Source organism: Salmo salar, chromosome ssa04 (genome assembly GCF_905237065.1).
Source record: "Salmo salar chromosome ssa04, Ssal_v3.1, whole genome shotgun sequence".
NCBI classification, from domain to species: Eukaryota; Metazoa; Chordata; class Actinopteri; order Salmoniformes; family Salmonidae; genus Salmo; species Salmo salar.
The window spans coordinates 79907739-79968686 of record NC_059445.1 but is presented as its reverse complement, the minus strand read 5'-3'; the positions used below and the strand labels follow the sequence as shown (position 1 = coordinate 79968686).

General features: G+C 42.7%; 2 protein-coding genes across 2 annotated transcripts; one reads left to right on the top strand and one right to left on the bottom strand.

The window, feature by feature from the left end:
- The first annotated feature begins 390 nt into the window (after positions 1 to 390).
- LOC106603911 (PWWP domain-containing protein 2A) lies at positions 391 to 20093 on the top strand. The gene is made up of 3 exons (XM_014198136.2): positions 391 to 1571; positions 11030 to 12942; positions 18609 to 20093. The coding sequence occupies exons 1-2, from the start codon at positions 427 to 429 to the stop codon at positions 12912 to 12914; spliced, it is 3030 nt and encodes a 1009-aa protein (XP_014053611.2). The 5' UTR covers positions 391 to 426; the 3' UTR covers positions 12915 to 12942; positions 18609 to 20093.
- Positions 20094 to 21855: 1762 nt separating this feature from the next.
- LOC106603910 (tetratricopeptide repeat protein 1) lies at positions 21856 to 37412 on the bottom strand. The gene is made up of 8 exons (XM_014198134.2): positions 37306 to 37412; positions 35470 to 36013; positions 35274 to 35334; positions 32527 to 32639; positions 30857 to 30893; positions 30145 to 30293; positions 24247 to 24301; positions 21856 to 23423 (listed from the first exon to the last, which is right to left on the bottom strand). Exons 1-8 carry the CDS (start codon positions 37395 to 37397, stop codon positions 23266 to 23268), a joined length of 1209 nt encoding a protein of 402 aa, XP_014053609.1. The 5' UTR covers positions 37398 to 37412; the 3' UTR covers positions 21856 to 23265.
- Positions 37413 to 60948: the final 23536 nt, after the last annotated feature.

Here is a 60948-nt window from a genome sequence, read left to right as displayed (position 1 = left end):
TGCTCAACGAAACTCCATATTTGACATTAAAACGCTTGCAAAGCTGTCTATTGGGAGTTTGAATTGGAGCTTCCTGGGCGTTAGACATCTCTTAACGCACAGATACTGGGACAGTATTGAACCAAAGACAAAGGTCCTAATGTCACTGGGCCTACTGTAAATGTTGTAACATTTCTGTTTGAACATCGCTGGTGCCTAAAATACAATACAATATCGCCCCTTGTGGCAAATGTTTACAAAACCAGACAAAGGGAGCCAATTACAAAAGTGTTTCCAGGGGTTTCTGTTGAATTACGTAGATATTGACCAGTCAACTACAATTTTGTAGTTTGCTGGCCAATCCCAAGTGTTCTTGGGTTTTAAGTAGGCGGGCTCTATCGCTATCACAGGGAGAGGACCTGGCCGTACACGCAAAGCGGAAAGAAAATGGCGGCCGTGGCTGCGGAGCCAGGAGCTGCTGCGGCATCATCATCAACAACAACAGCGGGGAACAGTGGTGAGTTCGAACCGGAACCGGTGCCGGAGGCTAAAATCGACTTCGATGCGACACAGGAGTACGCACCAGTAATGGACCATGTTCACCAACTCAAGGATGGGGATGCAGTTCAGGAATGCAACCAGGTCCAAATGGAGCTAGTGAACAGGCCAGACCTAGAAGCAGCGGGAAAAGCCCTCGCTGCTAGTGCAGAGGATGAACAGATAGAGGCAGGCTGTCTCGGTGTCGGCGTAGAAAAAACGGAGAACCATGCTCTCGAGGGCTTTGGTTCCAAATACACCATGTCCCGGGCGGAACGGTTGAAACAGTTTTTTTCGCCGAATGTTGAACCTGCAAACGAGGTCAGTAAGCACGAGCCCTACGCCTGCATTCAGAATCGCTCCATCTCCGATTCACAGCCATCGGTGGTCTTTTTGCATTCGTTCCCTGCGCAACCTGTGGCTACGGAGGCTGGGCTGTCGTTAGCAGAACCAGCGGAACCCATTATAGATTACGATAAGAACCCAGAATTAACCAAACCTACTAATATCGAGTGTGACTATAGGGCTTTAATTAAACCGTCTCACGAGGCTGAACTGGATCCCGAACCAACAGATGAATTCCCTTCCGTCTCCGAGTTCAAGAATGACGACTCCTCAGAAGCTGCTTCGCTTGAACGTCCCCAGTCCATAGACCACGTCGACTTTCTACCAATTCAAGAGAGGGAAACAGTCCTTGGGACACCCATGGAGGCTGGTTACATGTGTGACTTTTCGAGCATAACAACCCAGAACATTCCGAGACCCGAGGTTCCTGTAATGCCAGTGGACCAGGTACCATCCTCGGCAGAACTTGGAGACTCGTGCTCACCACAGAGGTTCGAAACGAATTTCAGTGAAAGAGATCCAGTATCGAAACCCTCTCCTCATGTGTCTGGTGCTGAAACTGAGGAGGTACAGCCTGATTCTGTGCACAACCTGATACCTGGGTCCGAGGTTCTAGTATCTCTGGATCACATAATCGACGACGCACTGGTGGTGTCCTTTCAGTTAGGCAAGAAAATCTTCTCTGGGGTTCTGATGGACCTATCTAAAAGGTATATTATGATCCTTCTCAGAAATGTCTCTTATGTTTTTCTAGCTATGTCACTTTCTGTCACTTTTTTTTGTTTTCTGTTCTTAAATTTAGGCCTACACCTTGGAATCATATCACTTTGTTTGGTTTACTACTGCCATCCATGGCACATACAATGTACACTCCTGAAATATGTGGTGCGTCTACATTCCTAACTTGTGCTTTGCAAACCCATCTTCCTAACCTTAACAGACACAGTTTTCTACTCTTGCCACAGGGCTAGGGGTCAAGCTACCAAGTGACCTCTATAGTTTGACAACCAAGTCACAAAAATACAGAGAATAACTGCTCTTATCCCCAATTATGTGGGCTGTGCTTTTGGTTTTAGTCTTTTCAGTTTACAAAACTCATCTTGGGTTTTATTTACTAAGTCCAGTTATATCAGAGGTCAACTGGAGAGGAGGATCACATGAACAGTCTATAGTGTAAGGTCAGTCTTATGATGCATTTCCATACAGGATTTACCCTAGTGTTTTACCCAAAATGCTCAGACTTTTCTGTTTCCATTTACGTGAGCCGGCACCCGTGCCTCAATGGGCCATGGCTCCGGCAGCCCTGCTCTCACTTGGGGCCAAAGCCAGGCCACTGGTACTTTTCAGCTGTCATTTTACATAACAATGGCTAACTGTGAACTTTTAACACCTTCGCACAAAGCAACACTTTTTATTATGCAGAGGTCGTTGATTCTGCTTTTCACAAGTCCTCACTGTCAGCCCTAGCTATGTAAACACAATGCCCTTAGTATACCATAAGGGTGTATACTAGAGGTCGACCGATTTATGATTTTTCAACACCGATACCGATTTATTGGAGGACCAAAAAAAGCCGATGCCGATTTGTATTTATTTGTGATAATGACAATTACAACAATACTGAATGAACACTTATTTTAACTTAATATAATACATAAATACTAACATTTTAGCCTCAAATAAATAATGAAACATGTTAAATTTGGTTTAAATAATGCAAAAACAAAGTGTTGGAGAAGAAAGTAAAAGTGCAATATGTGTCATGTAAAAAAGCTAACGTTTAAGTTCCTTGCTCAGAACATGAGAACATATGAAAGCTGGTGGTTCCTTTTAACATGAGTCTTCAATATTCCCAGTTAAGAAGTTTTAGGTTGTAGTTATTATAGGACTATTTCTCTCTACGATTTGTATTTCATATACCTTTGACTATTGAATGTTCTTATAGGCACTTTAGTATTGCCAGTGTAACAGTATAGCTTCCGTCCCTCTCCTCGCTCCTACCTGGGCTCAAACCAGGAACACATCGACAACAGCCACCCTCGAAGCAGCGTTACCCATGCAGAGCAAGGGGAACAACTACTCCAAGTCTCAGAGCGAGTGACGTTTAAAACGCTATTAGCGCGCACCCGGCTAACTAGCTAGCCATTTCACATCGGTTACACCAGCCTAATCTTGGGAGTTGATAGGCTTGAAGTCATAAACAGCGCAATGCTTGAAGAATTGCGAAGGGCTGCTGGCAAAACGCATGAAAGTGCTGTTTGAATGAATGCTTACGAGCCTGCTGGTGCCTACCACCGCTCAGTCAGACTGCTCTATCAAATATCAAATCATAGACTATAATATAATAAACACACAGAAATACGAGCCTTAGGTCATTAATATGGTCGAATCCGGAAACGATCATCTCGAAAACAAAACGTTTATTTTTTCAGTTTAATACGGAACCGTTCCATATTTTATCTAACGGGTGGCATCCCTAAGTCTAAATATTCCTGTTACATTGCACAACCTTCAATGTTATGTCATAATTACGTAAAATTCTGGCAAATTAGTTCGCAACGAGCCAGGCGGCCCAAACTGTTGCATATACCCTGATTCTGTGTGCAAGGAACGCAAGAGAACTGGCACAATTTCACCTGGTTAATATTGCCTGCTAACCTGGATTTCTTTTAGCTAAATATGCAGGTTTAAAAATATATACTTCTGTGTATTGATTTTAAGAAAGGCATTGATGTTTATGCTTAGGTACAGTCATGCAACGATTGTGCTTTTTTTCGCAAATGCGCTTTTGTTAAATCATCCCCCGTTTGGCTAAGTTGCCTGTCTTTGTTAGGAAAAAATAGTATTCACACAGTTCGCCACGAGCCAGGCGGCCCAAACTGCTGCATATACCCTGACTCTGTTGCAGAGGTGACACATTTTCCCTAGTTAAAATAAATTAATGTTAGCAGGCAATATTAACTAAATATGCAGGTTTAAAAATATATACTTGTGTATTGATTTTAAGAAAGACATTGATGTTTATGGTTAGGTACACGTTGGAGCAACGACAGTCCTTTTTCGCGAATGCGCACCGCATCGATTATATGCAACGCAGGACAGGCTAGATAACTACACATGGGTGATGATATTACTAGTTTATCTAGTAATTATGATTGATTGTTTTTTATAAGATAAGTTTAATGCTAGCTAGCAACTTACCTTGGCTTCTTACTGCATTCGCGTAACAGGCAGGCTCCTCGTGGAGTGCAATGTAAAGCAGGTGGTTAGAGCATTGGACTAGTTAACCGTAAGGTTGCAAGATTGAATCCCCAAGCTGACAAGGTAAAAATCTGTCGTTCTGCCCCTGAACAAGGCAGTTAACCCACCGTTCCTAGACCGTCATTGTAAACTAAGAATGTGTTCTTAACTGACTTGCCTAGTTAAAAAAATATTGTTAAAAAAAAAATCTGCAAATCGGTGGCCAAAAATACCGATTACCGATTGTTATGAAAAATTTTAATCGGCCCTAATTAATCGGCCATTCCGATTAATCGGTCGACCTCTAGTGTATACACTAGTGTAACACTGGTGTTAAAGTCAAAAAGCAGCATTGGAGAATGGTGCAGTTGGTAGAGTAGAACTATGCTACTGTTACCCCCCCCCCCCGGTTTCTGTCTTATTTCCTCTTTGTAATTTATCACCCGCCTCATCAACACCTTTCCTCTACCCACCCCACCCCCCACTTCTTTCTCTCACTTATCAGCTGCAGATCTATATTTAGGGTCATTGTTAAACTTTCTTATTTTTGCCTGGGGGCCTATGTAAATTATCCTTATTATGTTAAGCAAAGGTGACATCTGCACACACAAACTTTACTAAACTATCAGAGGAAATCGACACTTTGCGGTGTTTCGTTTCCCTTCACAAGCTGCTCTTTGTGGAGTGGTTCTTTAGATGTTCATATCATTTCAGGGTATAATATCAGGATATCTTCGTATAATATCAGCATATCGTCATATCATTTCAGGATATCTTCATATCATTTCAGGATATCTTCATATCATTTCAGGATATCTTCATATCCTTATATGATATCCTGATATTATACCCTGAAATGATATGAAGATATCCTGATATTATATGAAGATATCCTGATATTATACCCTGAAATGATATCTTCATATAATTTCAGGATATTTTCATATCATTTCAGGATAGCGTCATATCATTTCAGAGTATAATATCAGGATATGTTAATTTCTGGTGTTATACCATGTAGACCTAGGCTATTAATATAGTCTATCAATACATGGAATAATATATGCTATAACTTGGGAAGCCACATTAGTTTAAGTTGCTATGATAAGATCCTGAGCAGCGGTCATCTCAAAGACAATGGTCAGTTCATTGCAATGACAAGATGGAGGCCACTAAAACCTTAGGGTTTCCTTTTACAATCTTACAGCACTGTAGATAATCAGCACCAGCCCCCTCTACAAACAAAATACAATTATATATTTTTTTAGATCCTCATTGTTGAGTCTAAGCAGAGATCTGTATATAATGACAAGATGCTTATTTCTCCGCCTTAACAAGAGAAGTCTTTGTCCCAAAGAGGGGAAGGCAGGCAACATAGAAACTCATTGGGCTTATTTTGGACAGATTTTGGTGAGAGTTAAACCTCTTGTTTCGCATTTTCCTCTCTAGTTTAAGGGATCGGTTTATGGCTTTTGGTTTCCAAAAGTCCCCAGAGTGCAGGCCTTGTGCCGGTGATTGGCCAGAGTGTGTTCCATAACATAGTTCATTAGAGAACGACTGATATGGATTTTCTTTAGGGCCGATACCGATTTTTGAGGGTCAAGGAGCCCAATTGACAATATTTTAGACTGATATTCAATATCATTAAATTTTTAAATGTTGATTACAAAATTTCCCAGAGGTAGCCATTCATTTAAAAAAAATCTAACAAAAAATGTGATTGTTTTATCAAAATCTAACTACATAACATAATGGGATTCATTTTATTTGAATGGTCTCTTGATAAACACGGTAAATTAGGATGGCAAAGGCTTACTCACAATACAGGTGAATGCATATTCAATAGGAGTTATTGAGCTTGTTTTGGCTGACCAGTGTCTATGGTGCTACAGATGACAATCTGTACTCCTTCCATGTAGGACTTCTATTAGCCTACTGATCAACAACGTTTGCATAGAAGCATCACTCCATGTCAAGCCTGTATGGAAGGACATCATATAGGCACTGCTTTTAGTTTGACTATATTGAATAACATCTATTCAGTCCAAATGGGTCCAAAGTAACTTAATGATTTGGGATCACGGATGCTTATGAAACTAGTATTATTTTGGTAATTTTCTGTGATCAGGATTTTTGATTTTTTTTTTTCAGATGTCATGACTCATCTAAACAGCTCCGCTGCTAGATTCTACTGCTATGATTGGATAGTGAGGCTGTTACTCCACTTCCTTTCACATCCCTCCATCGCTCATATCACTTGGTGCTGTTTACTGCTACTATGAGAATTAGCTCAATGGCGATGACATTTGCTACCAAGTCATAATGTGCATAATATCTAACGAGAACGAGGTTAGGAAAAAAAGATCACATGACGATGCAAGTTCTATCCGAAGGACTCAAATCTGAGAAGTGAGAATGCACACAAGCACAGAAGACACATTTCAGTTGAAAGCATTCAGTTGTACAACTGACTAGGTATCCCCCCTTTCCCTCTACAGATTTCTTGGTCCATAAACAGGAAGATTTTTAGCTAGCCAAACCCATTACCCTGTATTTAGATATTTTAAAACACTTGCTTCTTTCCTTATTATGACAATAATCTAATTCAACTGTCAATATACGGATACAATTTCCTGTTGGTCAAATCAACACACCAGTAAATAGCTAATGTTACACTGCAAGTCAGATGGCTCGTTGACGAAAATGGTGCATGTTCAAAATGATAAGAAACAAATTCTTATTTATAATGACGCCTTACCGGGAAACAGTGGGTTAACTGCCTTGTTCAGGGCCAGAATGACAGATTTTTACCATGTCAGCTCAGTGATTCGATCCAGCAACCTTTCAGTTACTGGCCCAATGCTCTAACCACTAGGCTACCTGCCGCCTCCCAAGAGAAGGCCCGATAGACTAGAAAAGGCCTATATCGGCTTGGCCGATTATCGGTCTTTCTCTACAGATCATATGGTGGTGTTGTTTTCCCCATTGGATGTGTGCTCAAAAGACAGGTGAGGTGAGTTGCTGTCGGTTTGGACTATAGACCTAGGCCCGGTTCCCCAAAAGCAACTTAAGGCTAATTCATTGTTAGAATCATCAATGGTTCTAACGATGAACGATAAGATGCGTTTGGGAAACCGGGCCCTGGAACATTCCATATTCTACTTAAGCACTTATCAGAAGAAAAAAAATCGGTATTACAAATGATGGTGGAAATTCCACCCACTTATCATAAGGTGACACTACTACCATATTGCCTGTACCTATCCAATAGTGATGAGGGGGGGGATCGATAGTTACACGTTACAAATTCCACCCACTTCTCATAAGGTGACACTACTACCATATTGCCTGTACCTATCCAATAGTGATGAGGGGGGGGATCGATAGTTACACGTTACAAATTCCACCCACTTCTCATAAGGTGACACTACTACCATATTGCCTGTACCTATCCAATAGTGATGAGGGGGGGGATCGATAGTTACACGTCGCATTATTATATTAGGGACGATATTATATTGATCCTTTAACTCCAAGTATGGATTTAAATGTTTGCTTGTTTTTGTTGCTCTGTAGCATGCAGGTAGTCTAGTGGTTAGAGCGTTGGGCCAGTAACCGAAAGGTTGCTGGATCAAATCCCTAAGCTGATAAGGTAAAAATCTGTCGTTCTGCCCCTGAGCAAGGCAGTTAACCCACTGTTCCCCAGGCGCAGAAGAAGTGGATGTCAATTATGGCAGTCCCCGCACCTCTCTGATTCAGAGGGGTTGGGTTAAATGCAGAAGACACATTTCAGTTGAATACCTAGTCAGTTGTACAACTGAATGCATCTCCCTAATTAGTGCTTGTCGGCTATACCTGTGCCAAAACCCCAGTATTTTCCATCCTATAGCTTGTTCTCCATCTTTTTAAACACTGAGCCAACATATTTTCAGTACTTTTATTTCAATTACTGATCAAAACTAATTTTCTCAAAGCTCTCTCTTCTCTCTGCATCAGATATATAGTGAGCAATATGTTTGAAACATCAGATCGCAATACATATAGAATGGTGAGAATCACAATACATATAGAATGGTGAGAATCACAATACATATAGAATGGTGAGAATCACAATACATATAGAATGGTGAGAATCACAATACATATAGAATGGTGAGAATCACAATACATATAGAATGGTGAGAATCACAATACATATTGTATCGGCCGCTACGTATCGTGATAATATTGTATCGTGAGGTCCCTGGCCATTCCCAGCCCTATACTATCCAATAAGCCTATTTCAGATCTAGGGGTAGAATCTGTTTCTTGACCAAGCCATATTTTTGTCCAGCATCCCTTGATAAGGAAGGAGAAGATGGTGGTTGTGTGACAATGAAAGGTGTTGGTTGATAAGGAGGCTGCTGTGATGGAAACCAAAGGCAGTGGCAAGGAACTGCATGTTCTCCTGTTCATGGCTGTTTCATTAGTTGTGATCAGTGTATGAGTCTTCCTAATCCTTGTGCAATTTTACACTTTGTGTCGGCTGTCACAGAGGAATCTGCATCTTTCGCCAGTTTCAAGGATGTTTATAAGTAGGAACGGATGGGCTTATGGCCAGATTAATGCAAGGATGGATGTACTTGCTTTATGTAACTGCCAGGGAAGCAATTCATTTGAACTGGACACATCCTGCTGATTTAGAGAGATGGAATGTTTGTATGTAGCCTTCAGTGCAGTAATTAAGTACAAGCATCCCAACCCTCCACGTTTAACGTTATGCTCTGAAAAAGGCCGTAGCCTACCACATTGTCCAGTTACATTTTCAGTTTCCATGATGGCTCAGTGCAGTCCAGGCCTCGTCCAAGGTGACTTCTGGGGAATCCTTTCCCCCTATTCTATTAGAGAATATTCTCTATCTATCCTGTGCAGACTGTTCCACATCTTGACCCAGTGCTGTGGTGTATAATTCCTAGTCATCTGGTGGTTAGCTAAAACACCATGGCCCATCATCTCTGCTCTGCTGGGAAAAAATATTCCTCCATCCTCAACCTGAATCTTGATTGGTATTGTTTCATACCGTCTCCTCGCCTATGTAAACAATGCACAATCTCTCTTCAAATTAGACAAATTACATTCTCCTTGGCCTAAATTATATCATTATAATTAGTGGTTGTTGTGACTGCAATTTGATCCGTTACTGAAATTGCCCTCTCCCATGAATGGCAAGTGCATTGAAAAGCAACATTTCTCGGCATACGTTTACTCTCCCATTTGTATAATCATGTTTTGCCGTTGCATTCATTTACAAGATGCTCATGGAGACATGACGTAAGGAAATGGACTTTGTTTTGAGTGTATCTCCTAATACCATGTTACAATGAATGCTCATATTAAAGGGATGCAGCAGAGCTTTTTGGGTAATTTCAGCCAGTAGTTTTGAAAGTAGCTCACAAACCAAAACGGCCCCGATAAATTGTGCACAATTTTGTACGTCATCCAATTCGTATATATGTTACGTACTGCAAAAATCTAATAAAAATCCTGAAATTTGTATGATACAAATCCCAATTTGTACAATATACTAGGAATTTGTAAATGCTTAAGATCCCATTCAATCTCTTTAAGGAAGAGTATAGATCCATTGTTTTGTTCTCCACCCGGCACAGCCAGAAGAGGACTGGCCACCCCTCAGAGCCTGGTTCCTCTCTAGGTTTCTACCTAGGTTTTGGCCTTTCTAAGGTGTAGAAGTACAGTGGCTAAGGAGAAACATCTGCATTGTTTGGGGTTTTAGGCTGAGTTTCTGTATAGCACTTTGTGACATCGGCTGATGTAAAAAGGGCTTTATAAATAAATTTGATTGATTCTCCAAAGGGGAGGAAGGGTAGTTCAGTACAGGCCCACTAGAGGTAGGATATGACCCATCCTGCCTGCAATCCTTACATTGTAGTGCAGCAGGAGAGTGTGCTTTCATCACTATAGCACATTCAGAGATCGATTTATAGCCATTAATCCCAAATAATAAATAGGTTTTAAACCAAAAACACTTTGTTTGTCATAGATGGATAATATGAGATGAAAGGCAGGTTCCTAACGAGTTCAGGAAGCCAAGCTAGTGCTCTGTGAGATGTTCACAGCGATGAGGACAGATGTTTTGATCAAGAGAGACCTTTCAAGAATAAAGACATTTTCTCTAATACTAAACATACAAATATGTATTTTGCAGTTATAAGGAAGGTATATTCTTCAAGTTAGTGGTTTTATAATTTGATTACTTATATGCTCTCTAAATATAGTATAATTTCAAGCCTTATTCATCCAGTTTTGTTGAATAGGAAATGCGTCGTATAAAATATTTCTGATTTTTATCATATTTGTCCTCAAGTGACTACACCTCAGCCATGTATAACTATTTTGACCAGAAAGGTGAGATTTGAACCTTTGTTGGAGTATGCAGCATTACTAGTTATTGTTTATGGTCTTCTCATGATAAATAATTACTTTCGGGGATTACATAGATTACATGGAGTTACATTTAAGCGATTTTAAGACTTCATTGTTTCTGACTCATTTTCTCTTTTAATGAATAAAGTTGGAGGGAAGTTGAGCATTAATATTGTAAACAAAGCTGTGTTTCCAGGGCCTTGTGCACTCTAGTTACCTACGGTGGTTTGGGTTTGTCTGTGGGAACCCCTTTGATCTCGTGCAACACTAATTTAGTGTGCTGCTGTTCTTCACAGCACTCTTTGTATGTCTGAAACTTTACTCCTTGCATGTTCAGGATTGAATGGCTTTAGATGTATGTACTAAATTTACCTAAGTAGGCCTGAAATTAGAAATGTCAGAAATACAAGAAACTTAAAAACAAACAAAGCCAATGAAATTCTGAGTTATTTTTTGTTGTTGAGTTATCCACAGTTTCTAAATCCTCTCAACTTTCTATTCTCAGGTTTGGACCCTATGGAATTCCAATCACTCTGTTCCCCGAGAGAGAATACAAGGATAAACCTGAATCTATGCAGCTGAAGACAGAACATCTCCAACCAGAGACTGAGAATGTGGAAAAGCCAGTCCAGGAAAACCCTGATGGCCAAGTCGTCACAGTGGCCGAACCAAACCCTGACCCCCAGCCTAAGCCTAACCCATGGACTTCAAAACCTCCGCCACTGTTTCAGGAAGGAGCCCCTTACCCTCCCCCTTTGTTCATCAGGGACACCTACAACCAGTCGTTACCTCAGCCGCCGCCCCGCAAGATCAGGCGGCCCAAGCGCAGGCTGTACCGCGAGGAGCCCACCTCCATCATGAACGCCATCAAGTTGCGGCCCCGTCAGGTGCTCTGTGACAAGTGCAAGGGCGCTGTCACGACAGTGGACAAGAGGGAGCCACGCAGAGGCCCTGTGTCAGACTCTAGGAGCGAGGACGCCAAGCGGAGACGCAACGACAGTGCAGCAGCCACTGTCAGCAAGCGGCTGCGCAATGACCCCCGTTCAGAGGAGAAGAGCCGTGCTGCTGAGGTGGCCAAGCGGCAGGTCTCCTCTTCTTCCTCCTCTCTGGGCCAGGTGAAGGGCGGAGCTGGAGGGAACAGGGTTCTGAGGGCGACCACCACAACATCATCACCGGTGAACAGTGGCTCCAGAGTCCAGCTCAATGCCAAGAAAGTGCTACAGAGCAAAAATGTTGATCACTCCAAGGCCCGGGAGGTGCTGAAACTGGCCAAGGCCCAGAAGAGGCAGAGGGAGACTACGGTGGTCACTGACAGCAGTGGCAATGCCAAGACGATGACGAGGGCAGCCGCCCTGCAGGAGGCCCACGCACACCAGAAGGTCCACTTCACCCGGCGGCTGCAGCAGATCAGCGGGGTGGGACCAAGCAACGCCACCCCTCTCCCACCCAGGATGCGCATCAAGCCTCAAAGGTACCGTAATGAAGAGAATCACTCTTCTACATGTAAGCCGCCTTGCCTGGAGAAAGTGCCGGGAAGTGGCTGTTTGTCCCCTCCAAAGCCAGACGCGCCCTGCTGCACCGCCACACGCTCCTCCTCCTCCTCCTGCTCCACAGGCCAGGCCGCTGCTGCTGAAAGCCAGGGCCCAGATAACGGGCCAGAACCTGAGGTTTGTCCTCAGACCCAGCCCCAAGTGGAGCCCCCCACAGCCACGGAGCACGGTGACCCCAAGGTGGAGCCAGAGGAGCAGGGGGGGCAGGAGGAGAGGCGGGAGACGCGTGGCAGCAAGGCTGGCAACCTTGTGGTTTTCATGAACCTTAACCCCGGCCAGCCGGACTCCTCTAATACCTCCATGTGCAGCGTTGATAGTGCAGACGACTTAAAGTCCTCAGACTCAGAGTGTAGCTCTACGGAGAGCTTTAACTTTCCCCCTCCCGGTCGCCCCTCGCCCCCCGTCCCCGGCACGTCCTCAGCAGTCGCTGACCCGTCGCCTGCCCCTACGGAAGAGAAAAAGCCCTGTAAATCTCAGAAAGTGTTTTCTAAAAATGTGTCTAAGTGTGTCTCTCTGGAGGGCAGGACCATTTGCGTAGGGGACATTGTTTGGGCCAAAATATATGGCTTTCCCTGGTGGCCAGCCCGCGTCTTAGGCATCCAGATCAGTCGCAAAGATAATGGGCTCTTAGTCAGGCAGGAGGCCCGTGTTGCCTGGTTCGGTTCCCCCACCACCTCCTTCCTGGCTCTTGCACAGGTCGCCCCTTTTCTAGAAAGCTTCCAGTCACGCTTTGACAAGAAGAGAAAGGGCTTATACCGTAAAGCCATCACAGAGGCAGCCAAGGCTGCCAAGCAGCTCACTCCCGAGGTTCGCGCCTTGCTTACGCAATTCGAGACGTGAGGTGGAGTGCTTTGGGGGAAAAGGAAAGGTAGGCAAAAATGGCACCCACTTTCGTCCCCCCCTGCATCTCTCCCCTGCTCGTCACCTGCTGGGCCCCCTCACCTTCCAGGGAGAAAGAAACTAAATATTTCAGGCCAGAACACAACCAGTCATGTTTTTTGTTGTTGTACTCTTGAAAAGGGACTGGATGGTATGGGGTTATGAACCTTGCTGGGTATATAAGGATGGCAGTGTATTTTTACTTTATCCTATCAAACATCACTTTTTCCAACCTGGTGGAAATCTGGTAATTGTATATTTTAGGAAAAATGTTATTCACTGGTCGGTGATTTTGAATATTCTCCTTACTTCTTAAATTGAAGCCTTTTAAATGTCACTATTTGTGCAAAGAAACTTAGGTCATGTTCTAACACCGCGGGTTCATAGGTCGATCAATCGAGTTTCGCTGCCAATTGTCAAAACCTTAGAGACAAAATGGTATTTCTTTCAGTCTATGCAACAAACGGTTCAGTGTCAGATACTGTGAATGGAAAGATACAGGATCTGAGTAGGAGTAGTAGATATTATGTATCTGTACGGGTGGAAAACATGCTGTAGCTGTGATGTGACCAGGAAGTGGACACTTGTGGATTTGAAGAGAGCAGGCATAGGGGATTATGTACCTGCTGTACCTCGGACATAGTCATAGCTGCCTGGCTGTGGGAGCTGCCTGGCTGTGGGAGCTGCCAGCCAGGACTTTCCAGACGGTTGAGCCTTGGTAGCGAGGATAGGAGGTGCCTTTAAGCCAGACAGGTGAGCCGGGGTGGTGAGGAGAGGTGCCTTTAAGCCAGACAGGTGAGCCGGGGTGGTGAGGAGAGGTGCCTTTAAGCCAGACAGATGAGCCGGGGTGGTGAGGAGAGGTGCCTTTAAGCCAGACAGGTGAGCCGGGGTGGTGAGGAGAGGTGCCTTTTTAAGCCGAAGTCGCCTCAAGTGGAGGTGAGAGGAGGATGGTGTGCCGCTCCTCATCCCCTCTCAAAATAGAGATGGCTATTGATACAATACCCCCCCCACCCATATTTCTACAGTGCTACTACATAATCTAGTTCCCTTGACTCTACTGAGTTACCCAAGACTGTTCTATTCCTACTTCTCTAATCTTCCTAGCTAGCGCTTTGGTTTTTCATACATAAAATGATGCCCAATTGTTTTAAAATCACTGATTTAATGAATTGTCTGCATCGGGACATTTTCAACAATCATTTAGTTGATGCAGTGAAAGCTTCCCAATGATTTTGAGTCGACTAGCATTGGCGGTGGGAAGCCATTTTAGTTACTCCTCTCATAGACAGATGTGGTATGGTAGCACGTTACATGGAGTGACTATATTTTTGCTAATTTTGTTAAACTTTTCCTATGGGTTTGCCATATCTTGTTGATTTACTAAGTTGCCCAGTGATTTCTCAGTTTCCGTTGTTAGACCTACTCCACCCTAATTTGAAGTGGGAAATGTGTGTTGACTTTATTTGGTGCGTCTGAACTTTATCTTCTATCAGTTCCTTCACTGCTTGGCTAATCTCGTACGACTGTGAATCTTGATTTTATATATTATGTACAGTACAATCTGTATCACATTATTTACAACTGTCATGATGATTAATGTTAAAAGGTTTTCTTTAGTCTGACTGAGGGGAGGGGGGTTGTGGAAAGGTGACCTCTCCTGCTGGCTGAAGGGGGGGGGGTTGTGGAAAGATGATCTATCCTGGCTGAAGGGGGAGTGAGGAAAGGTGACCTATCCTGGCTGGGGGGGGTTGTGTGGAAATATGACCTATCCTGGCTGGGGGGGAGTGAGGAAAGGTGACCTATCCTGGCTGGGGGGGGGTTGTGTGGAAATATGACCTATCCTGGCTGGGGGGAGTGAGGAAAGGTGACCTATCCTGGCTGAAGGGAGGGGGGGTGAGGAAAGGTGACCTATCCTGGCGGAAGGGGGGAGTGAGGAAAGATGACCTATCCTGGCTGAAGGGAGGGGAGGGGGGGGGGTGTTGTGTGGAAAGATGACCTATCCTGGCTGAAAGGGGGGGGTGTTGTGTGGAAAGATGACCTATCCTGGCTGAAAGGGGGGGGAGTGAGGAAAGATGACCTATCCTGGCTGAAAGGGTGGGGGGGTGAGGAAATATTACCTATCCTGGCTGAAGGGAGGGGAGTGAGGAAATATGACCTATCCTGGCTGAAGGGAGGGGAGTGAGGAAAGGTGACCTATCCTGGCTGAAGGGAGGGGGGGTGTTGTGTGGAAAGATGACCTATCCTGGCTGAAGGGAGGGGGGGGTAAAGATCTGTTCTGTAATTATGGGTTCACTTCAGATTTGACCATTTCATCACAAAAATGATGAATTACATTTCCTAAATATGTTACTAGCCACTCTGACTAAATATGAAACGACAGATTTTCTATCACTCCGAATGAAAATCTATCAATCGCATTTTAATGGGGGGAAAAACATTTACTACAATGTAAAAAACAATTTAAACTGAGCCATGTTGGTTTAAAAAAGCTGACTCTTCCGAATTAAAATCTATCACTTTAGATTTTAATTTATAGATTTTAATTCATAAGAGTCAGCTTTTTAAACCATCATGGCTCAGTTTAAATTGTTTTTTACATTGTAGTAAAACAAAATCTCATTTGATATGTTTTCCCCCCCCCCCCATTAAAATGCAATTTGATTAAAATGAATGCCTTCAAGTAAGACTAACATTGCCTCACTTTTGGCCCGAACAGGTAGAGATCAGAGGCCTATTGCTTGGTAGCACACACTGACCTGACCATTGTTACAAGCAGAAACGTGTATGGTTATGACAGTTGGCTGTTTCTTTCTGACTTCTATCATCTGTTTGCAGATCAGAGAATGCTGTATAGGAGACAAAACCGTTGAAAAGTAACATTTGATGAACACTTGTGTAAATGTTTTCTGCTGTTTTTAAAAAGTATATAAATAAAATGTAAACTTTAAAGAATCTTCCCTAGTTGTCGTCATTTTAGTGCTCCTACTTCCATTAACACCTACAAATCCAATGACGTTTATAAGCCTTCAGTTTCACCTTGAAACAAGCTGTTATAAAGACATTGATGGTCATTTGGAATTTGAGATACTTCTATTGTCTCTTTTGCACCAAATGGGCCTTTTAAATTGACAATGGCCACGCCTTTTAAAATGGGGCTTGTGGTCTTTATATTAGCTGCGATTTTACTGCAACATTTTGTGGGGCTTTTATGAAATAGCAGACCTGTAGAAAAACACATTTGCCAGTCAAGCCCCTGTCTGTCACCTGGGGCTGTTAGCCAGTCAATCCCCCGTCTGTCCCCTGGGGCTGTCAGCCAGTCAATCCCCCGTCTGTCTCCTGGGGCTGTCAGCCAGTCAATCCCCCGTCTGTCCCCTGGGGCTGTCAGCCAGTCAATCCCCCGTCTGTCTCCTGGGGCTGTTAGCCAGTCAATCCCCCGTCTGTCCCCTGGGGCTGTCAGCCAGTCAATCCCCCGTCTGTCTCCTGGGGCTGTTAGCCAGTCAATCCACTGTCTGTCCCCTGGGGCTGTCAGCCAGTCAATCCCCCGTCTGTCTCCTGGGGCTGTTAGCCAGTCAATCCCCCGTCTGTCTCCTGGGGCTGTTAGCCAGTCAATCCCCCGTCTGTCCCCTGGGGCTGTCAGCCAGTCAATCCCCCGTCTGTCCCCTGGGGCTGTCAGCCAGTCAATCCCCCGTCTGTCTCCTGGGGCTGTTAGCCAGTCAATCCCCCGTCTGTCCCCTGGGGCTGTCAGCCAGTCAATCCCCCGTCTGTCGCCTGGGGCTGTTAGCCAGTCAATCCCCCCGTCTGTCCCCTGGGGCTGTCAGCCAGTCAATCCCCCGTCTGTCTCCTGGAGCTGTTAGCCAGTCAATCCCCCGTCTGTCTCCTGGGGCTGTCAGCCAGTCAATCCCCCGTCTGTCCCCTGGGGCTGTCAGCCAGTCAATCCCCCGTCTGTCTCCTGGGGCTGTTAGCCAGTCAATCCCCCGTCTGTCTCCTGGGGCTGTCAGCCAGTCAATCCCCCGTCTGTCCCCTGGGGCTGTCAGCCAGTCAATCCCCCGTCTGTCTCCTGGGGCTGTCAGCCAGTCAATCCCCCGTCTGTCCCCTGGGGCTGTTAGCCAGTCAATCCCCCGTCTGTCTCCTGGGGCTGTTAGCCAGTCAATCCCCCGTCTGTCCCCTGGGGCTGTCAGCCAGTCAATCCCCCGTCTGTCTCCTGGGGCTGTTAGCCAGTCAATCCCCCGTCTGTCTCCTGGGGCTGTCAGCCAGTCAATCCACTGTCTGTCTCCTGGGGCTGTTAACACATGAACGATAATGGGAGGAAAAGGGGGAATATGGAAGACAAAAAGTTGCGCAAAATCATTCCTTTTATTGAACAGATTTTCTTACCTGCAAACAGATATAGGACCTAGCTATTAAACACATCACCTGTTCAGACCATTATTACTGTTCCAACTAGCTGATAGGCCTTACAGTAATAATGGTCTGACTAGGCGATTATTTAATAGCTAGGTCATACAGATCAAATCAACTTTTATACGTCACATGCTTCCTAAACAACAGGTGTGGAACAACAGTGAAATGCTTACTTACGGACTCTTCCCAACAATGCAGAGAGAAAGCAATCAGAGACATAAAAGTAAAACAAGTAATAATATTAATAATATACACAATGTAACAATAACTTGGCTATATACACGGCGTACCAGTACCGCGTCGATGTGCAGGGGTACGAGTTGAGGTAAATATGTACACAACCAGTCTAATGACTTGGAGGTAGATGATGTTTCAGGGTCCTGTTGGTTTCAGACTTGGTGCATCGGTACCGCTTGCCGTGCGGCAGCAGAGAGAACAGTATGACTGACACCGTCTGGTATAGAGGTCCTGGATGGCAGGTCATTGACTTCATAGGCTAATGGAAAAAAACAGCCATTGCTAGAATGCTGTCAGTCAGTGGATTGAAAGCAATGCTTTTGTAAATGAAATGGTACTGTGAAGTGATGTTTTGGCTTGAAATACAAATTATAAGACAACCTATATATTTATGTTAAGGAGCAGCATACACAACCTTACATAAATAAAACAATCCACTTGGCAGCAGTCTAGGTTATCTGGCTTGAATCTCAAGGACATTTGAATATTCCGTTGAGTTAAATGCATGGCAGACCAGCAAACTGCTGAAACGTTTATGACAGAACACGATGACTCATTTGTGATGTCTATCTTGGTTTGCCACTGTCAGATACTTGCTAGGCTGAGACATCCGTACAGGACAACTCAGGTAGAGATCCCTCATTGAGACATAAAGGACCGCTCCCAAAACGCCTTAGGAGTGTTCTTCGAGTTTGCAAGTAAAGCCATTGTAGCGTGAACAATGTACCGTTTACTCAAGGAGTACTAGGTTAATTCCTGAGTTCACTGGAGTCCCCTCAAAAACCTTGTTGTTGGCTGACCAATGACCTACAGTCCATATTCAATGAACATTTTAGTATTTGGATGAATGGCCGTCCTGCCAGGTACCATAGGATCGCCTTTTTCAATAATGTCTGTGCTTGGATTTTTTTTTTAATGGCTATTGAATGTGCTTTCTTACGGCCAAATACAGCAAGAACATGCCCTCTGATTTGGATGAAAAGGTCCCTGATGTGTCCATCTCTCTCTCTCTTCCAGCGCTGCAACGCTGAAGGGCTGCTGATGGTTCCTTGACTCCTAACACCACCATTGGTTGCAAGACTGTCGGACGGAAGGACGTGTCCAGAATTGATGGGAGACATGTCATGGACATAATTATTTTTTATTTAAGTATCGGAAGAAGGAACATTTATATATTTATAATGGAAAGCAGACCTACTCCTCCAGGTCTATCCATCTGATTTGTTTTGAGCAGGCGTCCATTTCCTCAAGAATGTGATCTTGGTTTGAGTGGAGACTTCTGCAGTAGACAAGCACACGTGGGTTCTCTGACTGTTATTGATATCTATTACAGACGTTGTGACAGGACACAGGACTTTGCAGGGTTTTATAGTAGGTTGATCAGTGATCTTGAAATGCAAAGATAGAGAGCTTTGGGCCAGTAACAGGTCGCTTGTTTGAATCTCTGAGGCGACTAGGTGAAAAATCTTATCGATGTGCCCTTGAGCAAGGTACTTAACCCGACGAATTGCTCCTGTAAGTCGCTCTGGATAAGAGCGTCTGCTAAATGACTAAAATGTAAATGTAAAAAAAAAAAAAAAAGGAATAAAAACAATATTATGTAAAATAAAATAAAAAATGTAGTGCAATAAAGATTGCATGTGCTATGCTATTGCAGTGCAGTCGCAGAAAAATGGGTTTTGTTGTGCGGGAAAAATGATCCCGGTGTCTCAGTCTCTGCCACAACCGTAAATTAGCTCCTGTTATTCCACAGTGAGCTACAAGCAGCCTTAGGGCTCGATTCAATCCGTATGGCTGAAGTCCAGCATTTTATAACGCCATTAACATTTAGTAACACGGGAACATTGCTTTTACATTTCGATCGCGCTTGTAGCGCAGCTCTTCACGGATCGAATTGAGCCCCGCTGAACACCTCCGAATGTCTAGAATGTTCCTGGGGAGCTGTAGTGTTGCAGTACTTGAGGTGTGTCGTCTACAGTTGACAGTCAAATACAGGAAAACAAAGATAGGCCTATATCACACTCCCCCGCTCAGTGTCATGTGACTTTCACACTGTCTTTCACCTTCCCTTGTTCTCTCCTCCTTAATCCAGCTCAAAGAGGTTATGACATTAAAATGTGCAAATTTAAGAATACATGTCATTTTCCTTGCCAGCTGGGTCAAACCAACCTACATACAGTATTCTTCTTCCTCCCCGAGTCCCCTCCCCCCCCACATCAAAACACATAGGGCCAGTTGACTGGACTCTGGAGGCCATTATGTGATGCAGGCCAGATTGGGGATTCCAAAAGGGAAATGTTCAGTCAGTCAGGTGCAGCTGAAGAGAGCCACAGTGACTGAATCAGCTGTGGCTCATCTCTCTTTCTCGTGTACATATATATGCGTTTCAATACAATCAAATAGTTTCTTGACTAAACATACGACTGACTGGTGGTTGTGGGACATCCTGTTATTACTGTATCTGTATCTTAAAAATCAGTAAATTTGCTGTTTGCCTTTGTACTTTGTGTGAGTATTTTATTCTATATTGTACTTCGCCATCCTCTGAATATTTAAGTAAAATAAAAAAGTAATTCATCTTTCAATTCAATTTAACTACTACACTATGGCCCTGTACACACAGAGGTTGTACAACCCATTTGACAAAATGGTGTGATACCACATAGTGGGGCAAAAAAGTATTTAGTCAGCCACCAATTGTGCAAGTTCTCCCACTTAAAAAGATGAGAGAGGCCTGTAATTTTCATCATAGGTACACATCAACTATGACAGACAAAATGAGAAGAAAAAAAAATCCAGAAAATCACATTGTAGGATTTTTAATGAATTTATTTGCAAATTATGGTGGAAAATAAGTATATGGTCACCTACAAACAAGCAAGATTTCTGGCTCTCACAGACCTGTAACTTCTTCTTTAAGAGGCTCCTCTGTCCTCCACTCGTTACCTGTATTAATGGCACCTGTTTGAACTTGTTATCAGTATAAAAGACACCTGTCCACAACCTCAAACAGTCACACTCCAAACTCCACTATGGCCAAGACCAAAGAGCTGTCAAAGGACACCAGAAACAAAATTGTAGACCTGCACCAGGCTGGGAAGACTGAATCTGCAATAGGTAAGCAGCTTGGTTTGAAGAAATCAACTGTGGGAGCAATTATTAGGAAATGGAAGACATACAAGACCACTGATAATCTCCCTCGATCTGGGGCTCCACGCAAGATCTCACCCCGTGGGGTCAAAATGATCACAAGAATGGTGAGCAAAAATCCCAGAAGCACACGGGGGGACCTAGTGAATGACGTGCAGAGAGCTGGGACCAAAGTAACAAAGCCTACCATCAGTAACACACTACGCCGCCAGGGACTCAAATCCTGCAGTGCCAGACGTGTCCCCCTGCTTAAGCCAGTACATGTCCAGGCCCTTCTGAAGTTTGCAAGAGAGCATTTGGATGATCCAGAAGAGGATTGGGAGAATGTCATATGGTCAGATGAAATCAAAATATAACTTTTTGGTAAAAACTCAACTCGTCGTGTTTGGAGGACAAAGAATGCTGAGTTGCATCCAAAGAACACCATACCTACTGTGAAGCATGGGGGGGAAACATCATGCTTTGGGGCTGTTTTTCTGCAAAGGGACCAGGACGACTGATCCGTGTAAAAGAAAGAATGAATGGGGCCATGTATCGTGAAATTTTGAGTGAAAACCTCCTTCCATCAGCAAGGGCATTGAAGATGAAACGTGGCTGGGTCTTTCAGCATGACAATGATCCCAAACACACCGCCCGGGCAACGATGGAGTGGCTTCGTAAGAAGCATTTCAAGTTCAGCAGTGTGTGAAAACCTTGTGAAGACTTACAGAAAACGTTTGACCTGTGTCATTGCCAACAAAGGGTATATAACAAAGTAGAGAAACTTGTTATTTACCAAATACTTATTTTCCACCATAATTTGCAAATAAATTCATTAAAAATCCTACAATGTGATTTTCTGGATTTATTTTCTTCTCATTTTGTCTGTCATAGTTGATGTGTACCTATGATGAAAATTACAGGCCTCATCTTTTTAAGTGGGAGAACTTGCACAATTGGTGGCTGACTAAATACTTTTTTGCCCCACTATATATTCTTGAGAAGTTGTGAAATTTGTTGTACATCAATTGTATAACCTGAGTGTTTACAGGCCAATAACACTTTCGATCTTGACGTCAAAGTGGCGGCAAATGAAATCGCTCCATAAAAAATAAATAAAGACAACGCAGCAAAGTAACAGTCACTGATCATTTAATGGCCTTTTCAGACTGTCCACCATCTCTCACACAATCTTATTTAACCATGACAGACTGTCCACCATCTCACACACAATCTTATTTAACCATGACAGACTGTCCACCATCTCACACACAATCTTATTTAACCATGACAGACTGTCCACCATCTCTCACACACAATCTTATTTAACCATGACAGACTGTCCACCATCTCTCACACAATCTTATTTAACCATGACAGACTGTCCACCATCTCTCACACACAATCTTATTTAACCATGACAGACTGTCCACCATCTCACACACAATCTTATTTAACCATGACAGACTGTCCATCTCTCACACACAATCTTATTTAACCATGACAGACTGTCCATCTCTCACACACAATCTTATTTAACCATGACAGACTGTCCATCTCTCACACACAATCTTATTTAACCATGACAGACTGTCCACCATCTCTCACACACAATCTTATTTAACCATGACAGACTGTCCACCATCTCTCACACACAATCTTATTTAACCATGACAGACTGTCCATCATCTCACACACAATCTTATTTAACCATGACAGACTGTCCACCATCTCACACACAATCTTATTTAACCATGACAGACTGTCCACCATCTCACACACAATCTTATTTAACCATGACAGACTGTCCATCTCTCACACACAATCTTATTTAACCATGACAGACTGTCCACCATCTCTCACACACAATCTTATTTAACCATGACAGACTGTCCACCATCTCTCACACAATCTTATTTAACCATGACAGACTGTCCACCATCTCTCACACAATCTTATTTAACCATGACAGACTGTCCACCATCTCACACACAATCTTATTTAACCATGACAGACTGTCCATCTCTCACACACAATCTTTTTTAACCATGACAGACTGTCCACCATCTCTCACACAATCTTATTTAACCATGACAGATTGTCCACCATCTCTTACACACAATCTTATTTAACCATGAAAGACTGTCCACCATCTCTCACACAATCTTATTTAACCATGACAGACTGTCCACCATCTCACACACAATCTTATTTAACCATGACAGACTGTCCATCTCTCACACACAATCTTATTTAACCATGACAGACTGTCCACCATCTCTCACACACAATCTTTTTTAACCATGACAGACTGTCCACCATCTCTCACACACAATCTTATTTAACCATGAAAGACTGTCCACCATCTCACACAATCTTATTTAACCATGACAGACTGTCCACCATCTCACACACAATCTTATTTAACCATGACAGACTGTCTTGGATTTCAAACGGATCCCACTCTGACACGCCAGTGGAGGGTCCTGACTGTCTGTCTCTTAGCTCTGAGGATGGGTGGCCAAGCCAGGTGTGACGACGGCTCTCAGACAGGCTCCTCATGCTGTGATCTGTTGTTGTTGTTAGGATTCTGAACAAAGTTGACAGAGTAGGATCCAGTGCCTGAATCCTGGTTTACCTGGAAGTTTGATGTGGACAGACCAAATGGCCGCAGGAACATATTGCCCAAGTCCTTCAGTTTGCCTAATGACAGATAGATAGGGAGAGACATTAAAAAGCTAAATAATGACAAAAACAGAGATGAAAACAATAAAATGACATTTAATTGAAGTCAGTATTTTTCCTGTTGATAATTGCAAATGAGAGGATATTCCAATACAACGTATGCTGAGCTATGTTCTACTCCACAAACGTAGTACATTAGTGAGCAGTTTTCCCCAGCACAGCTCCAAGGCTGCCTCCCTACACACCGCTTTGTGGTCAATTTCAATTCCAACCAGTTGATATGGGTTCCTCACTCCCAGCCTAGTGAGTAACATCTGGGTTCACACAACCTTATAGTTGACCATGATGGAACAGAACCAGCCCTACACTTAGGTTATTTTAGGTCCACGCTCACCTGCCAACAATATGATTTAAAACATATCACAAGGCACCATAGTTTTTTTTATTGCTAGTCAGTGAATGTACTTTAGTCTTTAAAAACAAGTTGTAGAAAACATCTCAAGGATGATCAACGGAGGGAAAAAAAATTATGGACCTGAGCTCAATTGAGTCTCAAAGCAAAGGATCTGAATACATATGTAAAATAGGGATCTGTTTTATTTTTAATACATTTGCAAACATTTCTAAAAACCTGTTTTCGCTTTGTCATTAAGGGGTATTGTGTGTAGATTGATGAGGATTTTTTCAAATCCATTTTAGAATAAGGCTGTAACATAACAAAATGTGGAAAAAGGGAAGGGGTCTGAATACTTTCCAAATGTACTGCACTTATGTCTTTGAAATGTTTTCCTGGGGGTGCAATCTATGCAAAACAAATGAAAAGCAGTTGGTGATCTCATACCCATCATATCGTCCTTCAGCTTCTCATTTCGCTTGTGGATCTGTTGTGGAAGCCGCTGTACGGAGGAGAGGGAGAGATACAGTCAAGGTAAATGACTAGCCATGTGCCTGGTTGCCAGTAGTCTTCACAGCAGATACGGTTTACCTTCTGCTGATCTTACCACAACAACCTTATATTCTACTCATCCTACTCATCCTACATCCCACTGTTAGGAATGGAACTTCACGGAATAAAAACACTTACTACTACTTTAACTTCAGGTTGTCTTGGCAACATCCCTGTGGTGGGAACAATGCATTACACCTAACCCCTGCACTAGAGCTAGCAGGAGGTAATCCTTCACAGTAACAGCTCATCCATTTCAAGCCAGAAGGAGCCCTTTCCTCTGCTTTGTAATCACTGGCATCTTCTATTTAGGGCGCTGCAGGTCTACACAGCATCTTCTCTCTAGGGCGCTGCAGGTCTACACAGCATCTTCTATCTAGGGCGCTGCAGGTCAACACAGCATCTTCTATCTAGGGTGCTGCAGGTCTACACAGCATCTTCTCTCTAGGGCGCTGCAGGTCTACACAGCATCTTCTATCTAGGGCGCTGCAGGTCTACACAGCATCTTCTCTTTAGGGCGCTGCAGGTCTACACAGCATCTTCTCTCTAGGGCGCTGCAGGTCTACACAGCATCTTCTATTTAGGGCGCAGCAGGTCTACACAGCATCTTCTCTCTAGGGCGCTGCAGGTCTACACAGCATCTTCTCTCTAGGGCGCTGCAGGTCTACACAGCATCCTCTATTTAGGGCGCTGCAGGTCTACACAGCATCTTCTCTCTAGGGTGCTGCAGGTCAACACAGCATCTTCTCTCGAGGGTGCTGCAGGTCAACACAGCATCTTCTCTCTAGGGTGCTGCAGGTCTACACAGCATCTTCTCTCTAGGGTGCTGCAGGTCTACACAGCATCTTCTCTCGAGGGTGCTGCAGGTCTACACAGCATCTTCTCTCGAGGGTGCTGCAGGTCTACACAGCATCTTCTCTCTAGGGTGCTGCAGGTCAACACAGCATCTTCTCTCTAGGGTGCTGCAGGTCTACACAGCATCTTCTCTCGAGGGTGCTGCAGGTCTACACAGCATCTTCTCTCTAGGGTGCTGCAGAGGTCTACACAGCATCTTCTCTCTAGGGTGCTGCAGAGGTCTACACAGCATCTTCTCTCTAGGGTGCTGCAGGTCTACACAGAATCTTCTCTCTAGGGCGCTGCAGAGGTCTACACAGCATCTTCTCTCTAGGGTGCTGCAGGTCAACACAGCATCTTCTCTCTAGGGTGCTGCAGGTCTACACAGCATCTTCTCTCTAGGGTGCTGCAGGTCTACACAGCATCTTCTCTCTAGGGTGCTGCAGGTCAACACAGCATCTTCTCTCTAGGGTTCTGCAGGTCTACACAGCATCTTCTCTCTAGGGTGCTGCAGGTCAACACAGCATCTTCTCTCTAGGGTGCTGCAGGTCTACACAGCATCTTCTCTCTAGGGTGCTGCAGGTCAACACAGCATCTTCTCTCTAGGGCGCTGCAGGTCTACACAGCATCTTCTCTCTAGGGTGCTGCAGGTCTACACAGCATCTTCTCTCTAGGGTGCTGCAGGTCAACACAGCATCTTCTCTCTAGGGTGCTGCAGGTCTACATAGCATCTTCTCTCTAGGGTGCTGCAGGTCTACATAGCATCTTCTCTCTAGGGTGCTGCAGGTCAACACAGCATGCCTCCAAAGACAGAAGTTCTCATCACACATTATCCATTCTAGACCAAACTACACTGAACAAAAATATAAAAACGCAACTAGAAATATTTGATTGAGTTAGTTCATAAACGCAGCAAAAAAAGAAACGTCCTCACTGTCAACTGCGTTTATTTTCAGCAAACTTAACATGTGTAAATATTTGTAACAAAATTCAACAACTGAGACATAAACTGAACAAGTTCCACAGACATGTGACTAGCAGAAATGGAATAATGTGTCCCTGAACAAAGGGGGGGGGGGTCAAAATCAAAAGTAACAGTCAGTATCTGGTGTGGCCACCAGCTGCATAAGTACTGCAGTGCATCTCCTCCTCATGGACTGCACCAGATTTGCCACCAAGGCACTTGCAAGTTCCCGGACATTTCTGGGGGGAATGGCCCTAGCCCTCACCCTCCGACCCAACAGGTCCCAGACGTGCTCAATGGGATTGAGATCTGGGCTCTTTGCTGGCCATGGCAGAACACTAACATTCCTGTCTTGCAGGAAATCACGCACAGAATGAGCAGTATGGCTGGTGGCATTGTCATGCTGGAGGGTCATGTCAGGATGAGTCTGCAGGAAGGGTACCACATGAGGGAGGAGGATGTCTTCCCTGTAACGCACAGCGTTGAGATTGCCCGCAATGACAACAAGCTCAGTCCGATGATGCTGTGACACACCGCCTCAGACCATGACGGACCCTCCACCTCCAAATCGAACCCGCTCCAGAGCACAGGCCTCGGTGTAACGCTCATTCCTTCGACGATAAACGCGAATCCGACCATCACCCCTGGTGAGACAAAACCACGACTCGTCAGTGAAGAGCACTTTTTGCCAGTCTTGTCTGGTCCAGCGACGGTGGGTTTGTGCCCATAAGCGACGTTTGATGTCTGGTGAGGACCTGCCTTACAACAGGCCTACAAGCCCTCAGTCCAGCCTCTCTCAAACTATTGTGGACAGTCTGAGCACTGATGGAGGGATTGTGCGTTCCTGGTGTAACTCGGGCAGTTGTTGTTGCCATTCTGTACCTGTCCCACAGGTGTGATGTTCAGATGTACCGATCCTGTGCAGGTGTTGTTACACGTGGTCTGCCACTGCGAGGACAATCAGCTGTCCGTCCTGTCTCCCTGTAGCACTGTCTTAGGCATCTCACAGTACGGACATTGCAATTTATTGCCCTGGCCAGATCTGCAGTCCTCATGCCTCCTTGCAGCATGCCTAAGGCACGTTCACACAGATGAGCAGGGACCCTGGGCATCTTTCTTTTGGTGTTTTTCCAGAGTCAGTAGAAAGGCCTCTTTAGTGTCCTAAGTTTTCATAACTGACCTTAATTGCCTACCGTCTGAAAGCTGTTAGTGTCTTAACGACCATTCCACAGGTGTATGTTCATTAATTGTTTATGGTTCATTGAACAAGCATGGGGAAACAGTGTTTAAACCCTTACAATGAAGATCTGTGAAGTTATTTGGATTTTTACGAATGATCTTTGAAAGACAGGGTCCTGAAAAGGGGACGTTTCTTTTTTTGCTGAGTTTAAGGAAAATCGGTCAATTGAAATAAAGTCATTAGGCCCTAATCTATTGATTTCACATGACTGGGAATACAGATATTCAACTGCTGGCCACAGACCCCTTAACATTTTTTTTTTCTTTAAGGTAGGGGCGTGGATCAGAAAACCAGTCAGTATCTGGTGTGACCATTTGCCTCATGCAGTGCGACACATGTCCTTCACATAGAGTTGATCAGGCTGTTGATTGTGGCCTGTGGAATGTTTTCCTACTCCTCTTCAATGGCTGTGAGAAGGATCTGGATATTGGCGGGAACTGGAACACGCCGTTGTACACGTCGATCCAGAGCATCCCAAACATGCCTGGTGAGTATGCAGACCATTGAAGAACTGAGACATTGTCAGCTTCCAAGTAGTATACAGATTATCATGCTGAAACATGAGGTGATGGCGGTGGATGAATGGCATGACAATGGGCCTCAGGATCTCGTCACGGTATCTCTGTGCATTCAAATCGCCAGTGATAAAATGCAATTGTGTTCGTTGTCCGTAGTTTATGCCTGCCCATACCCTAACCCCACCATGGGGCACTCTGTTCACAACGTTGACATCAGCAAACCACTCACCCACACGACGCCATACACGCTGTCTGCCACCTGCCTGGTATAGTTGAAACCAGGATTCATCCGTGAAGAGCACACGCCTCCAGTGTGCCAGTGGCCATCGAAGGTGAGCATTTGCCCAGTGAAGTCGGTTACGACGCCAAACTGCTGTCAGGTCAAGACCCTGGTGAGGACGATAAGCACGCAGATGAGCTTCCCTGAGACGGTTTCTGACAGTTCCTGCAGAAATTCTTCAGTTGTGCAAACCCACAGTTTCAGCAGCTGTCCGGGTGGCTGGTGTCAGACTATTCTGCAGGTGAAGAGGCCGGAAGTCCTAGGCTGGCGTGGTTACATGTGGGCAGCGGTTGAGGCCAGTTCGACATACTGCCAAATTCTCTAAAAGGGCGTTGGAGGTGGCATATGGTAGAGAAATGTACATTCAATTCTCTGGCAGCAGTTCTGGTGGACATTCCTGCAGTCAGCATGCCAATTGCACACTCCCTCAAAACTTGAGACATCTGTGGCATTGTGTTGTGTGACAAAACTGCACATTTTAGAGTGGCCTTTTAATGTCCCCAGTACAAGGTGCACCTGTGTAATGATCATGCTGTTTAATCAGCTTCTTGATATACCACACCTGTCAGGTGGATGGATTATCTTGGCAAAGGAGAAATGCTCACTAACAGGAATGTAAACAAATTTGTCCCCAAAATTAGTTAAAAATAAGCTTTTTGTGAGTATGGAACATTTCTGCTCACGAAACATGGGACTGACACTTGTTGCCTTTATATTTTTGTTCAGTATAATTAACTGGAGTTGTTGGGAGGAGTTGATTCTCTGGTAAGTGTATGTACACGTGTGTGTCGGGGCTGGGGAGATAAGACGAGAGTATTTTGAGACCATGTAGTGTCAGATAGTGCATTTCAGATGGAGAAAAGCTTCTATTCCAGGCCAGTCCAAGCCGCGCCTCAAATGGCACCCTATTCTCTATATATTGCACTTAGTGTACTAGTTAGTGCACTCTAATAGGGACTAATAGGATGCGATTTGGGATGCAAGCGCTGTGAGCTTGTGTTGTGTAAGCCTCCCCCTCATGGCTACATTAGTAAGAGCTGCTGCTTGGCTCCAGTTATTATTGCAGGGCCTCATTCAGAACAAAATCAGGAACATGGATACAGTCAACCACAAACCTCATTGAATGGAAAGACGAAAAACACGTCTTTGTCCAAGACATTTCAGTTTGCCTAGCATTCAATATTTCATGTTAAACAGTAATGCATTTTTTTATTTGATGAATTTGACAGCCTCGCTATTAAACAAGCAAAATCAATGAAACGGTTTAATAACGGGCCTCACATCAAACTCTTCATTATTATTGATTATAATGACTCTTCGGGTTTCGCCAAAGGCAAACCTATCAACATTCAATGTTGGTAAGCAAGAAGAAAATGTAAAACCAACCCTTACACAATACTGTTCATGTGTTAACTCCGACATCACATGTGCATTTACTGAAGAGTGTTGTTTTGTTGTATACGTTTTTGGGGAGGGTATTTAACCCCCCTTTTCGATCTTGTCTCATCGCTGCAACTCCCCAACGGGCTCGAAAAGAGGCAAAGGTCGAGTCATGCGTCCTCCGAAACATGACCTGCCAAACCGCGCTTCTTAACACCCGGAAGCCAGCCGCACCAATGTGTCAGAGGAAACACTGTTCAACTGATGACCTGCAACTGTCAGCCTGCAGGCACCCGGCTCGCCACAAGGAGTCTCTAAAGCATGATGAGCCAAGTAAAGCCCCCCCGGGCCAAACCCTCCCCTAACCCGGATGACTCTGGGCCAATTGTGCGCCGCCCTATGGGACTCCCGATCACGGCTGGTTGTGATACAGCCCGGGATCGAACCTGGGTCTGTAGTGATGCAGTGCCTTAAACCGCTGCGCCACTCGGGAGGCGAAGAGTGACTTAAAATGTAAGCCTTCTCTATTCTGCTAACAATTATATATTAGAGTTAAATGTCAGTGGTTGCTACTAACCATGCAGGCCTCTCTGGCTGAAGGCAGGTCGGGGTCTTTCTCCAGAGCAGCCTTGTAGTCTTCTAAAGCCTCATCCAGCTTGTCTGTTTTCTCATAGAGCTCTGCCCTCCGCAGGATCGCTCGCATGTAGTTTGGGTTCAACTCTATGGCTGGAGGTGACGAAACAAGGACACATGTTCAGAGTGCTAGTTACGTAGCGATGGGTATGAATAATAAAAATGGCATTTATCCAAATCTGCAGCTGGTGTTCGTGATTTTGATCATGGCAACTGTAATTTAAGGAGATACGCCTGGATTGGTTGAACAGAATTATTATTCTATATTTTTTAAAACAGTGTTCTGGAGTGGGAATTGTGTCTTCTTCACACACAATATACTGGGAAAGAAGCACACCATGTCCCAGACAGTTCAACCGTCTGGCATGCCATGTCCCAGACAGTTCAACCGTCTGGCATGCCATGTCCCAGACAGTTCAACCGTCTGGCATGCCATGTCCCAGACAGTTCAACCGTCTGGCATGCCATGTCCCAGACAGTTCAACCGTCTGGCATGCCATGTCCCAGACAGTTCAACCGTCTGGCATGCCATGTCCCAGACAGTTCAACCGTCTGGCATGCTATGTCCCAGACAGTTCAACCGTCTGGCATGCCATGTCCCAGACAGTTCAGCCGTCTGGCATTGTGGAATTAGAACAGAGACGTAACAGACTCACCCTTTGTGCAGTCAGCGATGGCTCTCTCATTCTTATCCTATTAGGGGGGGGGAAGGTGTTTCAAACTCAGCAGTCACCATTTTGTTATGTATTTGTTTGGGTGGAAAGGTTATGACAAGATGACATCAACTCCAAATGACCTATTGATGTCTTGACCCGAGCCATCTGAATAACCAGGTAGGATTGTATTTGCCAGTCAAACCCATCCTAAACTTATGTAGTATGTAGCTACAGTAGAGCACCACTAGGGGTCACAAGAGATCTGTCTCTCTTAGCCCCACCCTCTTGCGAGATAATGGTGGTTTACTCAGCGTTTCATTTTAACCTGCTAGAACAGAATCCGGCAGAACGGCACCTCTCCATTTTGGACTGTTTAATTCCAGAACCTATTTGACCGGATCCGGTACCTATCGTGGCATGAAACATAATTTTCACTTTTTTGCTATGTAAAAATTCAGATAAAAGAGATCAAAGTTAATTTGTGTTGCCTCTTTGTTAATTCTCCTTCCTCCCCACTCAAAGACGTGATGTGATAAAAGTCGATTTTCAGCCCAGGCTTGATATTCTAAGAGTTGATTCGGGTTGGGCCGGTCAGGGCTTAAGGTTTGTACAACGTTGTAACCCATGCTTGAGACCAACAAGTGGCCGTGTCTGTGTGAGAAGCACACCAGTATCTCTCACAGAACTGGAATGAGATTTACTTTATATGATCTCCCTCTCTCCGCTCTGATAGACATGACCCTGCAACTCATGTATTTCCTTACAGATCATATAAAAGGGTTCTGAAGGAGCTATATAAAGGGTTCTGAATAGCCTAGCACACCATGAGAATGCCTATAATTTGGCCGCAGAAGATCAATAGCTTCTTTAAAAATAGCCTAGCTGTGGATGGTATGTAGCCCAATAACAAAGCATGCCTACAGTCAGGAATGCGTGGCAAATCTGTCAGCGAACAGCATGCAGACAAAACAGGGCTTTAGCAATATTTAAAATACAATCGTGTGAAAACACAGGTTGGAAAGCAAATGGCTCTTGCTGAAAAGAGAAGACTAAATCAGTTTGTAGGCTACCAAAATATTTGATCAAATTTCAACAGTGGAGGCTGCTGAGGGGAGGACGGCTCATAATAATGTCTGGAATGGAATTAATGAAATGGCATCAAACATGTAAACCAGGTGTTGGATACCGTTCCATTGACTCCATCCCGGTCATTATTATGAGCCGTCCTCCCCCCAGCACACTCCACTGACTTTAAAATATTGTTTTACAAAGTAAAACAAGAGAGGCTTTTGGCACGAGCTCGTCGGCCATCACCAGCGACTGAGCTAAGCATCACTGGGTGAGTCAGTGAAACTGGAAAGCATTTTTAGGACTATAATTTCCTCCTCATATTGTAGCCTACAATGTCTCCACACACCTTGGCTATTGATGGATTCAAGACAAGGTCGTTTTTATTGATCACAGACTCTGTTTGTCAGTGTCAAAGTAATGTCCGGTAAGCACTGGGTTTCCGTGATACAATTGTGCAATAAAATGTAGACTTCAGCTGTCTGAGACTGACATTCAGGAGACCTCAGAAGGGTTATAACTACCCAACCTGATTACCTCAAAATGGGTCCTCAGAGTTCCCCACTTGGTTACGTTTACATGTTACTAGCTATCACTCTTACCAGGTGCAGGCGGGCAGCAGCACGGTTAGAGAAGAGGATAGCTCTCTCCTTGCTGTAACACACAGGGCATAATCCTAAAGCTGCAGTGTACGAATCCTCTGCCTCAGTGTGCTCTGGGAAGATATGAAGAAGTGTCAGTCAATTATCCATCCAAGTAAGCATTGCTGCTGGTGCACACATACATACAGTATACAGAGCATTCGGAAAGTATTCAGACCCCGTGACTTTTTCTACATTTTGTTACGTTACATCCTTATTCTAAAATTGATTACATTCCCCCACCTCGATCTACACACAATACCCCATAATGACAAAGTAAATACGGGTTTAGACATTTTTGCAAATGTATAAAAAGAAACAATGAAATATGACATTTACACAAGTATTCAGACCCTTTTACTCAGTACTTTGTTGAAGCACCTTTTGCAGTGATTACAGCCTCGAGTCTTCGTGGGTATGACGCTACAAGCTTGGCACACCTGTATTTGGGGAGTTTCTCCCATTCTTCTCAGCAGATCCTCTCAAGCAGTCAGGTTGGATGGGGAGCGTCGCTACACAGCTATTTTCAGGTCTCTCCAGAGGTCGGTTGACCGGTTTCAAGTCCGGGTTCTGGCTGGGCCAATCAAGGACATTCAAAGACTTGTCCCGAAGCCACTCCTGCGCTATCTTGGCTATGTGCTTAGAGTCATGTCCTGTTGGAAGATGAACCTTTGCCCTAGTCGCAGGTCCTGAACACTCTGGAGAAGGTTTACATCATGGATCTTTCTGTACTTTGCTCCATTCATCTTTCCCTCGATCCTGACTAGTCTCCAAGTCCCTGCCGCTGAACAACATCCCAAAAGCATGATGCTGCCACCACCATGCTTCACCGTAGGGATGGTGCCAGGTTTACTCCAGATGTGACACTTGGCATTCAGGCCAAAGAGTTCAATCTTGGTTTCATCAGACCAGAGAATCTTGTTTCTCATGGTCTGAGAGTCCTTTAGGTGCCTTTTGGAAAACTCCAAGCGGGCTGTCATGTGCCTTTTACTGGGGACTGGATTCCGTCTGGCCACTCTACCATAAAGGCCTGATTGGTGGAGTGCTGCAGAGATGGTTGTCCTTCTGTAAGATTCTCCCATCTCCACAGAGGAACTCTGGAGCTCTGTCAGAGTGACCATCGGGTTCTTGGTCACCTCCCTGACCAAGGTCCTTCTCCCCGATTACTCAGTTGGCCAGGCGGCCAGCTCTAGGAAGAGTCTTGGTGGTTCAAAACATCTTCCATTTAAGAATGATGGAGGCCACTTCTTGGGGACCTTCAATGCTGCAGCAATGTTTTGGTACCCTTCCCCAGATCTGTGCCTCGACACAGTCCTGTCTCGGAGCTCTATGGACAATTCCTTCAACCTCATGGCTTGGTTTTTGCTCTGACATGCACTGTCAACTGTGGGACCTTATATAGACAGGTGTGTGCCTTTCCAAATCATGTCCAAATCAAATCAATTGAATTTACCACAGTTGGACTCCACTCAAGTTGTAGAAACATCTCAAGGATGATCAATGGAAAAAGGATGCACCCGAGCTCAATTGAGTCTCATAGCAAAGGGTCTGAATACATACACACATATTTTATACATTTGCAAAAATGTCTAAAAACCTGTTTTCGCTTGTCATTATGGTGTATTGTGTGTAGATTGATGAGGAAAAATGTTATTTAATCCATTTTAGAATAAGGCTTTAATGTAACAAAATGTGGAAAAAGGGAAACGGGTCTGAATACTTTCTGAATGCACTGTCTACACAGACAGCCTTAATGTGAACAGTATGTTAACACTAAAGCACATTTTGGGGCCGATTCTCACTAGCTAGGATCCCATCCAATTGGTGACGGTTTTTCATGTGAATATTCAAAAATTAGAAAACTTGTTGTGGATAAAAGACTGTCATCACGCACATAGTACACATAAAAATACCTTTTGTGGTTAAATTCAGAAGTACTGAATAAAATATACAAGTTAAATGGATTTCCATCGCATTTTCAACCCTACTGATGGTTTTCTCACCAAGAAAATTGTGTTATATAGCGAGTGTGCCCACTCTGGTATTGGCAAATGCCTTTTAGCCAACAGCTCGCAGATTCAGTTACTGTACCACCCACTGAATGATGCTCTGTCCAGTGTACCCCTGAAGTACCCCATCTTGTGCATTTTACCAGTATGCTATTGGTCTCATGAGTCTTCTCAAGTACCTCTTGTGGATAGACCAGGTATCCCCAGGGGTCATAGCACTCCTGGTTGGGAACCACTGGTTATACTTGATGAGATTATTATGGACAAAAGAGCGAGATTATTTTTATTTGTCAACCAGCAGCCAAGTATCGATCATCACGTCACCAGAATAAGACCCTCGATATTTATTGGAAAGAAGCATGAAGCTCATCCATCACCCTGTGAAGTTAATCATCATTTATTTAATCTGTAGCTTGATAAACTGCATGCTTTTCCCGACGAGTCGTAGTGGGAAGACCACGCAACATGTCATCACGTGACTCCAAGTTTACTTTGATGATTATTATGTCAATATCTACGCACAAATGCGTTTCCACTGACATTTCTCGCATAATTAACTTTACCGACATGTACTTTACTCACGTAAAACGATTCGATATCAGCAATAGTTTAAGTGACTCATTCTGTAAGATCCTGTTGGCCACGTTTTCTCAAACATCCATCCTCCAGTAGTATACAGTTTAGCCTACAGCAGCTTACCTCCACTCTTGAACTGACTGTTCCCCTTGTCCTTCAGGCTCATGCTCTCCTCTCTGCGGCTCTATGACACAGCAAAAAAACAACAAACACATCAGATTGAGCTCTTGTAACGCCAATTTACTGACCACCAAATGATGGTTGTAGAGTTTCAAATTGTGCAATCTTTGTTGTTGTTGACTAGGATGAAGAAGTTCACCTCTGTTTCCTCCTCTGTCATGTCTTTCTCCACTTGTCTCAGATACTCATCATCAAACTCAGGAGGGGCGTTCTCTTCTTCATTCAGTTCAGTATCAGAATCTCCCCCTTCAACTGCCACACTCTTGTCTTCTTCAGTGCACTCATCCCAAGTTTCTTTTTCCTCCTCCTCTTCACCTCCCAACAATGTAGTTCTCTCCCCTGACAACTCAGCTTCTTCTCCTAACTCTGCATTGACGTGTTCTTTCTCTGTGTTTGGTGAACATCCCTCTGTTTCCTGGCATAATGCCGGGGCTTCTGAACAGTCAGTCCTTCTTTGCCTGTCACCCATGGAGCCGTCTGCTCCATCCAGAGACTCCTCACAGTCAAAGAAGGCATCGTCCCCCTGCTCAGTACCCCTGTGGGCTGCAGTGCTTTGGCCGTCTGGACATTCATGCTGTTCAGATACTCTCATAACATTGGTCAGAGTGTTGATCATCCTGTCAAGGAGTGCCTCAGACTCCTTGTCTGCTGAGGATTCCATTGAATTTTCTCCCTGTACAAAACTTCACACAGGAGGATTTGCAGTCAGTTTTTACATTGTCAATTTAACCTGTATCTCAGTTTAATCTTGGGATGATTGTCAGTCACATTACACTGAGATATAGAAATCTGACCATAGAAATCATATAATTCACATTCTCTATCAATTCTGTGCCAGTGACATTGCTAGCTAGATCAGTGGTCTCTAGCTTTCAGTCAGAGAAGAAGAGAGGCCCAACTCAGCAAAAAAGCTGGCATTTTTTCGTTGTTCCGCCCACCTAGCAAGGACTTTTTGTATGGAGGTCAATGAGTGTCAAATTTGGTCAACAAAAAATGAATGGCTTATTTGCTATGTGAGGTTTATTTGCTCAAATATAAGTTTTGTAATGTTTATTGATAGAAGTAAAATACGTGACATCCAGGCAACTTTGAGAAAAAACACTTTATATCGCAGTTGTCTCAACATGGCTATGGATATTCATGAAATGAGGCTAGTAACATAGCATTTCTCTCCATTGAATACAGGCAGTTGACGTCAACACCCTTCATCGAATATTCAAAAAGGGATTACAATAATGAGATGTATTCACCAAGCCAAAGAGTGAATATGAAATAAATATATATAACCTTGAGCATATATATCGTTTTTTATTTTATTTAACTAGGCAAGTCAGTTAAGAACAAATTCTTATTTACAATGACAGCCTACCCCGGCCAAACCCTAAACTGGACTCAGCTGGGCCAATTGTGCGCCGCCCTATGGGACTCCCAATCACGTCCGGTTGTAATACAGCCCAGGTTCAAACCAGGGTCTGTAGTGACGCCTTTAGCACTGAGATGCAGTTACTTAGACCGCTGCCCCACTCGGGAGCCCAATGATAGGCGGGAGTTGGACGGCTCCCATTGTTAAGGCAGATATCTTGTCAGTATATCCATAATCTTCTGACTGTTCAGTTGCACCCTCGGCTAGCTAGCCTAGTAACGTCAGCTTGCTCTTTAACACAAAAGTAGTAGAGCCACTGTTCTTTACTGTTACTAGGCTAGCGACATATAACATAATAATAATAGTTACCATTAGGTTTGTTTATCTATCTAGCAGCTAACTTTATCCCAACAATTTTTTAACTTCAGCGACAAAGCTATCTTTCTGGTTAGTCAGCTAATGCTAGCTACCAGTTACAGACCCAAATGATACATATTGTGACATATTTTCTATATCTTTGAATACTTGAAACTTAACTATGTAAACATACACAAAATGGGTTGTTAATGGGTATAATACTGCATATTTAATACATTGTGGCTACAGTCCTACCTGTACTCAGGATTACATTTCCTCTGTAAACATCTTTTCCGGCTGCTTATCAAATCAATAGGACGCTGAGGCACTCTGGGAGATGTAGTCATTAAGGAAGCAGTTGGCTCAAAGAACGTTTCACCCTCAACATAATCATTAAAGTCCCAGTGCACACACTATGAGGTTGGAATAATTTTTTGAAAATTATGATAATGCCCTTTTAATGTAAGAGCATTTTGAAAAGACCGCCTGAAATGTCAGCCTGTTTTGGTGGGAAGGAGTTTTGGCCTGCCTGGTAGTGGTGACCCGTCATTCAGGGCCAGTGGGGCTGAGCCTTACCTGTTCAGCCCCCCAACAATGAGAAAAATAAATGAATACAAGTTTGCCTGTTTTTTGCATGTCACATATCAGTTTACAAACAGTGTAAAAAGCCATTCCCTTACTTAATAAAGCCGCATACAAACATGGTCTCTTTATTGAGTAAGGCAGCTCCAAAATGCAGGTGTTTTCTGTGGTGGAGGGGCAGCCAGCGAATGCACATAGCGTAGACATTGGTAATCTTCTCTAGTTGCGCCGTGATTGGCTCAGTGTTCTGTCACTCATATGCTCAAGATTATATGTCTCTCCCTAGTCCAAGATGGCATCTTTGTCCCGTGTATATCACTTTTTTCTTCGCATATATTTCATATATATTTTTTAAATGTTTTTTAAACCTCAAGTCCAACATACTCTCCTGCAACCCGCCTCACCCAATGTGGTATGGATCTGTTATTTTCTTTACTTTAGAACCGGAACCCTCAACAGAAGCTAGCCAGCTAACTAGCTACTAGCTAGTAGTCAGCTAGCCACTGCTAGCAGTCATCAGCTAAGCTTTAGCCCGGACAACTCCTGCCAGTCTGCACAGCGCGATTCAACCCAGAGCATACTGGACTCTTTCCCCCACATCTCCGGATTCCTACCACAAGCTCTGAACCTTTTCACCTGGATCATCGCAGCTAGCTAGCTGCTATCCGAGTGGCTACTCTTGGCTAACGTCCCTGCCGATCCATCACAACTGGTCTGGTCCCCCTAAGGACCTTCTGCTAGCCTGCTAGCCCCGGCATGCTAGCTGTCTGAATCGCCGTGTGTCCAGCCCGCATAGCTACTCACTAGACCCCATGATCACTCGACTACGCATGCCTCTTCCTAATGTCAATATGCCTTGTCCATTGCTGTTTTGGTTAGTGATTATCTCTTATTTCACTGTAGAGCCTCCAGCCCTGCTCAATATGCCTTAGCTAACCATTTTGTTCCACCTCCCACACATACGGTGACCTCACCTGGTTTAAATCGTGTCTCTAGAGACAATATCTCTCTCATCGTCACTCAATGCCTAGATTTACCTCCACTGTATTCACATCTGACCATACCCTTGTCTGTAGATTATGCCTTGAATCTTTTCTTCCGTGCCCAGAAACCTGCTCCTTTTACTCTCTGTTCCGAATGCACTAGACGACCAGTTCTCATAGTCTTTAGCCGTACCCTTACCCTACTCCTCCTCTCTTCCTCTGGTGATGTAGAGGTTAATCCAGGCCCTGCAGTGCCTAGCTCCACTCCCATTCCCCAGGCGCTCTCATTTGCTGACTTCTGTAACCGTAAAAGCCTTGGTTTCATGCATGTTAACATTAGAAGCCTCCTTCCAAAATTGGTTTTATTCACTGCTTTAGCACACTCTGCCAACCCGGATGTCCTAGCTGTGTCTGAATCCTGGTTTAGGAAGGCCACCAAAAACCCAGACATTTCCATCCCTAACTATAACATTTTCCGACAAGATAGAACGACAAAATGGGGTGGAGTTGCTATCTACTGCAGAGATAGCCTGCAGAGTTATGTCATACTATCCAGGTCTGTGCCCAAACAATTTGAGCTGCTACTTTTAAAAATACACCTTTCCAGAAACAAGTCTCTCACCGTTGCCGCTTGCTATATACCACCTTCTGCCCCCAGCTGTGCCCTGGACACCATATGTGAATTGATTGCCCCCCATCTATCGTCAGAGCTCGTACTGTTCGGTGACCTAAACTGGGACATGCTTAACACCCCGGCCGTCCTACAATCTAAGCTAGATGCCCTCAATCTCACACAAATTATCAATGATTTTACCAGGTACAACCCCAAATCCGTAAACACGGGCACCCTCATAGATATCATCCTAACCAACCTGCCCTCCTATTACACCTCTGCTGTCTTCAACCAGGATCTCAGCGATCAGGGTCTGCGGTCAAACGACCACCCCTCAATCACTGTCAAACGCTCCCTAAAACACTTCAGCGAGCAGGCCTTTCTAACTGACCTGGCCCGGGTATCCTGGAAGGATATTGACCTCATTCCGTCAGTAGAGGATGCCTGGTTATTCTGTAAAAGTGCTTTCCTCACCATCTTAAATAAGCATGCCCCATTCAAAAAAGTTTAGAACCAGGAACAGATATAGGCTTTGGTTCACTCCATACCTGACTGCCCTTGACCAGCACAAAAACATCCTGTGCCATATTGCATTAGCATCGAATAGCCCCCGCGATATGCAACTTTTCAGGGAAATTAGGAACCAATATACACAGGCAGTTAGGAAAGCAAAGGCTAGCTTTTTAAAACAGAAATTTGCATCCTGTAGCACACATTCCAAAAAGTTCTGGGACACTGTAAAGTCCATGGAGAATAAGAGCACCTCCTCCCATCTGCCCACTGCACTGAAGCTAGGAAACACTGTCATCACCGATAAATCCATGATAATTGAACATTTTAATAAGCATTTTTCTACGGCTGGCCATGCTTTCCACCTGGCTACCCCTACCCCGGTCAACAGCCCTGCACCCCCAACAGCAACTTGCCCAAAACTCCCCCATTTCTCCTTCACCCAAATCCAGATAGCTGATGTTCTGAAAGAGTTGCAAAATCTGGACCCACGCTCAAGGTCGTAAACAATATCATAACCGCCATCGGTAAGAGACAATACTGTGCAGCTGTATTCATCGCCCTGGCCAAGGCTTTCGACTCTGTCAATCACCACGTTCTTATCAGACTCAACAGCCTTGGTTTCTCTAATGATTGCCTCGCCTGGTTCACCAACTACTTCTCAGACAGAGTTCAGTGTGTCAAATCGGAGGGCTTGTTGTCCGGACCTCTGGCAGTCTCTATGGGGGTGCCACAGGGTTCAATTCTCAGGCAGACTCTTTTCTCTGTATACATCAATGATGTCGCTCTTGCTGCTGGTGATTCTCTGATCCACCTCTACGCAGACGACACCATTCTGTATGCTTCTGGCCCTTCTTTGCACACTGTGTTATGTAAACGCCAGACGAGCTTCAATGCCATACAACTCTCCTTCCGTGGCCTCCAACTGCTCTTAAATGCAAGTAAAACTAAATGCATGCTCTTCAACCGATCGCTGCCTGCACCTGCCCGCCCGTCCAGCATCACTACTCTGGACGGTTCTGACTTAGAATATGTGGACAACTACAAATACCTAGGTGTGTGGTTAGATTGTAAACTCTCCTTCCAGACTCGCATTAAGCATCTCCAATCCAAAATTAAATCTAGAATCGGCTTCCTATTTCGCAACAAAGCATCCTTCACTCATGCTGCCAAACATACCCTCGTAAAACTGACTATCCTACCGATCCTTGACTTCGGCGATGGCATTTACAAAATAGCCTCCAACACTCTACTCAGCAAATTGGATGCAGTCTATCACAGTGCCATCCGTTTTGTCACCAAAGCCTCATATACTACCCACCACTGCAACCTGTACGCTCTCGTTGGCTGGCCCTCGCTTCATATTCGTCGCTCAACCCACTGGCTCCAGGTCATCTATGTCTTTGCTAGGTAAAGCCCTGCCTTATCTCAGCTCACTGGTCACCATAGCAGCACCCACCCGTAGCACACGCTCCAGCAGGTATATTTCACTGGTCACCCCCAAAGCCAATTCCTTTTTTGGCCGCCTTTCCTTCCAGTTCTCTGCTGCCAATGACTTGAATGAATTGCAAAAATCAGTGAAGCTGGAGACTCATATCTCCCTCTCTAACTTTAAGCACCAGCTGTCAGAGCAGCTCACAAATCACTGCACCTGTACATAGCCCATCTGTAAATAGCACATCCAACTACCTCATCACCATACTGTTATTAATTGTTTTGCTCCTTTGTACCCCAGTATCTCTACTTGTACATTCATCTTCTGCACATCTATCACTCGTGTTTAACTACTAAATTGTAATTATTTTGCCACTATTGCCTATTTATTGCCTTACCTCCCTTATCTTACCTCATTTGCACACACTGTATATAGACTTTTATATTGTGTTATTGACTGTATGTTTGTTTATTCCATGTGTAACTCTGTGTTGTTGTTTGTGTTGCACTGCTTTGCTTTATCATGGCCAGGTCGCAATTGTAAATGAGAAATTGTTCTCAAGTGGCCTACCTGGTTAAATAAAGGTGAAATAAAAAATAAATAAACTCATGGGAACACTACTTCACCACAGAATCTTCAAGGAGAGTTAGACAGTTCATGCACTCTTGGGTGCTGCCATAGATTTACAGTAGAAGTGCCCGTCCAAGAAGGCTCAAGGTTATTGGCCACAGATAAAATGATGTAAAATCATGTTATAACTACCTTGGCTTTGATTGGACTGATCATGTCAACATCATGCTTTCAAAATCTTATCTGGCAAGCTAGCTAGCTACAGTGCCTTGCAAAAGTATTCACCCCCCTTGGCATTTTTCCTATTTTGTTGCATTAAAACCTGTAATTTCAATTGATTTTTATTTGGATTTCATGTAATGGACATACACAAAATAGTCCGAATTGGTGAAGTGAAATGAAAAAAAAGAACATGTTTCCAAAAATTTGAGAAAAAAACAGCGGAAAAGTGGTGCGTGCATATGTATTCACCCCTTTGCTATGAAGCCCCTAAATAAGATCTGGTGCAACCAATTACCTACAGAAGTCACATAATTAGGTAAATAAAGTCCACCTGGGTGCAATCTAAGTGTCACATGATCTGTCACAGGATCTCAGTATATAAACACCTGTTCTGAAAGGCCCCAGAGTCTGCAACACCACTAAGCAAGGGGCACCACCAAGCAAGTGGCACTAAGAAGACCAAGGAGCTCTCCAAACAGGTTAGGGATGAAGATGTGGAGAAGTACAGATCAGGGTTGGGTTATAAAAAAATACCCAAAACTTTCAACATCCCACGGAGCACCATTAAATCCATAATTAAAAAATTTAAAGAATATGGCACCACAACAAACCTGCCAAGAGAGGGCCGCCCACCAAAACTCACGGACCAGGCAAGGAAGGCATTAATCAGAGAGGCAACAAAGAGACCAAAGATAACCCTGAAGGATCTGCAAAGCTCTACAGCGGAGATTGGAGTATCTGTCCATAGGACCACTTTAAACCGTACAATCCACAGAGCTGGGCTTTACGGAAGTGTCCAGAAAAAAATAATCAAACATGTTTGGTGTTCGCCAAAAGGCATGTGGGAGACTCCCCAAACATATGGAAGAAGGTACTCTGGTCAGATGAGACTAAAACTTAGCTTTTTGGCCATCAAGGAAAACGCTATGTCTGGCACAAACCCAACCCCTCTCATCCCCCCCGAGAACCCCATCCCCACAGTGAAGCATGGTGGTGGCAGCATCATGCTGTGGGGATGTTTTTCATTGGAGGGTGAATAGTTATGCACGCTCAAGTTTTCAGTTTTTTAGTCTTATTTCTTGTTTGTTTCACACCCAAAAATATTTTGCATCTTCAAAATGGTAGGCATGTTGTGTAAATCAAATGATACAAACCACCCAGAAATCAATTCTAATTCCAGGTTGTAAGGCTATAAAATAGGAAACATGCAAATGGGGGTGAATACTTTCGCAAGCCACTGTAGACAAGCAGTCATCATCATGAATTATGTCGACAATCTACTTCCAAATCCTTTTCAATCATTGTTATATGAAGACAAATTACAGATAAAACATATTGATGGTCATCGGCCATTAGACATAAACATTACACAACAAGTCATAAATCTCAAATTAAATAATGAGTGGTTTGGAAGGAATCAGTGGCTAACTGCAAGTGTTGGTAAAGCAATCACAATTTTTTCCCGTGCCTGTTATTCGGTGGAGAGGGTGTGTGGTCCAAGAAAGGGCCTGTTTTCCAAGCTTAAAGGGATAAACATTCAAGCACAACACCGTGGGCCAGAAAAGGTTGATTACATTGGCCATGCTGTCAATCGAGCATGACTTCATCCAGAGAATGCCAGACTTTGAGGACCAAGTTTGATGACAAAGTTTACCCACATGAAGGACCGCCGCGCCACAGCACAACAATGGTGTGTCCAAAAATATATCTTGTATGCTGCTGCATAAACGATGCAATATGCCAGGGAAATACAGTTGAAGTCAGAAGTTTACATACACTTAGGTTGGAGTCATTAAAACTTGTTTTTCAACCACTGCACAAATGTCTTGTTAACAAACTATAGTTTTGGCAAGTCGGTTAGGACATCTACTTTGTGCATGACACAAGTAATTTTTCCAACAATTGTTTACAGAGAGATTATTTCACTTATAATTCACTGTATAACAATTCCAGTGGGTCAGAAGTTTACATACACTAAGTTGACTGTGCCTTTAAACAGCATGGAAAATTCTAGAAAATGATGTCATGACTTTAAAAGCTTCTGATGGGCTAATTGACATCCTTTGAGTCAGTTGGAGGTGTACCTGTGGATGTATTTCAAGGCCTACCTTCAAACTCAGTGCCTCTTTGCTTGACATCATGGGAAAATCAAAATAAATCCGCCAAGACCTCAGAAAAATAATTGTAGACCTCCACAAGTCTGGTTCATCCTTGGGAGCAATTTCCAAATGCCTGAAGGTACCACGTTCATCTGTACAAACAATAGTACGCAAGTATAAACACCATGGGACCACGCAGCCGTCATACCGCTCAGGAGGGAGACGCGTTCTGTCTCCTAGAGATGAACGTACTTTGGTGCGAAAAGTGCAAATCAATCCCAGAACAACAGCAAATACCTTGCGAAGATGCTGGAGGGAACAGGTACAAAAGTGTCTATATCCACAGTAAAACGAGTCCTCTATCAACACAACCTGAAAAGCCAAGGAAGAAGCCACTGCTTCGAAACCGCCTAAAAAAAGCCAGACTACGGTTTGCAACTGCACATGGGGACAAAGATCGTACTTTTTGGAGAAATGTCCTCTGGTCTGATGAAACAAAAATAGAACTGTTTGGCCATAATGTCCATCGTTATGTTTGGAGGAAAAAGGGGGATGCTTGCACACCGAAGAACACCATCCCAACCGTGTAGCATGGGGGTGACAGCATCATGTTGTGGGGGTGCTTTGCTGCAGGAGTGACTGGTGCACTTCACAAAATAGATGGCATCATGTGGAAGGAAAATGATGTGGATATTTTGAAGCAACATTTCAAGACATCAGTCAGGAAGTTAAAGCTTGGTCACAAATGGGTCTTCCAAATGGAAAATGACCCCAAGCATACTTCCAAAGTTGTGGCAAAATGGCTTAAGGACAACAAAGTCAAGGTATTGGAGTGGCCATCACAAAGCCCTGACCTCAATCCTATAGAAAATCTGTGGGCAGAACTGAAAAAGCATGTGCGAGCAAGGAGACCTACAGACCTGACTCAGTTACACCAGCTCTGTCAGGAGGAATGGGCTACAATTCACCCAACTTATTGTGGGAAGCTTATGGAATGCTACCCGAAACGTTTGACCCAAGTTAAACCATTTAAAGGCAATGCTACCAAATACTAATTGAGTGTATGTAAACTTCTGACCAACTGGGAATGTGATGAAAAAAATAAAAGCTGAAATAAATCATTCTCTCTCTGACATTTCACATTCTTAAAATATAGTAGTTATCCTAATTTTTAGTAGGATTAAATGTCAGGAATTGTGAAAAACTAAGTTTAAATGTATTTGGCTAAGGTGTATGTAAACCTCCGACATCAACTGTAGCTAAGAAAGTAATACTAAGTGTATTTTGTGTAGTAAACTGTTAGTAGTCCATGTGTCTCAACCTAATATTTTTGTCCTCCCCCTCAGAACTTAGCCTACTTTTCTGACTTGGTGGTTCACATGTAGCCTATAGACTGTTTTAGAGAAATGAAATCATCGGATATTGTAAGAGCTTTCATTGTCTGCTTATATGCCCCCGTTATTTATCCTTTGGTTCTGACTTCGTGGGAGAATAATGTAAGAACGGGCCATGTTCTGAATTCTTTCGCAGTCCATTTCGAAAGTGTTGAACAAATAGGCATATCGACTACATCCATCTTAATCAAAATTACGGCTTGCCTCTTATCCGCTCCTCTTTTCCTCATGCCATAGTTTTTACATCTCCATTGTTATATTGCTTATATTGGTCTATTTCATTAGTATCTAATTCATAATTTAAGGCAATGTTGGAATGATGCATTTCATTGTTTTGCTTACTTTGTGTATTATAATTAGATCATGTGCTTTTCTCCACGGGGAGGGATACTATATAATGTTGTTGGGTCTGTAACCATGTTTGCCAGTGACAGTCACTTCCCATTCAAATATTTCTTTTCAACAGAAAGTTCAGTAATAGACCCATGTAATTCCAGCTGATATTGCGAGGGTTGTTTTGTTTGTGCAGTGCGCTGTCTGTGTGTCTGTATATAGTCTATAAAAGTGGATCCTCGTGATTGTATTTTCCTTCCTTTTTAGACCACATTGGCCTAATAAACTACTTCAAATGATAGGCTAACCACGTCTCTCTCGTCTCTCTCTCTCTCTCTCTCTTTCTCTCTCTCTCCCTCTCTCTACCTCTCTATCTCCCTCTATCCCTCTCCACCTATCTCTCTCTCTCCCTCTCTCCACCTCTCTCTTGTCTCTCTCTCTCTCTCTCTCTCTCTCTCTCTCTCTCTCCTCTCTCTAACTCTCTCTCTCTCTCTCTCTCTCTCTCTCTCTCTCTCTCTCTCTCTCTGTGGTGACTTAAAGAAGAGTAAAGTTAAGGCCTCAACATCTTGCTGAATTTATCTGAATTAACACCTATCTGAATTTCTGTCGGTGTCCATTTTGAAAGTGCGGAACGAATAAGCCTACCTCATCGCTGCTCGTTTGCTTGCACTTGCTTATACTTAGAGCTTAGTGTTAATGATATAAGAACAAACATTGTGAATTTACTGAACATAAATATAATAATGTTTGTGTATGGTTCAAAAGTCAAAACTCATGTCGGCGTTTGTTATTATTGAAAGAGAATGCAGTTCTTATAGAGTTACACAAATTTACATTTACATTTACGTCATTTAGCAGACGCTCTTATCCAGAGCGACTTACAAATTGGTGCATTCACCTTATGATATCCACTGGAACAACCACTTTACAATAGTACATCTACAGTACATCAAATTCATAAAGAGTCAGCAGAAACCATATTTATTTAAGCAAGTCAGTCATATCAGCTATTGTTTTTAAAAAGGCAGTAAATGAGGCTGAATGAACTGTGTCGCTGCCAGACAAGGCTCCGCTGATAGCCAGGTGTAGCAGTGGTAAGAATTCACTACATGGTGCTAAAAAGAAAGCTCTGCTGTTGTGAAAGCTTTATGTAGGGCCTAACAGTTTGTGGGCACCGTTTGTCACTCTCATAGTACAATTTATGTATTGTTTGGGGTTGTGATGTGTAGTGGCTTTGCTGGCATCCTTCTAAAAAAAATTGATAGAGTTTGCACCACCAAGATTGACATGCTAAAATTGCCACTGCTGCCTGGTGACATCACCAAGCTGTAAATTGGTTAATAGATCAACAAGAAAGAGAGTTCCAAACCTCTCTGCCAACAATAGCTATTTTTCAGTTTTCCCCTCCTCACTCAGACCACTCCCAGACAGTCCTACCAAAATTCTTGCTTGAGATATTGCCCTTAGCTAAGAAGCTATTTTTGTTTATTATTTTACATTTTAATTGTTACCCAGGAATGATTTGATATTGATATTTAAAAAAAAGAAGCTGCATTGGACCTTTAAAAAACCTGATGAATCAGCATAATATATAGACTAGCCATTCAGAAATATCTGACATAAGTGTAAAGATTACATTCAGCACATTGCAGGGTGGTGATGACCAATGGTCTTGGTTGACCTGACCAGTCTGGCTAGTCTGGCTCGTGATGGAGACAATATATATATATATATATATATATGTATATTTCTTTTCTCAGGGAGCCCAGCTAGTGCTACTGCACTGTGAGTCACATGGGTCGCGTCAGTTTTTACTGTAACTCTGAAACACCCAGTTAGTACAGTATCTCTAAAACACCCATTTATTACTGTAACTAAAACACACAGTTATTACTGTAACTAAAACACCCAGTTATTACTGTAACTGAAACACCCAGTTAGTACTGTAACTCTGAAACACCCAGTTATTACTGTAACTCTGAAACACCCAGTTAGTACTGTAACTCTGAAACACCCAGTTAGTACTGTAACTCTGAAACACCCAGTTAGTACTGTAACTCTGAAACACCCAGTTAGTACTGTAACTCTGAAACACCCAGTTAGTACTGTAACTCTAAAACACCCATTTATTACTGTAACTCTGAAACACCCAGTTAGTACTGTAACTGAAACACCCAGTTAGTATTGTAACTCTGAAACACCCAGTTAGTATTGTAACTGAAACACCCAGTTAGTACTGTAACTCTGAAACACCCAGTTAGTATTGTAACTCTGAAACACCCAGTTAGTACTGTAACTCTAAAACACCCAGTTAGTACTGTAACTCTGAAACACCCAGTTAGTACTGTAACTCTGAAACACCGCGTTAGTACTGTAACTCTTAAACACCCAGTTAGTACTGTAACTCTGAAACACCCAGTTATTACTGTAACTCTGAAACACCCAGTTATTACTGTAACTCTGAAACACCCAGTTAGTACTGTAACTCTAAAACACCCAGTTAGTACTGTAACTCTGAAACACCCAGTTAGTACTGTAACTCTGAAACACCCAGTTAGTACTGTAACTCTGAAACACCCAGTTATTACTGTAACTCTGAAACACACAGTTAGTACTGTAACTCTGAAACACCCAGTTATTACTGTAACTCTGAAACACCCAGTTAGTACTGTAACTCTGAAACACCCAGTTAGTACTGTAACTAAAACACCCAGTTAGTACTGTAACTAAAACACCCAGTTAGTACTGTAACTCTGAAACACCCAGTTAGTACTGTAACTCTGAAACACCCAGTTAGTACTGTAACTCTGAAACACCCAGTTAGTACTGTAACTAAAACACCCAGTTAGTACCGTAACTCTGAAACACCCAGTTAGTACTGTAACTCTGAAACACCCAGTTATTACTGTAACTGAAACACCCAGTTATTACTGTAACTCTGAAACACCCAGTTATTACTGTAACTCTGAAACACCCAGTTATTACTGTAACTGAAACACCCAGTTAGTGCTGTAACTCTGAAACACCCAGTTATTACTGTAACTCTAAAACACCCAGTTATTACTGTAACTCTGAAACACCCAGTTATTACTGTAACTCTGAAACACCCAGTTATTACTGTAACTGAAACACACAGTTATTACTGTAACTCTGAAACACCCAGTTAGTACTGTAACTCTGAAACACCCAGTTATTACTGTAACTCTGAAACACCCAGTTATTACTGTAACTGAAACACCCAGTTATTACTGTAACTCTGAAACACCCAGTTATTACTGTAACTCTGAAACACCCAGTTATTACTGTAACTCTGAAACACCCAGTTATTACTGTAACTGAAACACCCAGTTATTACTGTAACTCTGAAACACCCAGTTATTACTGTAACTCTGAAACACCCAGTTATTACTGTAACTCTGAAACACCCAGTTATTACTGTAACTCTGAAACACCCAGTTATTACTGTAACTGAAACACCCAGTTATTACTGTAACTCTGAAACACATAGTTAGTACTGTAACTCTGAAACACCCAGTTAGTACTGTAACTCTGAAACACCCAGTTAGTACTGTAACTGAAACACCCAGTTAGTACTGTAACTCTAAAACACCCAGTTATTACTGTAACTCTAAAACACCCAGTTATTACTGTAACTCTGAAACACCCAGATAGTACTGTAACTCTGAAACACCCAGTTATTACTGTAACTAAAACACCCAGTTAGTACTGTAACTCTGAAACACCCAGTTAGTACTGTAACTCTGAAACACCCAGTTAGTACTGTAACTAAAACACCCAGTTAGTACTGTAACTCTGAAACACACAGTTAGTACTGTAACTCTAAAACACCCAGTTATTACTGTAACTAAAACGCCCAGTTAGTACTGTAACTCTGAAACACCCAGTTAGTACTGTAACTCTGAAACACCCAGTTAGTACTGTAACTAAAACACCCAGTTAGTACTGTAACTCTGAAACACCCAGTTAGTACTGTAACTCTGAAACACCCAGTTAGTACTGTAACTAAAACAGCCAATTATTACTGTAACTCTGAAACACCCAGTTAGTACTGTAACTCTGAAACACCCAGTTGTTACTGTAACTCTGAAACACCCAGTTAGTACTATAACTCTGAAACAACCAGTTAGTACTGTAACTCTGAAACACCCAGTTAGTACTATAACTCTGAAACACCCAGTTAGTACTATAACTCTGAAACAACCAGTTAGTACTGTAACTAAAACACCCAGTTAGTACTGTAACTCTAAAACACCCAGTTAGTACTGTAACTCTGAAACACCCAGTTAGTACTGTAACTAAAACACCCAGTTAGTACTGTAACTCTGAAACACCCAGTTAGTACTGTAACACTGAAACACCCAGTTATTACTGTAACTCTGAAACACCCAGTTAGTACTGTAACTCTGAAACACCCAGTTAGTACTGTAACTCTGAAACACCCAGTTAGTACTGTAACTCTGAAACACCCAGTTAGTACTATAACTCTGAAACACCCAGTTAGTACTATAACTCTGAAACACCCAGTTAGTGCTGTAACTCTGAAACACCCAGTTATTACTGTAACTCTGAAACACCCAGATAGTACTGTAACTAAAACACCCAGTTAGTACTGTAATTCTGAAACACCCAGTTAGTACTGTAACTCTGAAACACCCAGTTAGTACTGTAACTAAAACACCCAGTTAGTACTGTAACTCTGAAACACCCAGTTAGTAGTATAACTCTGAAACACCTAGTTAGTACTATAACTCTGAAACACCCAGTTAGTACTGTAACTAAAACACCCAGTTAGTACTATAACTCTGAAACACCCAGTTAGTACTGTAACTCTGAAACACCAAGTTAGTACTATAACTCTGAAACACCCAGTTAGTACTGTAACTCTTAAACACCCAGTTAGTACTGTAACTCTGAAACACCCAGTTAGTACTGTAACTAAAACACCCAGTTAGTACTATAACTCTGAAACACCCAGTTAGTACTGTAACTCTGAAACACCCAGTTAGTACTGTAACTCTGAAACACCCAGTTATTACTGTAACTCTGAAACACCCAGTTAGTACTGTAACTCTGAAACACCCAGTTAGCACTGTAACTCTGAAACACCCAGTTAGTACTGTAACTCTGAAACACCCAGTTAGTACTATAACTAAAACACCCAGTTAGTACTGTAACTCTGAAACACCCAGTTAGTACTGTAACTCTAAAACACCCAGTTAGTACTGTAACTCTGAAACACCCAGTTAGTACTGTAACTCTGAAACACCCAGTTAGTACTGTAACTCTGAAACACCCAGTTATTACTGTAACTGAAACACCCAGTTAGTACTGTAACTCTGAAACACCCAGTTAGTACTGTAACTCTGAAACACCCGGTTAGTACTGTAACTCTGAAACACCCAGTTAGTACTGTAACTCTGAATCACCCAGTTAGTACTGTAACTCTGAAACACCCAGTTAGTACTGTAACTCTGAAACACCCAGTTAGTACTGTAACTCTGAAACACCCAGTTAGTACTGTAACTAAAACACCCAGTTATTACTGTAACTCTGAAACACCCAGTTAGTACTGTAACTAAAACACCCAGTTAGTACTGTAACTCTGAAACACCCAGTTAGTACTGTAACTCTGAAACACCCAGTTAGTACTGTAACTCTGAAACACCCAGTTAGTACTGTAACTAAAACACCCAGTTAGTACTATAACTCTGAAACACCCAGTTAGTACTGTAAGTCTGAAACACCCAGTTAGTACTGTAACTCTGAAACACCCAGTTATTACTGTAACTCTGAAACACCCAGTTAGTACTGTAACTAAAACACCCAGTTAGTACTGTAACTCTGAAACACCCAGTTAGTACTGTAACTCTAAAACACCCAGTTAGTACTGTAACTCTGAAACACCCAGTTAGTACTGTAACTCTGAAACACCCAGTTAGTACTGTAACTCTGAAACACCCAGTTATTACTGTAACTGAAACACCCAGTTAGTACTGTAACTCTGAAACACCCAGTTAGTACTGTAACTCTGAAACACCCAGTTAGTACTGTAACTCTGAAACACCCAGTTATTACTGTAACTCTAAAACACCCAGTTAGTACTGTAACTCTGAAACACCCAGTTAGTACTGTAACTCTGAAACACCCAGTTAGTACTGTAACTCTGAAACACCCAGTTAGTACTGTAACTCTGAAACACCCAGTTAGTACTGTAACTCTGAAACACCCAGTTAGTGCTGTAACTCTGAAACACCCAGTTATTACTGTAACTCTGAAACACCCAGTTAGTACTGTAACTAAAACACCCAGTTAGTACTGTAATTCTGAAACACCCAGTTAGTACTGTAACTCTGAAACACCCAGTTAGTACTGTAACTAAAACACCCAGTTAGTACTGTAACTCTGAAACACCCAGTTAGTAGTGTAACTCTGAAACACCTTGTTAGTACTGTAACTCTGAAACACCCAGTTAGTACTGTAACTAAAACACCCAGTTAGTACTGTAACTCTGAAACACCCAGTTAGTACTGTAACTCTGAAACACCAAGTTAGTACTGTAACTCTGAAACACCCAGTTAGTACTGTAACTCTGAAACACCCAGTTAGTACTGTAACTCTGAAACACCCAGTTAGTACTGTAACTAAAACACCCAGTTATTACTGTAACTCTGAAACACCCAGTTAGTACTGTAACTCTGAAACACCCAGTTAGTACTGTAACTCTGAAACACCCAGTTATTACTGTAACTCTGAAACACCCAGTTAGTACTGTAACTCTGAAACACCCAGTTAGCACTGTAACTCTGAAACACCCAGTTAGTACTGTAACTCTGAAACACCCAGTTAGTACTGTAACTAAAACACCCAGTTAGTACTGTAACTCTGAAACACCCAGTTAGTACTGTAACTCTAAAACACCCAGTTAGTACTGTAACTCTGAAACACCCAGTTAGTACTGTAACTCTGAAACACCCAGTTATTACTGTAACTCTGAAACACCCAGTTATTACTGTAACTGAAACACCCAGTTAGTACTGTAACTCTGAAACACCCAGTTAGTACTGTAACTCTGAAACACCCAGTTAGTACTGTAACTCTGAAACACCCAGTTAGTACTGTAACTCTGAAACACCCAGTTAGTACTGTAACTCTGAAACACCCAGTTATTACTGTAACTCTGAAACACCCAGTTAGTACTGTAACTCTGAAACACCCAGTTAGTACTGTAACTAAAACACCCAGTTATTACTGTAACTCTGAAACACCCAGTTATTACTGTAACTAAAACACCCAGTTAGTACTGTAACTCTGAAACACCCAGTTAGTACTGTAACTCTGAAACACCCAGTTAGTACTGTAACTCTGAAACACCCAGTTAGTACTGTAACTAAAACACCCAGTTAGTACTGTAACTCTGAAACACCCAGTTAGTACTGTAAGTCTGAAACACCCAGTTAGTACTGTAACTCTGAAACACCCAGTTATTACTGTAACTCTGAAACACCCAGTTAGTACTATAACTAAAACACCCAGTTAGTACTGTAACTCTGAAACACCCAGTTAGTACTGTAACTCTAAAACACCCAGTTAGTACTGTAACTCTGAAACACCCAGTTAGTACTGTAACTCTGAAACACCCAGTTAGTACTGTAACTCTGAAACACCCAGTTATTACTGTAACTGAAACACCCAGTTAGTACTGTAACTCTGAAACACCCAGTTAGTACTGTAACTCTGAAACTCCCGGTTAGTACTGTAACTCTGAAACACCCAGTTAGTACTGTAACTCTGAATCACCCAGTTAGTACTGTAACTCTGAAACACCCAGTTAGTACTATAACTCTGAAACACCCAGTTAGTACTGTAACTCTGAAACACCCAGTTAGTACTGTAACTAAAACACCCAGTTATTACTGTAACTCTGAAACACCCAGTTAGTACTGTAACTAAAACACCCAGTTAGTACTGTAACTCTGAAACACCCAGTTAGTACTGTAACTCTGAAACACCCAGTTAGTACTGTAACTCTGAAACACCCAGTTAGTACTGTAACTAAAACACCCAGTTAGTACTATAACTCTGAAACACCCAGTTAGTACTGTAACTCTGAAACACCCAGTTAGTACTGTAACTCTGAAACACCCAGTTATTACTGTAACTCTGAAACACCCAGTTAGTACTGTAACTCTGAAACACCCAGTTAGCACTGTAAGTCTGAAACACCCAGTTAGTACTGTAACTCTGAAACACCCAGTTAGTACTATAACTAAAACACCCAGTTAGTACTGTAACTCTGAAACACCCAGTTAGTACTGTAACTCTAAAACACCCAGTTAGTACTGTAACTCTGAAACACCCAGTTAGTACTGTAACTAAAACACCCAGTTAGTACTGTAACTCTGAAACACCCAGTTATTACTGTAACTCTGAAACACCCAGTTAGTACTGTAACTCTGAAACACCCAGTTAGTACTGTAACTCTGAAACACCCAGTTAGTACTGTAACTCTGAAACACCCAGTTAGTACTATAACTCTGAAACACCCAGTTAGTACTATAACTCTGAAACACCCAGTTAGTGCTGTAACTCTGAAACACCCAGTTATTACTGTAACTCTGAAACACCCAGTTAGTACTGTAACTAAAACACCCAGTTAGTACTGTAATTCTGAAACACCCAGTTAGTACTGTAACTCTGAAACACCCAGTTAGTACTGTAACTAAAACACCCAGTTAGTACTGTAACTCTGAAACACCCAGTTAGTAGTATAACTCTGAAACACCCAGTTAGTACTATAACTCTGAAACACCCAGTTAGTACTGTAACTAAAACACCCAGTTAGTACTATAACTCTGAAACACCCAGTTAGTACTGTAACTCTGAAACACCAAGTTAGTACTATAACTCTGAAACACCCAGTTAGTACTGTAACTCTTAAACACCCAGTTAGTACTGTAACTCTTAAACACCCAGTTAGTACTGTAACTAAAACACCCAGTTATTACTGTAACTCTGAAACACCCAGTTAGTACTGTAACTCTGAAACACCCAGTTAGTACTGTAACTAAAACACCCAGTTAGTACTATAACTCTGAAACACCCAGTTAGTACTGTAACTCTGAAACACCCAGTTAGTACTGTAACTCTGAAACACCCAGTTATTACTGTAACTCTGAAACACCCAGTTAGTACTGTAACTCTGAAACACCCAGTTAGCACTGTAACTCTGAAACACCCAGTTAGTACTGTAACTCTGAAACACCCAGTTAGTACTGTAACTAAAACACCCAGTTAGTACTGTAACTCTGAAACACCCAGTTAGTACTGTAACTCTAAAACACCCAGTTAGTACTGTAACTCTGAAACACCCAGTTAGTACTGTAACTCTGAAACACCCAGTTAGTACTGTAACTCTGAAACACCCAGTTATTACTGTAACTGAAACACCCAGTTAGTACTGTAACTCTGAAACACCCAGTTAGTACTGTAACTCTGAAACACCCGGTTAGTACTGTAACTCTGAAACACCCAGTTAGTACTGTAACTAAAACACCCAGTTAGTACTGTAACTCTGAAACACCCAGTTAGTACTGTAACTAAAACACCCAGTTAGTACTGTAACTCTGAAACACCCAGTTAGTAGTATAACTCTGAAACACCCAGTTAGTACTATAACTCTGAAACACCCAGTTAGTACTGTAACTAAAACACCCAGTTAGTACTATAACTCTGAAACACCCAGTTAGTACTGTAACTCTGAAACACCCAGTTAGTAGTATAACTCTGAAACACCCAGTTAGTACTATAACTCTGAAACACCCAGTTAGTACTATAACTAAAACACCCAGTTAGTACTGTAACTCTGAAACACCCAGTTAGTACTGTAACTCTAAAACACTCAGTTAGTACTGTAACTCTGAAACACCCAGTTAGTACTGTAACTCTGAAACACCCAGTTAGTACTGTAACTCTGAAACACCCAGTTATTACTGTAACTGAAACACCCAGTTAGTACTGTAACTCTGAAACACCCAGTTAGTACTGTAACTCTGAAACACCCAGTTAGTACTGTAACTAAAACACCCAGTTAGTACTGTAACTCTGAAACACCCAGTTAGTACTGTAACTCTGAAACACCCAGTTAGTACTGTAACTCTGAAACACCCAGTTAGTACTGTAACTAAAACACCCAGTTAGTACTATAACTCTGAAACACCCAGTTAGTACTGTAACTCTGAAACACCCAGTTAGTACTGTAACTCTGAAACACCCAGTTATTACTGTAACTCTGAAACACCCAGTTAGTACTGTAACTCTGAAACACCCAGTTAGCACTGTAAGTCTGAAACACCCAGTTAGTACTGTAACTCTGAAACACCCAGTTAGTACTGTAACTAAAACACCCAGTTAGTACTGTAACTCTGAAACACCCAGTTAGTACTGTAACTCTAAAACACCCAGTTAGTACTGTAACTCTGAAACACCCAGTTAGTACTGTAACTAAAACACCCAGTTAGTACTCTAACTCTGAAACACCCAGTTATTACTGTAACTCTGAAACACCCAGTTAGTACTGTAACTCTGAAACACCCAGTTAGTACTGTAACTCTGAAACACCCAGTTAGTACTGTAACTCTGAAACACCCAGTTAGTACTATAACTCTGAAACACCCAGTTAGTACTATAACTCTGAAACACCCAGTTAGTGCTGTAACTCTGAAACACCCAGTTATTACTGTAACTCTGAAACACCCAGTTAGTACTGTAACTAAAACACCCAGTTAGTACTGTAATTCTGAAACACCCAGTTAGTACTGTAACTCTGAAACACCCAGTTAGTACTGTAACTAAAACACCCAGTTAGTACTGTAACTCTGAAACACCCAGTTAGTAGTATAACTCTGAAACACCCAGTTAGTACTATAACTCTGAAACACCCAGTTAGTACTGTAACTAAAACACCCAGTTAGTACTATAACTCTGAAACACCCAGTTAGTACTGTAACTCTGAAACACCAAGTTAGTACTATAACTCTGAAACACCCAGTTAGTACTGTAACTCTTAAACACCCAGTTAGTACTGTAACTCTTAAACACCCAGTTAGTACTGTAACTAAAACACCCAGTTATTACTGTAACTCTGAAACACCCAGTTAGTACTGTAACTCTGAAACACCCAGTTAGTACTGTAACTAAAACACCCAGTTAGTACTATAACTCTGAAACACCCAGTTAGTACTGTAACTCTGAAACACCCAGTTAGTACTGTAACTCTGAAACACCCAGTTATTACTGTAACTCTGAAACACCCAGTTAGTACTGTAACTCTGAAACACCCAGTTAGCACTGTAACTCTGAAACACCCAGTTAGTACTGTAACTCTGAAACACCCAGTTAGTACTATAACTAAAACACCCAGTTAGTACTGTAACTCTGAAACACCCAGTTAGTACTGTAACTCTAAAACACCCAGTTAGTACTGTAACTCTGAAACACCCAGTTAGTACTGTAACTCTGAAACACCCAGTTAGTACTGTAACTCTGAAACACCCAGTTATTACTGTAACTGAAACACCCAGTTAGTACTGTAACTCTGAAACACCCAGTTAGTACTGTAACTCTGAAACACCCGGTTAGTACTGTAACTCTGAAACACCCAGTTAGTACTGTAACTAAAACACCCAGTTAGTACTGTAACTCTGAAACACCCAGTTCGTACTGTAACTAAAACACCCAGTTAGTACTGTAACTCTGAAACACCCAGTTAGTAGTATAACTCTGAAACACCCAGTTAGTACTGTAACTCTGAAACACCCAGTTAGTACTGTAACTAAAACACCCAGTTAGTACTATAACTCTGAAACACCCAGTTAGTACTGTAACTCTGAAACACCCAGTTAGTAGTATAACTCTGAAACACCCAGTTAGTACTATAACTCTGAAACACCCAGTTAGTACTATAACTAAAACACCCAGTTAGTACTGTAACTCTGAAACACCCAGTTAGTACTGTAACTCTAAAACACTCAGTTAGTACTGTAACTCTGAAACACCCAGTTAGTACTGTAACTCTGAAACACCCAGTTAGTACTGTAACTCTGAAACACCCAGTTATTACTGTAACTGAAACACCCAGTTAGTACTGTAACTCTGAAACACCCAGTTAGTACTGTAACTCTGAAACACCCGGTTAGTACTGTAACTCTGAAACACCCAGTTAGTACTGTAACTCTGAATCACCCAGTTAGTACTGTAACTCTGAAACACCCAGTTAGTACTGTAACTCTGAAACACCCAGTTAGTACTGTAACTCTGAAACACCCAGTTAGTACTGTAACTAAAACACCCAGTTATTACTGTAACTCTGAAACACCCAGTTAGTACTGTAACTAAAACACCCAGTTAGTACTGTAACTCTGAAACACCCAGTTAGTACTGTAACTCTGAAACACCCAGTTAGTACTGTAACTCTGAAACACCCAGTTATTACTGTAACTCTGAAACACCCAGTTAGTACTGTAACTCTGAAACACCCAGTTAGCACTGTAAGTCTGAAACACCCAGTTAGTACTGTAACTCTGAAACACCCAGTTAGTACTATAACTAAAACACCCAGTTATTACTGTAACTCTGAAACACCCAGTTAGTACTGTAACTCTAAAACACCCAGTTAGTACTGTAACTCTGAAACACCCAGTTAGTACTGTAACTCTGAAACACCCAGTTAGTACTGTAACTCTGAAACACCCAGTTATTACTGTAACTGAAACACCCAGTTAGTACTGTAACTCTGAAACACCCAGTTAGTACTGTAACTCTGAAACACCCGGTTAGTACTGTAACTCTGAAACACCCAGTTAGTACTGTAACTCTGAAACACCCAGTTAGTACTGTAACTCTGAAACACCCAGTTAGTACTGTAACTAAAACACCCAGTTATTACTGTAACTCTGAAACACCCAGTTAGTACTGTAACTAAAACACCCAGTTAGTACTGTAACTCTGAAACACCCAGTTAGTACTGTAACTAAAACACCCAGTTAGTACTGTAACTCTGAAACACCCAGTTAGTACTGTAACTCTGAAACACCCAGTTTGTACTGTAACTCTGAAACACCCAGTTAGTACTGTAACTAAAACACCCAGTTATTACTGTAACTCTGAAACACCCAGTTAGTACTGTAACTAAAACACCCAGTTAGTACTGTAACTCTGAAACACCCAGTTAGTACTGTAACTAAAACACCCAGTTAGTACTGTAACTCTGAAACACCCAGTTAGTACTGTAACTCTGAAACACCCAGTTAGTACTGTAACTCTGAAACACCCAGTTAGTACTGTAACTCTGAAACACCCAGTTATTACTGTAACTCTGAAACACCCAGTTAGTACTGTAACTCTGAAACACCCAGTTAGCACTGTAACTCTGAAACACCCAGTTAGTACTGTAACTCTGAAACACCCAGTTAGTACTATAACTAAAACACCCAGTTAGTACTGTAACTCTGAAACACCCAGTTAGTACTGTAACTCTAAAACACCCAGTTAGTACTGTAACTCTGAAACACCCAGTTAGTACTGTAACTCTGAAACACCCAGTTATTACTGTAACTCTGAATCACCCAGTTAGTACTGTAACTCTGAAACACCCAGTTAGTACTGTAACTCTGAAACACCCGGTTAGTACTGTAACTCTGAAACACCCAGTTAGTACTGTAACTCTGAAACACCCAGTTATTACTGTAACTCTGAAACACCCAGTTAGTACTGTAACTAAAACACCCAGTTAGTACTGTAACTCTGAAACACCCAGTTAGTACTGTAACTCTGAAACACCCAGTTAGTACTGTAACTCTGAAACACCCAGTTAGTACTGTAACTCTGAAACACCCAGTTAGTACTGTAACTCTGAAACACCCAGTTATTACTGTAACTGAAACACCCAGTTAGTACTGTAACTCTGAAACACCCAGTTAGTACTGTAACTCTGAAACACCCGGTTAGTACTGTAACTCTGAAACACCCAGTTAGTACTGTAACTCTGAAACACCCAGTTAGTACTGTAACTCTGAAACACCCAGTTAGTACTGTAACTCTGAAACACCCAGTTAGTACTGTAACTCTGAAACACCCAGTTAGTACTGTAACTAAAACACCCAGTTATTACTGTAACTCTGAAACACCCAGTTAGTACTGTAACTAAAACACCCAGTTAGTACTGTAACTCTGAAACACCCAGTTAGTACTGTAACTCTGAAACACCCAGTTAGTACTGTAACTCTGAAACACCCAGTTAGTACTGTAACTAAAACACCCAGTTAGTACTGTAACTCTGAAACACCCAGTTAGTACTGTAACTCTGAAACACCCAGTTAGTACTGTAACTCTGAAACACCCAGTTATTACTGTAACTCTGAAACACCCAGTTAGTACTGTAACTCTGAAACACCCAGTTAGCACTGTAACTCTGAAACACCCAGTTAGTACTGTAACTCTGAAACACCCAGTTAGTACTATAACTAAAACACCCAGTTAGTACTGTAACTCTGAAACACCCAGTTAGTACTGTAACTCTAAAACACCCAGTTAGTACTGTAACTCTGAAACACCCAGTTAGTACTGTAACTCTGAAACACCCAGTTAGTACTGTAACTCTGAAACACCCAGTTATTACTGTAACTGAAACACCCAGTTAGTACTGTAACTCTGAAACACCCAGTTAGTACTGTAACTCTGAAACACCCGGTTAGTACTGTAACTCTGAAACACCCAGTTAGTACTGTAACTAAAACACCCAGTTAGTACTGTAACTCTGAAACACCCAGTTAGTACTGTAACTAAAACACCCAGTTAGTACTGTAACTCTGAAACACCCAGTTAGTAGTATAACTCTGAAACACCCAGTTAGTACTATAACTCTGAAACACCCAGTTAGTACTGTAACTAAAACACCCAGTTAGTACTATAACTCTGAAACACCCAGTTAGTACTGTAACTCTGAAACACCAAGTTAGTACTATAACTCTGAAACACCCAGTTAGTACTGTAACTCTTAAACACCCAGTTAGTACTGTAACTCTTAAACACCCAGTTAGTACTGTAACTAAAACACCCAGTTATTACTGTAACTCTGAAA

Coding starts and splice junctions, on each gene's coding strand:
- LOC106603911 (XM_014198136.2), top strand. CDS start 427: ATGGCGGCCGTGGCTGCGGAGCCAGGAGCTGCTGCGGCATCATCATCA. Junction 1,572..11,029: donor CTGATGGACCTATCTAAAAG/GTATATTATGAT, acceptor TTCTATTCTCAG/GTTTGGACCCTATGGAATTC.
- LOC106603910 (XM_014198134.2), bottom strand. CDS start 37,397: ATGACTACATCTCCCAGAGTGCCTCAGCGTCCTATTGATTTGATAAGC. Junction 36,014..37,305: donor AAATGTAATCCTGAGTACAG/GTAGGACTGTAG, acceptor TCCTGTGTGAAG/TTTTGTACAGGGAGAAAATT. Junction 35,335..35,469: donor TGACAGAGGAGGAAACAGAG/GTGAACTTCTTC, acceptor GCTGTGTCATAG/AGCCGCAGAGAGGAGAGCAT.